A 60,948-nucleotide genomic window follows, 5' to 3' on the forward strand; every position below is an offset into this window, starting at 1 on the left:
TGTTCCGCTGATAGCTCCAGTTTTCTTGAAGAGATCTCTAGTCTTTTCCATTCTATTGTTTTTTTCTCTCTCTTTTTTTTGGGGGGGGGGGGCGGTATTGTTAACTTAAGAAGGCCTTCTTATCCCTCCTTGCTATTCTCTGGAATTCTCCATCCAGTTGGGTATATCTTTCCCTTTATCTCTTGCCTTTTGTGTCTCTTCTTTTCTCAGCCATTTGTAAGACCTGCTCGGACAACCACTTGGCCTTTTTGCATCTGTTTTTCTTTGGGATGGTTTTGGTCACTGCCTCCTGTGCAATGTTGCGAACCTCTGTCCATAGTTTAGGCAGGGTCCAGGGATCCAAATGGGAGCCTTCCTGCAGAGCCTTCCTGCAGTCAGTGCTGGGGAAAGAAAGTGGACACAGGGTTGGAGGGCCCAGAGGTAGAACCAGACGCAACTGATCTATCTCTAGCAGAGGGTCCGTACACAGTGGGTACTCAATCATTTGTGTGTGAAGTGTTCAGGAGTTGACACTGTGAACGTTGATAGATACCAGGTGCTGAAGGGCCCTGCTGACCCCTACAGCACGCAATAAGCACTCAAATAAATACTGAATGTGTGGGGGCCTGAGCAGCTCACGTTCCTGCTAGCTCTGTACACGCCCCCTCACCCTCCGGGGTCTGCCTGCCACTTGAGCCTTTGTTCCAGATCAACCACATGCAGGCATCAAACCCCACTCAGCAGAGACCTACAGCTCACACGCCCGACACACATACAGCTGCAGTCAATGGCATCCAGATGCACGCACACTTCATAAACACCCAGATTTGACCCATATGTCAGACCCGCAGTTAAAGATAAGCAAGAAGAGGTTTGCTGGGCCCCTGGCTGTGCACTCACGCATAGCACCCTGCAGACACACGATCTGTGGACACACTAGGTACTTCAAGATCACATAGCACAGGAGAGTTGGTGCAAAGGCCCTGAGGTAGCATGCCTGAAGTATTGCATGATGGGAAAAGGTGAGGGAGAGGGGAGGAGAAGATGGGGTGGGCAGCAATGAGGGGTGCTCTAGGTCATGGAGAGTCCTATGGACCACAGGGGAGGCATTTCCTCTGCATGAAATGAGGGTGGGATGGGGCACTTGTGAGCAGAGGGAGTATAACCAACATTTGCAGTTGAGGCAATATCTTAAATTAGAGACATTATTTAGGAAGCAAGATTTCCTGGCCAGAAGTGGTGCTTATCCCAGGCTGGTGGCCAGGGAGAAAGAGAATCCTAGCCAAGATATACTTTGCAGGTGGAGCCAACAGGAGATACGGCAGGTGGGATGTGGCAGGGAGGCAGAGCAAGGCCGCAGATCTCTCCAAGGTCCTTGGCCTGGCTGTGATACCTGGAATGAGACACGGGCAACTGAGGACAGAAAGGACCCAGGAAGGTTACTGCTCAAGTGCTTAGTCACTCAGTCGTGCTGGACTGTGTGACCCTGTGGACTGTAGCCCACCAGGCTCCTCTGTCCATGGGATTCTCCAGGCAAGAATACTGGAGTGGAATACCATTTCCTCCCTCAGGGGATCGTCCCAACCCAGGGATCAAACCCATGTCTCCTGCATCTCCTGCGTCGCAGGCGGATTCTTTACCACTGAGGCACTGAGGAACCCCAGGTTACTGCACACCATGGTCCAAAAATGATGACCTGTGGTCTGGCAGCATCCACCGGCAGTGACATGGCAGGCAGCGTCCGCCGGCCTGGCCACCATCTGGCCCACAGCTGGCATGGCTCTCCCAGAGGCAAGGGCCTCACCACCTGCTCCCCGCTCCAGACCAGCTGTAGAACTCACGGTCCCAGGTCTGAGCTGGGAGGCCTCCTTATAACCCCCAGGTGTTCCAGAGGAGGAAATTGAGGCCTAGGACGTAGGGGATGTGTTGGTTTCCTCCAGCCACATGCTGGGGCCTTATCCACCCTGTCTTCCCTTCACCACTGATTCGTCTCAGAGCCTGCTGCTGGAACTCCTGGCATCACCTTCTGTTTCTCTATAAACTAGACGTGTGTGTGTGTGTGTGTGTGTGTGTGTGTGTGTGTGTGTGTGTGTGTGTGAGACTCAGTTGTGTCCAACTGTTTACAACATCATGGACCGTAGGCTGCCAGGCTCCTTTGTCCATGGAATTCTCCAGGCAAAAATACTGGAGTGGGTAGCTATTCCCTTCTCTAGAGGATCTTCCCGACCCAGGGATCGAACCCAGGTCTTCTGCATTGCAGGCAGATTCTTTACCAATTGAGCTACCAGGGAAGCCCAGAAACTAGAGAGGTAACCATGAAATCAGAGAAGGCAACGGCAGCCCACTCCAGTGCTCTTGCCTGGAAAATCCCATGGGCGGAGGAGCCTGGTGGTCTTCAGTCCACGGGGTCGCTGAGGGTCGGAAACAACTGAGCGACTTCACTTTCACTTTTCACTTTCATGCATTGGAGAAGGAAATGGAAACCCTCTCCAGTGTTCTTGCCTGGAGACTCCCAGGGACGGGGGAGCCTGGTGGGCTGCCGTCTCTGGGCTCGCACATGGTCGGACACGACTGAAGTGACTCAGCAGCAGCAGCAGCAGCCCTGAAGTAACTGCTCTTGATGTTTGTTGCTACTGCCTTCAGTTCAGCACCCACTGCTGTTTTCTGATGAAGTATTTTGTGTGAATTTTCTTTTCTTTTGGCTGCACTCAGTCTTCGTTGCGGTGCAGGATTTCTCGAGTTGCAGTGAGCAGGGGCTACTCATCGTTGCAGTACACAGGCTGCTCATTGCAATGGCTTCGCCTACTGCAGAACGTGGGCTCCAGGTGCATAGCCTCAGCACTTGTGATTCAGGCCCTTATTTGCTCTAAGGCATGTGGGATCTTTGTGCTGCAAAGAATATAATCAATCTTATTTTGGTGTTGACCATCTGGTGACATCCATGTGTAGAGTCTTCTCTTGTGTTGTTGGAAGAGGGTGTTTGCTATGACCAGTGTGTTTTCTAGGGAAAACTCTATTAGTCTTTGCCCTGCTTCATTCTGCATTCCAAGGCCAAATTTGCCTGTTACTCCAGGTGTTTCTTGACTTCCTACTTTTGCATTCCAGTCCCCTATAATGAAAAGGACATCTTTTTTGGGTATTAGTTCTAAAAGGTCTTGGAGGTCTTCATAGAACCGTTCAACTTCAGCTTCTTCAGCGTTACTGGTTGGGGCATAGACTTGGATTACTGTGATATTGAATGGTTTGCCTTGGAAACGAACAGAAATCATTCTGTCGTGTTTGAGATTGCATCCAAGTACTGCATTTCGGACTCTTTTGTTGACCATGATGGCTACTCCATTTCTTTTAAAGGATTCTTGTCCGCAGTAGTAGATATAATGGTCATCTGAGTTAAATTCACCCATTCCAGTCCATTTTAGTTCACTGATTCCTGGAATGTCGACGTTCACTCTTGCCATCTCTTGTTTGACCACTTTCAATTTGCCTTGATTCATGGAACTGACATTCCAGGTTCCTATGCAATATTGCTCTTTACAGCATCAGACCTTGCTTCTATCAGCAGTCACATCCACAGCTGGGTGTTGTTTTTGCTCCATCTTTTGCCAAAGATGGAGAAGCTCTATACAGTCAACAAAAACAAGACCAGGAACTGACTGTGGCTCAGATCACGAACTCCTTATTGCCAAATTCAGACTTAAATTGAAGAAAGTAGGGAAAACCACTAGACCATTCAGGTAAGACCTAAATCAAATCCCTTATGATCATACAGTGGAAGTGAGAAATAGATTTAAGGGACTAGATCTGATAGATAGAGTGCCTGATGAACTCTGGACTGAGGTTCGTGACATTGTACAGGAGACAGGGATCAAGACCATCCCCATGGAAAAGAAATGCAAAAAACCAAAATGGCTGTCTGGGGAGGCCTTACAAATAGCTGTGAAAAGGAGAGAGGTGAAAAGCAAAGGAGAAAAGGAAAGACATAAGCATCTGAATGCAGAGTTCCAAAGAATAGCAAGAAGAGATAAGAAAGCCTTCCTCAGTGATCAATGCAAAGAAATAGAGGAAAAGAACAGAATGGGAAAGACTAGAGATCTCTTCAAGAAAATTAGAGATACCAAGGGAACATTTCATGCAAAGATGGGCTCAATAAAGGACAGAAGTGGTATGGATCTAACAGAAGCAGAAGGTATTAAGAAGAGGTGGCAAGAATACACAGAAGAACTGTACAAAAAAGTTCTTCAAGACCAAGGTAATCATGATGGTGTGATCACTCACCTACAGCCAGACATCCTGGAATGTGAAGTCAAGTGGCCCTTAGAGAGCATCACTACAAACAAAGCTAGTGGAGGTGATGGAATTCCAGTGGAGCTATTTCAAATCCTAAAAGATGATGCTGTGAAAGTGCTGCACTCAATATGCAAGCACATTTGGAAAACTCAGCAGTGGCCACAGGACTGGAAAAGGTCAGTTTTCATTCCAATTCCAAAGAAAGGCAATGCAAAAGAATGCTCAAACTACTGCACAATTGCACTTATCTCACATGCTAGTAAAGTAATGCTCAAAATTCTCCAAGCCAGGCTTCAGCAATATGTGAACTGTGAACTTCCAGATGTTCAAGCTGGATTTAGAAAAGGCAGAGGAACCAGAGATCAAATTGCCAACATCCACTGGATCATCGAAAAAGCAACAGAGTTCCAGAAAAACATCTATTTCTGCTTTGTTGACTATGCCAAAGCCTTCGACTGTGTGGATCACAGTAAACTGTGGAAAATTCTGAAAGAGATGGGAATACCAGACCACCTGACCTGCCTCTTGAGAAACCTATATGCAGGTCAGGAAGCAACAGTTAGAACTGGTCATGGAACAGCAGACTGGTTCCAAATAGGAAAAGGAGTAAGTCAAGGCTGTATACTGTCACCCTGCTTATTTAACCTCTATGCAGAGTACATCATGAGAAACACTGGGCTGGAAGAAGCACAAGCTGGAATCAAGATTGCCGGGAGAAATATCAATAACCTCAGATATACAGATGACACCACCCTTATGGCAGAAAGTGAAGAGGAACTAAAAAGCCTGTTGATGAAAGTGAAAGAGGAGAGTGAAAAAGTTGGCTTAAAGCTCAGCATTCAGAAAACGAAGATATGACATCTGGTCCCATCACTTCATAGCAAATAGATGGGGAAACAGTGTCAGACTTTATTTTGGGGCTCCAAAATCACTGCAGATGGTGACTGCAGCCATGAAATTAAAAGACGCTTACTCCTTGGAAGAAAAGTGGCGACCAACCTAGATAGTATATTCAAAAGCAGAGACATTACTTTGCTGACTAAGGTCTGTCTAGTCAAGGCTATGGTTTTTCCTGTGGTCATGTATGGATGTGAAAGTTGGCCTGTGAAGAAAGCTGAGCGCCAAAGAATTGATGCTTTTGAACTGTGGTGTTGGAGAAGACTCTTGAAGAGTCCCTTGGACTGCAAGGAGATCCAACCAGTCCATTCTGAAGGAGATCAGCCCTGGGATTTCTTTGGAAGGAATGATGCTAAAGCTGAAACTCCAATACTTTGGCCACCTCATGCGAAGAGTTGACTCATTGGAAAAGACTCTGATGCTGGGAGGGATTGGGGGCAGGAGGAGAAGGGGACAACAGAGGATGAGATGGCTGGATGGCATCACTGACTCGATGGACATGAGTCTGAGTGAACTCCGGGAGTTGGTGATGGACAGGGAGGCCTGGCATGCTGCGATTCATGGGGTCGCAAAGAGTCGGACACGACTGAGTGACTGAACTGAACTGAATTGATGTGGGATCTTGCTTGCTCCTTGGAAGAAAAGCTATGACAAACCTAGAAAGCATATTAAAAAGCAGAGACATCACTTTACCAACAAAGGTCCATCTAGTCAAAGTTATGATTTTTCCAGTAGTCATGTATGGATGTGAGAGTTGAACCATAAAGCAATCTGAGTGTCCAAGAACTGAGGTTTTCAAACTGTGGTGCTCGAGAAGATTCTTGAGAGTCCCCTGGGCAGCAAGGAGATCTAACCAATTCATCCTAAAGGAAATCAACCCTGATTATTCACTGGAAGGACTGATGCTGAAGCTGAAGCTCCGATACGTTGGCCACCTGATTCGAGAAGCGGACTCAATGGAAGAAACGACCCTGATGCTGGGAAGGACTGAAAGCAAAAGGAGAAGGGGGTGGCAGAGGATGAGATGGTTAGACGGCATCACTGACTCAATGCATATGAGTTTAAGGAAGCACCAGAAGACAGTGGAGGACAGAGAAGCCTGGCGTGCTGCAGTTCATGGGTGGCAAAGAGTCACCATTATGAACAAAAACGACAATATGTGGGATATTCCTAGACCAGGGATTGAACCTGCATCCCCTGCAACGGCAGGGGTATCCTTCAGCCCTGGAGCACCAGGGCAGTCCTGCATCCACTTCTTATCAGTCTTCATGCCTTGAATGGGTTGCTCCAGCTCTACACATTAGTTTTTCCATCTTTAAAATGTCCCTGAGAGACTTCCCTGGCAGCCCACTGGTTAAGACTCCATGCTTCCAAGGCAAGAGGCCTGGGTTCCATCCTTGGTCAGGGAATTAAGATGCCACCGTACCATGCAGCACAGGAAAATGGTGTAACTGTGACTGTGTGGGTCGCTCAGTCATGTACGACTCTTTGCGTCCCCACGGACTGTAGCCCACTAGGCTCCTCTGTCCACGGGATTCTCCAGGCAAGAATATTGGAGTGAGTGAAAGTGAAGTCGTTCAGTCGTGTCCGACTCTTTGCAACCCTATGGATTGTAGCCCACCAGGCTCCTCCTCCATCCATAGGATTTTCCAAGCGAGAATACTGGAGTGGGTTGCCATTTTCTTCTCCAGGGCATCCGCCCGACCCAGGGATTGAATTCAGGTCTCCCACATTGCAGGCAGACTCTTTACCCTCTGAGCCACCAGGGAAGCCGGCAGGAGTGGGCGGGGGACCCATATGTAAAATGTCTTTGTGAGACAGAGCAGGGGCCGTGATGAAACAAACATATAGAACACTCAGGGCAGTTGAGGTCGTGGGCCCTCACTCCAAGTCAGCTGTGGGCGTTTCCTCTCTCCCACACCTGCCCTTTGACCTCCTAGCCCTGCTTGATTTTTCTATCTAACAAACTCTGTGTTTCAGGTGGCTTTTTTTTAAAAATTGAGATACAATTCCCATACCATAAAACTCACCATTTTACAGTGTACAGTTCAGTGGCGTTTAGTGCATTCATGGTGTTATGCAATCAACACCTCTGCGTGAGTGTGTGCTAAGTTGATTCAGTCTGTCTGACTCTTTGCAACCCTATGGACTATAGCCCGCCAGACTTCCCTGTTCACGGGATTCTCCAGGCAAGAACTTTGGAGTGGGTTGCCATGCCCTCCTCCAGGGGATCTTCCAGACCCAGGGATCGAACCCGCATCTCCTGCATTGGCAGGCAGGTTCTTTATCACTAATGCCACCTGGGAAGCCCAATCAGCACCTTTGTCTAGTTCCAAGACATTTTCATCACCCCAAAAGGAAACTCCATCCTCATTAGCGATCACCCCGCTTTCCCTGGCCCAGCCCCTGATAATCACTCATGTTTCGTGTCCCTATGGGTTTACCTATTCTGAATATTTCATTTAAATGGAATCACATACGTCCTTCTAGCTTATACTTGTCAGCATGATGTTTTCGAGGTCCATCCTCATTGTAGTCCGTGTCAGAGCTTCATTTCCTTTTTATGACTGGCTAATATTCAAAGTACGGATGGATCATATTTCGTTGATTCCCTCATCCATTGATGGACATTTCACTAGCTCCTCTTTTGGCGATTGTGACTAGTCCTGCTGTGAACACACATGTACAAGTGTCTGTCAGAGTCTCTGTGCTCACTTTTGTAGGGGCACATACCTAGGAGTGGGCTTCCCAGGTGACGCTAGTAGTAAAGAACCTCCCGCCAGTGCAGGAGACATGAGAGACAGGGGTCTGAGTAGAACTACTGGATGGGGAATTTTTTGAGGAACTGTCCTGCCTTTTCTATGCTTTTTATTTGTTGTTTTGGCCGTGCCTTGTGGGATCTTATCTCCCCCACCAGGGATTAAACCCCAGGCCCTTGGTGGTGAAAGCCAAGAGTCCTAACCACTAGACTGCCAGGGAATTTCCTACAATTTCTCTTCTTCCTTGTCACCCGTCATCTCCACAAGGGACAGGGACTTCCTCTTCTTCCTGGTCATTCCACGGAGCCCTGGGCAGCACCCAGCACATTAAGTAAACACACAAGGCATAAACAAACCATCGTGACTCTTGGCTGAACAATAAGTCTTAGGTTCTCTGGGATCTCCGGTTCCGTATCTGCGAAGTGAGTATGAACACAGTCCTTCCCTTGGTAAGAATTAGTCCCCTCTTCCTCCAGAAAAGGCTCTGAGCCTATTCTCAGATGTCCTCAGAGTGAGCACGGTGGGCTGCTGACTGTCCCCGAGCAAAGAATCACCAGTTCTTCATTTCTCCCTCCCACTCTTGCCTCCACTGATGCCCCACGGCTGCGATCTGAATGGCCGAGAAGGTCAAGGGCAGAGAGGGTGAGGGACCGCTGCAGTCACCCAGGGAGGGCTTTGGACTCTGCGCCCTTAGGGAGTGGCCCATATGGCAAGCTGAGGCAGAGGCGGGTCTGGGGACCCCCATCTTGGCTGGAGTGCTGGGGACAGATGCCAGTCCACAGCCGGGACTGCTGCCTGGAGGTGAGCCAGCCCCTGGGGACCTCATGCAGGGTGGGCAAAACAGGCCCCAGTAACTGATCCCAGTGGCCTCTGGGTGAGGGGGGTTGGAAATTTCAGTTTTCCCTGCTGTTTTTTTAAAGACTTTTTTGATGCGGACCTTTTTTTTTTTCGGTCTTTATTGAATTTGTTACAATATTGCTTCTGTTTTCTGTTTTGTTTTTTTGGCCCAGAGGGCGTGTGGGAATCCTAGCTCCCCAACCAGGGATTGAACCTGACTGTGGAGCAAAGTCTCACCCACAGGATCACCAGGGAAGTCCTCTCCTCCACTGTCACTATTAACAACGCAGGGGCCAATATGGACCAAGCATTGTGACAGGTCCTTCCGGAAGCTTCTTCCTATGAGCTAGGGGTCCCAGTCACATGTGAGTCCCAACCCAAAGTCACATGTGAGTGCCCAGCAGAGCCCTGCCTGAAGCCAAAGCCAAATCTCACCTCACTTCAAATCCACACTCTGCACTGCTGACTCATCCCCTCCTAGCCTCAGTTTTCCCATCTGTACAATTGGCGTACACCCAAGAGAAGTGAAATCAGATGTTTAAACAGATACACATGCACACAAGTTCTCAGCGGCATTAGTCACAATCACCAAACAGAGGAAAAAACCCAAGTGTCCATCCAGTGATGAATGGGTAAGCACAATGCTCTCCATCCAAACAATGGACTATTGCTCAGCCATGAGAAGGAGTGAAGCTCTGACACATGCTGTTAATACAACGCGGATGAACCTAGAAAACATGCCGAGTGAAAGGAGCCAGACACAAGAGGTCCCCTTTTGTATGATTCCATCTATAAGAAATGTCCAGAATGGGCCAATCCATAGAGACAGAAAGCAGATTAGCAGTTGCCAGGGGCTGGAGGAGGGGGTGTAGGGAGTGGCTGCTAATGGGAACAGGGATGGAAGTGTTCTGGAACTAAACAGAGGTGATGGTTACACAACAGTATGAATGTACTGAATGCCACTGAATTGTTCATTTTAAAGTGGTTCGTTTTAGGGACTTCTCTGGCAGTCCAGTGATTAGCGTCTTCCCTGGTGGCTTAGTGGTAAAGAATCCTCCACCTGCAATGCAGGAGACACGGGAGAGAGGGGTTCGATCCCTGGGTGGGGAAGATCCCCTAGAGGAGGCAATGGCAACCCACTCCAGTACTCTTGCCTGGAAAATTCCATGGACAGAGGAGGCTGGCAGGCTGCAGTCCATGGGGTTGCAAAGAGTCAGACAGGACTGAACGACTCACCCACTCACGCATCAGTGATTAGGACTCCACCCTTTCACTGCCGAGGGCCCAGGTTCAATACCCAGGTGGGGAAATAAGATTCTACAAGCTGCAAGGAGAGACCAAGAAAAAAAAAAAGGCTAATTTTATATCATGTCAATGAAAAAAAAAAAGAAAGAAGGAGCATATAGACCGCTTCCTTCCAGGATCCTGAGAAGGGCTCAGTGACAGATAAACACAGGGACCCTTGATCTTCCTCTCTCACTGTCAGCCCAGCTGGCCGTGTCGCAGCGCCCCCATGAAGTCTCCACCGGATCTGCCCTCTCTAACTTTACCTTCGGGCCTAGAATGTTTCCTGCCTACGTCGCCCTCCACCCCCACCCCCACCCCCCCCCCACCAACCACGATAGCTGCACCTCCTAAGATCCTACCAGGTAATTTGGAAACCTCCAGACTTTGATGTTTATCTTCTCGACAGCCTTGCAAAGTGGGTAAAAGTGAGGCTCAGAGAGTGGAAGTGTCTTGCCAAGCAAGGCTCAGGAGAAGGAAATAGGACCCCTACTCTCTGATCCCAAAGCTGTGCCCTCTTCCAGTACCCCATGCTGACTCTCTCTCCTTCTGTCTTTTTTTTTTTTTTAAGACTTATTTGTTTATTTGGCTGCGTTGGGTCTTAGCTTCGATAAGTGGCATCTTCGATCTCACTTGTGGTATGCTGAAAAGTTAGTTGAGGCATGTGAGATCTAGTTCCCTGACCAGGGATCGAACCCAGGCTCCCTGCCTTGGGAGCACAGAATCTCAGCCCCTGAACCACCAGAGAAGTCCCTCCTCCTGTCTTGTATTCAGGCATTCAGCAGCACTTATTGACAGCCCACTGTGCCCCAGACCCTGTGACAGGCACAGAATACAGGCTTCAGACAAGACAGAGACAACCTTACCCGCAAGAGAACAGTCTCACTGAAAATAAACTGAACAAACCCTCTCAATGTACTGGATTGAATGGTGACCACCCCCCCAAGACATGTATGCCTGGAACCTCAAAATAAGGCCTTTTTTGGAATAAGAGTCTTTGCAGATATTATTAAGGTAAGGACCTCGAGATGAGTTCCTCTTGGATTGGGTGAGGGAGCTAAATGCAATGATTGGTGTCCTTGAAAGAAGAGTAAAATCCAAACAGAGAGACCATGTGGAGATAGAGGCAGAAATTGAAGCGATGTGTCCACAAGCCAAGGAATGCCTGGATCTATCAGAGTTGGAAGAGGCAAGGAAGGACGCTCCTCTAGAACCTTCAGTGGGAGCACAGCTGCCAACACTTTGATTTCAGACTTCTGGCATAGCAGAAAGGATGGTCAAGTTGGTCTTGCACGCCTTCTCACATTCTTCAAATCCAGCTCAGGTCTCTTCCTCCAGGAAGCCTTCCTGGCTGCTCAGCAGAGCTCCCATTTCCCCTCTGCCCAGTCTGGCTGCCTAGCCTGTATTTATATTGCGGCCTCTCTGGGGTACCAGCCTCTGGAATCAAGCATTGACTGGCAACGAATCTGTTGGTGAATGAAAGAAGGACATTTTCCTGCGCTGGTTCTGCTCTGGCTTTCTTTCCTCCATCACTTTCAGCATTGCAGCCTCTCTTGGGTCTCTCAGGGTCCTCAGTATCACCCCAGAACCCAGCCCTCCCTGGGTCTTCCTATAGGAGGAGAGGGCCTCCACTCGGAACTCCTTGTATATGACTTCTTCTGGGAAAGAGCAGAAAAAGTCCAACATTGAAGACATATGCAGCTGGATTTGCACCTTTTCTGCAACTTTTTTTTTTTACGTTACCATTTACAGAGTGTTTTCAACTCTTTGCAACCCCAGGGACTGTAGCCTGCCAGACTCCTTTTCCATGGAATTCTCCAGGCAAGAATACTAGAGGGGGTTGCCACCCCCTTCTCCAGGGGATCTTCCCACCCCAGAGACTGAACGTGGGTCTCCTGCATTGCAGGCAGATTCTGGACCACTGAGCCACCAGGGAGGCCCCCCGCACTTCAATGCCCAGAACTGTGCTTTCTCATGTATTCTCACCACATCCCTGAAGAGTTATTACTGTCCCCATTTTAGAGATGAAGAAGCGATGGCTCTCACACTCCTGGTGGGAATGTCGTTTGGTACAACCACTTGAGACAGCCGTTTGGCAATACTTGCTGAAAGGGGGTGTTCCTACACTCTAGCGGTTCCATCCATGGGCATTTTACGAGTGTCCTGGGGCTGCCTAACAAATGACCACAAAGGGGATGGTTTAAAGCAACAGACATGTGTTCTCTCACAGTTCAGGAGGCCAGAAGTCCAGAATCAAGATGTTGGCAGGGTCGGTTCCTTCTGTGGGTCTCTAGGGGAGAATCGTGTCTCTCTCCAAGCTTGTGGAGTTGTCCACTATCTTTGGCATCCCTTGATTTGCAGCTCCATCACCCCAGTCTCTGCCTCCGTCTTCACTTGGCCTTCCTATCGTGCCTGTCTGTGCATTGATTTCTGTCTCCTACCAAGACACTCTCACTGGATTTTTGGTCCGCTCTCATCCAGTTTGATCTCTTTTGGATTCTTAGCTACATCCCGTCTGCAGACACTATTTCCAAATAAAGTCAAGTCACATTCTGAGGTTCCAGGTGGACATGAATTGAGGGTGGTAGGGGCACCACTCAACGCACTACAGGTATTCACCCCACAGAAAAAGGGACACGATTCCATCCAAAGATACAAACATAAATGGTCATAATAGCCGCAAACGGGAAACAGCCCACAGGTTCCTCAACAGGTTGATGGGTAAATGGACAAGGACACGGCCACTGGTGGAATACTATGCAGCAAAGAAACAGAATGACCCACTGCTATGGACACACGTATCCCACAAGGGACTTCACCAACACTGAGCAAAAGAAGCAAAGAAGACACATGTTGTGACTCCATTTATGTGAACTTCGCAAGTAGGCCACGCTAATCTATGGTGACAGAGGCTGGGCCGGGGGCCTCCTGGTGTGGGCCATGAGGGAGCAGAAGCCGCGGCCACCCAGGGGCACGTGGCCTTGGGGTGATGGAAATGTCCCATATCTTGAATTATGGGGCAACAGGGGGGTTACGTCTGTCGGAATTCACTGAGCACTTAAAACTGTTGCATCATTAAAGTTTGCCTCACTAAAGCTGGTTTATTAAACAGAATAGGAAGCTCCCTGGTGGCCTAGTGATTAGGATTCCAGGCTTTCACTGCGGCGTCATAGGTTCAGTTCCTGGTGGGGGAACTGATCTGCAAGCCACACAGCATGGTAAAAACAACAAGAAAAACACAGTCAGATGGAGCCTAGGGGATAGAGGTCAGACGTGGGACTAGCCCTGGGAGGTGACTGGAAGGGGCGCAGAGAGCCCTTGGGGATTAGGAGTACTCTGTATTTGGATCACAACGGTAAAACCGAGTCGGCTTTGTTGTTTATAAATTACACTTGCCTTGAAAAGCAGGACCCTGATGCTCAGAGAGGTAAGGAACTCATCCGAGCTTCCAGCAGGACGGTGTCAGAGCTGCCTACCCTAGAGCGCATCACCACCTCCTGGTCTCTTCGCCCCTTTCCTCCATCCAGTCAACAAGCACTTATTGGACTTCCCTGGTGGCTCAGTGGTGAAGAATCTGCCTGCCAATTCAGGAGCCACGGGCGCCATCTCTGACCTGAGAAGATCCTGCATGCCTCGGAGCAACCAAACCCACATGCCACAGTTATTGAGCCTGTACTCTCACGCCCAGGAGTCACAACTATTGGGCACGTGTGCTGCGGCCCCGGAAGCCGGCGTGCCCTAAAGCCCCTGCTCCACAACAAGTGATGCCACCACAACAAGAAACCCGCACACCGCACCCAGAGGGTAGCCCATGCTTGCCACCGCTAGAGAAAAGCCTGCGCATTAACGAAGACCCAGCTCAGCCAGTGATTCGGTAATTAACTTTAATGTCTTAAAAAAGCAAGAACCGATGCATCGGCTATGCACGAGAGGCTAGGATTTCAGTTGTAAGCACACCAGACATGATCCCTACCCTTCATGTTCCAGAGTATTCTGGAATGTTTATATCCTTATGGGATGGACAAACCTGAGACATACGAACCAATAAAAGGCCGAGATGATTTTAACTGCCATGAAGGCAACAGGCTGAGAGTGACCGAGGGGGGAAGCTGTTTTAACCTGGAGGCGGAGGAGAGTCTTTTTGAGGAAGCAATGTTCCAGCTTTAAGAAAAGCAGGGAGAGAGAAGCAAGGAGGGGTGTTCTGGGACATTCCAGAACATTGTGGAAGGGCCCAGAATGTTCCAGGACATTTCTGGTGGAAGTCATGGGTATGGACCAAATGGGTGCCCGAAAGAGCCCCCGAGACGGAGAGGAGACCACAGTGGCTGTCCTGATGTTGAGCTAGGGGGGAGCGTGTTGACAAAGATGTATTGAGGTCAGCCTCCTCAGTGTGTGGGACACAGCTGTGACCGAGACTGCTAGTGTCGCATCTGGCAGAGGGAACATTTATTAAACCACTCATCACACAAGCAAAGAGGCAATAACTTAATTGTCAACATGATAGGGGCTTAGGGTATAGTGATTTAGCAGGGCTAGGCTGAGCCAGGAGGCCAAGGAGGGACACTCAGTGTGAAGACTCAGCTGGGAAGAGAGCAGAGCCTTCCAGCCAGAAGGAACAGACTGTGCGGGGACACTGAGAAGGGAGCGTTCCAGAAGCCGCCGAGAGCTTGGTGGAACTGGGTGTGAAGGGGATGGTGGGCAGCACCCCGTGACACAGGACCCCGGAGGCTTCAGCTGCCCTGTTGCGCTCACAACCTGGCTTTGAGCAGGGACCCCAGCAAGCCTCAGCTGGGCTCTGGCCTGAGCCTCCCTCTTCACAGGCGAGAAAGACATGAATCCCCCTCCTTCCTTCCAAGCACTTGCAAAGTGTCTCCAGGGACACCTCCCTCCCTCACTTCCCATCCCTAAGCCCAGAACTCAGGCCTGTCGCCAGGGAACCAGGACTGCCGGTTGCCACGGCAACCCTCACTACGGACACATGGGCGCTCCTGCTTGTTGCCATGACACCAGTCACCCACCCACCCTCCACCAGGTCTGCACTGGGATGTGAGAGGAAGGCAGAGGGAAGCGCAGAGAGGGCGGCTTCCCAGATGCCTTGTGGAGCTGGGGAGGGCAGACAAGGAACCTGAGGTTCAAAGAACCGCAGCAAGTCAGGAGTTATCCTCAGGTCAGCTCCCTGGGAAGGAGCCTCAGCTGGAGGTGAAGGGCCCCCTCTCTCCTGAGACTCCAGAAGAGTCTTCACTTGGCACTCAGGGCCCCTTCCCCAGTGAAACCCTGAGAGAGACAGGTAATGTGAATAGGTATTACTTTTCTCTGAATGCACACACACACCTATGCACCTGGGACACCCTCTGTTGTCCCTGGATTCTATCCATTCCATTCTTCAAACCCCAAGTCAGCTTCCGTCTCTTCCAGGAAGCCGTCACTCACCACCTGCTTGGAAAGGACTCCTCTCCCACCTCCACACATCCGCAGGACTCGGTTTCTACCGGCATCGTCTGACATTATTCACTCCATACCTATGAGGCATCTACTCTGGGTCCAACCCTGGGATAGTCACAGGGGTTTCAAGAATTAATGCATTAGGAAATTCCTTGGTGGTCCAGTGGTTAGGACTCTGTGCTCTCCCTGCCAGGGGCCTGGGTTCAATCTTCGGTCAATTCCACAGGCCAAGCAGCCCAGCAGAAAAAAGGAAAAAACCCAATGCGCTAGACACATGAGTGAGTGAGTGAAGTCGCTCAGTCGCGTCTGACTCTTTGCGGCCCCATAGACTACCAGTAGCCCACCAGGTTCCTCCGTCCATGGGGTTTTCCAGGCAAGAACACTGGAGTGGGTTGCCATTTCCTTCTGCAGGAGATCTTCCTGATCCAGGAACTGAACCCGGGTCTCCCTCATTGTAGGCAGATGCTTTATAGCAGCATTCAAACAAAACTCTGCCTTGCAAAACTCTGTCTTAAGGGAGGACAAAGAGACAGGGATCAGTCACAATTTTCAGTTCCAAGGAGCCCCACACAAATGGGATTAAGCCAAAAATCAAGGACAGTTCAGTTCAGTTCAGTCGCTCAGTCATGTCCAACTCTTTGTGACCCCATGAATCACAGCACGCCACGCCTCCCTGTCCATCACCAACTCCCGGAGTTCACCCAAACTCAGGTCCATTGAGTCAGTGATGCCATCCAGCCATCTCATCCTCTGTCGTCCCCTTCTCCTCCTGCCCCCAATCCCTCCCAGCATCAGGGTCTTTTCCAATGAGTCAACTCTTCGCATGAGGTGGCCAGAGTACTGGAGTTTCAGCTTCAACATCAGTCCTTCCAATGAACACCCAGGACTGATCTCCTTTAGGATGGACTGGTTGGATCTCCTTGCAGTCCAAGGGACTCTCAAGAGTCTTCTCCAACACCACAGTTCAAAAGCATCAATTCTTTGGCGCTCAGCTTTCTTCACAGTCCAACTCTCACATCCATACGTGACCACTGGAAAAACCATAGCCTTGACTAGACGGACCTTTGTTGGCAAAGTAATGTCTCTTCTTTTTAATATGCTATCTAGGTTGGCCATAACGTTCCTTCCAAGGAGTAAGGATGGCTTTATTGTTTCAGGACTTCCGTCAATGGCATGAAGACACTGTCTTTCTCCATGCCTCTTGCTTCAGACAGATGCTTCATTCTCCCAAGCTCAACAATTCCTAGTTAACAAGGGCATGTCTCTCTCCCACTATATCCCATCAATACCTGAGGAGGGTGGGTCATGCTGCTTAACTTCCCCTAAACCACATAGGTGTGGCCAAAGCAAATCAGTTCTGTTAGGAAAGAAGAGATGCCAGAGCCAGGTGCCAGGCTGATTCCTAGCAAGCCTATGATGGTATCTGAGCGGAAAGTCTTCGGTGTTCATCGTGTCTGACTCTGTGACCCATGGACTATAGCCCGCCAGTCTCCTCTGCCCATGGAATTCTCTAGGTAAGAACACTAGAGTGTGTAGCCATTCTCTTCTTCAGAGGATCTTCCCGACCCAGGGATCGAATCCAGATCTGCTTTGCAGGCAGATTCTTTACTGTCTGGGCCACCAGGGAAGCCCTGAGCAGAAAGTGATAGTGAAACTTGCTCAGTCGTGTCCGACTTTTTGTGACCTCATGGACTAAACAGTCCGTGGAATTATCCAGGCCAGAATACTGGAGTGGGTACCCATTCTTTTTTCCAGGGGATCTTCCCAACCCAGGGATCGAACTCAGGTCTTCTGCATTGCAGGCAGATTCTCCACCAGCTGAGCCACAGGGAAGCAAAAGAATACTGGAGTGGGTAGCCTACTCCTTCTCCAGCGGATCTTCCTGACCCAGGAATCAAACCAGGGTCTTCTGAATTCTGAGCAGAGGAGCAGCTATAGCAAAGGTCTGCAGGCTAGAACATTGATGCCCCTTCTGTCTTCAGAATGAAAGGTTGGAGAAACATTGGAGGTGGTAGCTGCCAGCATGGTGGATTTTAAAAGCCCTTAAAAGGTAAGCAGAGGAAATTAGGTGGTATCCAAGGGCAACAGGAGCTTGTAAGAGAGGGACAAGGTCAGAGCCCACATAGGGAATGGATTTGACTGAATGATGCTGCTTCTGGGGTCTGAGAGGGAAGCAGGAAGATACCCAATCAAGAATAATTACTGATTACCTGCTCCATGCCAGTTCACACATGAAACCCTAGGAAGCTGACTTCATGGAGCTCATAAAATTATGTTAAAGGAGGCTGACATTGAAACAAATAATTATTAATCAACTATAAATGTGGTCGGCACAGGGAAGACAAACAAGGATTTGAGCACTGGTGTAACAGGGGATGCTGGCCCAAACTTGGGTGGCGAGGGTGTGATTGGTTGCAGAGGAGTCCTTTGTGTTGAGGACTTGGTTAGAGCAGGGTTTCAGGGGTGTTCCTGCCAGAGGGAAATGCAAGTGCAAAGGCCCTGGGGTTGGAAGGAACAAGGTAGGTTCAAGCCATCTAGACAGAGCCTGTGTGGCTGGAGCATAGTGAGCAAGGGACACAGCTTCATAGAAGTGGTTGGAGATGCTAACTGGGCCAAGTCATGGGGGTACTTGTTGGATCAAGTGGGTTTTGGGGCTCCTCATTTCAGCACTAGACCCCGGAAGCAGGTGATGTCTAGGATTAGACCACGACGCTTTATACCAATGGCTCCCCAGCTGTTGCCTGGAGCTAGAGGGTGGCCGGAAGGGAAGCTGGGAGTCCCGAGAAGAGATGGGCACATTTGTTGGGCAAGAGATGAGGGAGGTTGGACCTTGGCTATTGCCAAGGAAAGCAAAGAGAAGCATGTGGGCTGGAGGCCAAGAGGAAAAGCACTGCTGAAGCAGCAACATGGGGTGAGGACAGAGAGGAACCAAGGTATCACTCAAGCATCTAGACTCGCTGAGATGGGGAGGACAGGGGCAGGGCAGATCCCCAAGCGAAAGGGCCGCCAAGCTCCCCTTTAATCTGGGCTAAGGTACTACAACCATTTAAATAGATGATGGTGATAACTCCACAACACTGTTGCTGTTGTTACAGTAGTTCAGTCATGTCTGACTCTTTGCACCCCATGAATTGCAGCACACCAGGGTCCCCTGCGGAGAAGGTGATGGCACACCACTCCAGTACTCTTGCCTGGAAAATCCCATGGACAGAGGAGCCTGGTAGGCTGTGGTCCATGGGGTCGGGAAGAGTCGGACACGACTGAGCGACTTCCCTTTCACTTTTCACTTTCATGCATTGGAGAGGGAAATGGCAACCCACTTCAGCGTTCTTGCCTGGAGAATCCCAGGGACGGGGGAGCCTGGTGGGCTGCTGTCTATGGGGTCACACAGAGTCGGACATGACTGAAGTGACTTAGCAGCAGCAGCAGGGTCCCCTGTCCTTCACTATCTCCCAGCTTGTTCAAACTCATGTCCATTGAGTTGGTGATGTCATCCAACCATCTCATGCTCTGTCAACCCCTTCTCTTCCTGCCCTTAGTGTTTCCCAGCAGCAGGGTCTTTTCTAATGAGCCCAGCTCTTTGCATAAAGAACTTAAGCTTCAGCATCAGTCCTTCCAGTGAATATTCAGGACTGATTTCCTTTAGGATTGACTGGTTTGATCTCCTTGCTGTCCAAGGGACTGTCAGGAGTCTTCTCCACCACCACAGCTCGAAAGCAACAATCTTTCAGTGCTCAGCCTTCTTTATGGTCCAGCTCTCACATCACTACATGACTGGCTCTGACTATACCAAAAACCAAGTTGCTTTGACTATACATACCTTTGTTGGCAAATTGATGTCTCTGCTTTTTAATACACTCTCTAGGTTTGTTACAGCTCGTGGATGTATCTATTGTCACTGAACTGTACACTTAAAAATTATACAGTTTTTAAGGGAGAGCTTTCCTGGTGGTCCAGTGCTTGAGAATCCACCTTGTAATGCAAAGAACACTTGTTTGATCCCTGGTAGGGGAAGATCCCACGTGCCGTGGAACAACCGAGCCTGTGGGCCACAACTAATGAGCCTGCACTCTGGAGCCCATGAGCTGCAACTGCTGAGCCCACGTGTTGCAACTATTGAAGCTCATGCGTTGAGAGCCCGTGCTCTGCGACAAGAGAAGCCGCCGCAGAGAAGCCCTGGTACCACAACCACACAGTAGCCCCCAGCTTGCCCATGAGCAGCAGCAAAGACCCAGCACAGTCAAAAACACAAAACACTGGCTAAGGGACTTCCCGGGCAGGCCAGTGGTTAAGACTCCACACTTCCACTGCAGGGAGTGTGGGTTCGAGCCCTGGTTGGGGAACTAAGATCACACATGCTGCCTCACCAAAAAAAAAAAAAAAAACTGGCTAAAATGGCATATTTTATATGATGCATATTTTTCACTGCCACAAAGGAAAAAAAAACAGAGGAAAAACCTTAAGTGTACATCAACTCAAACTAAAGAAAATGAGGAACACAATCGAGTCGCATTAGCCATATTGTGAGAGCTCCGCAACATCGTGCGGCTGGAGATGGCACAGACAGAAGACTTCCCTCATCACAGAATATTCTACAGGGCAGCACTGGGTTGCCATCACTTCTCATTTCTGCCCAGGTCGTATTTCCTGGTGACATGCCTAGGGCCTTCCCTGAAATCCCATGCTGGGGTCAGAATGTTACTCAAGGGCCTAGATTGCCTTTTGATTGAATCCTGATGTTCATGATATCAGGCAGGGTCCAGGCAACAAGCAGGAGTCAGTCAGAATGGACAATGCAGGAGAGTGGTAATAAAGGGGATATTTGTAAAGTGCGGCAGGGGCAGGTAACTGACGTGGGGTGGTGCAGCACACAGGAGGGGCAACAGTCAGGAGCTTTTAACATGCCCAGGCTGATGGTCCACTTGGTGGAGCTGTGGTCTTGGCTTGGGGGATACAGAGAGAGAAATGGGGCGAGAACACTCCCCTCCACCACCCCGGGGACTTCTCACCTCTCTTTCCTTCTACCTCCTGCTGGTGGGCCCCCTGGCCGACTCTAGCAGAAGGCTGAGGGTCCAAGTGAATCAGCTTCTTGGGACACAGGGCAGGATGAAAAGTGGAAGGGCGCTAGCCTCACTCAGCCTAATTCACCTTCCCCCAACCACCCACCCACCACCCACAGGCCTCCATTAGCCCTTGGAAACGCCTGCCCCGCTGACCACCATGTCCATCATCCCAAACTCTTCCCAGGAGATGCGGCCTCCACCAAACAAGACTCTCTGGTTGCCAGCAACAGAAACAACTCTAGCCTACTAAACCAAGAGATTTATTGAGAGGCTTTTGGGGAGTCTGCAGAATCGACAGGAAGGTGGAAGGATGGAGGGTCACGGCTACCGCCTCATCATGGTGGGCTACTCCTGCCCTACAAGACTCCTCTTATTTTGATTATTTATTTATGGCTATGCTGGGTCTTCACTGTTGCACTTGTGTTTAGTCACTAAGTTGTCTCCAACTCTTTTTGACCCCATGGACTATAGCCCACCAGGTTCCTCTGTCCACGGGATTTCCCAGGCAAGAAAGACTCCTCTTGAATGCAGAGTGCAGGGAAAGAATGCCAACTCACCAAAGCTGGACCCCCTGGGTAGGGAAGTGGGGGGGAACCTGTGGACAGGGCCCTGAGACTACCTCCAATGGGGACAGAGCTCCATCCCCAAAAGAAAGGGGGATGGAAGCCAGCTGGTGACAAAATTAACAAATGTCCTCTTCGAGATGTGCCCTGTCCATTTCACAGGAGCAATACGGAGGCCCGGGAAAGGGCACTGACCCACCCGGGCCAGGCAGGTGGCAGGGGCCACTTTGCCGGAGTCACCCCCTAGCTTGGAGTATGCTGTGTGCTGGTTGCTTTCAGGCAGCAGCTGGTTCGCACCACTCAGGCCATGAGGAGTTCCTGGGGTCCCACATCTCAGGAAGGGCCTGGTGGGCAGGGGTCACGGCCACACGCAAGTCTCCCCCCAGGAGGCAGACAGAAAGACCAATAGCAGTAAGCTCAGTCCAAGATGGTTTTTATATACATGGTTTATTCCTTCTGACCCCCATGTTGCAACACCAGCCTCACTCGCCCTCCCAGCATGGAGCTACCCACCACCTCCTCTCTTGGGGGCACCTCCTCTCACGGGGCTATGTCTCCAGAGGTGGGGTGGGGAGAAAAGGGGGAGCCTTAGCACAGAGTGGCTCCCCTGTGGCCTCAGCCCCCCAGAGAGGGGAGAGAGGAGGAAGGAGGAAGGCAGCACAGAACTGGGGTTCAAATACTCAAGAAGCTACGGAATAGAAGACAAAATAACACGCTCTGGGGAAGGGGGACAGGGAGGAACCAAGGTCAGATCCTGCCCCCCAGCAGGGGCACAGCACCCCCAGGATCCAGGGGGCGAGGGGCAGAGCTGGAGAGAGAAGAATTTGGGGGAGGGAGGAGCCCAAGGATGGTCCCACCTTGACCTGGATGCCTAGGCACAGGGCAAGTGAGACCCCCAGGGCCCCTGAACTTGGCAGTGGAGGCCTACAGCTTGGTCAGGTCCAGTTTCAGCTTGTAGGGCGGGGGGCTGTCTGCATAGGCATGCGACGGGGGAGGGTACAGGGACCACTCTGGCTCCACCATATAACCCTTGTGCTGCTCCAGAGTCAGGGGCTGTAGGGGAAAGAAGAATGAGAGAGGGCCATGAGTCCCCACCCTGGCAAGGCTCCTTCCCACCCCAGATCTCGGGCTGCCCCTACTAAGGGTGGGAGTCGTTCCTCTTTCATGAGAGTGAAGAAACTTGCCTAATGTCACATAGCAAGTTAGGGGTCCCTGTCTCCATGGGAAAGGGGGTGGCCCCGTCCAGTGAGGGACCAGTTTTCTTCCCATCTTTGCCCATGGGCCCTGCCCACCTGGAACTTAAGGTGCTGGCCAGGCGCGGTCACCAGGGTGGAGCAGCTCAGCCACAGCATCACCAGCACGGAGAGGAAGAGGCAGCAGGCCAGGATCCAGCGAGGAAGCCCCGAGCGCCTGCCCCGCCCAGCAGGCACATTCAGGGGCCCTGGTGGGACCAGACAGCCTCCTCCCTCAGGCCCCACCCCGCCACCACCCCCAGGGTTCTGCCACCCACCGGGACATGCAGCTGAGGAAGTCATTGTCCTGCAGCTCATCAGACTCCACCTTTGCCTTGCTGCTGGTCTTGACTCGAATCTTGGCCTTCCTTACCTTGTCCAAGGGGCCTACAGGGTCTGAGAGAGCAAGTTACTTTCAGTAGCCTCAAGGTCTCAGCCAAGAGGTGACAGCAGCCGTGGAGAGTGAACAGGGGGCCAGGACCTGAGGCAATGGGGCATGGGGTCTTGGAATAAATCAGAACCCTGAAAGATAGACCATGGAACCCTGGGAGATGGGCCACGGAACCCTTAGAGATGGACCACGGAACCCTGGGAGAGGGACCACGGAACCCTGGGAGAGGGGCCATGGAACCCTGGGAGAGGGGCCATGGAACCCTGGGGGATGGACCACGGAACCCTGGGAGATGGACCATGGAACCCTGGGAGGAAGACCATGGAACCCTGGGGGATGGGCCACGGAACTCTGGGAGGAAGACCATGGAGCCCTGGGAGATGGATCAAGGAACCCCAGGAACTGAGAGATGGAAATACCAATCCTCAAGGGTTCATTTGCCAGGAGAACCCCTTGTGACGGTGGAGCCACCATTGGAAGGAACACTGGTCTAGGTTTGAACCTTACCAACATGCACCTCCAAAGCCTCAGGGTGGGATCCCCGCCAGGTCACCTCCACTCGCTGCAGACGGGCTCCCTCATGCCCCAGGCTCTCTACCACAGGCTGAGTCTGGGCCAGGAACAAGACAGCACAGAGAAGCCCTTTAGAAAGGCACCACCTTGACCCTAGCAGGCACCTCTCTGTGCCCCATGTAGGTTATGTTATCCCATGCCCAGCTGGTACCTCATTCCACTGGGGACAGAGAGGACACAGCTGCAGGCTGTGATATCAGGGATACTGTTCCCTGCTATTGTGGGACCCTGATTTGTCTTGACCCCATCCTCCAACACCTAAGATAGGGATGTGATTCAGGACTAGCCAATAAAATCACAGGGACTGGCTGAGAGGTCATCACATGACTCAACCAGGGCCAATCAACTTAGTTAAAACCTGAGAGGTTGTAATCTAGAGCCTTAGGCATCCACCTTGCTGTGAGGAGGGACATGTTTGTCTGAGAATGAAGCTGCTGAAGAGGACAGCAGAACCCAGGGGTGGAGTGAGACACTGAACCCCTGGATCCAGCTGTGCTCGAAGCTGACTGATCTGTAGACTGTACATCCCATGAGCCAAGAACCAACTCATCCCACCTCCTTACCCTGACCACCCAGCCACTTCTCTGGTGTGGCCCCTGCCAGAGCCCTCACCTGGAACACCACCACCTTCCCATTGTCAGTCTGCAGGTAGTATGTCCAGGTGGAGGAGACGAAGCCCTGGGCCGAGTTGACAAGGTCATTGCAGAGGGTGGAAAACAAGTCCAGGAGCGAGAGGGCCCCACTCGGAGCTTCCAGGACCTTTCTCTGCCAAGGGGAGGCCCAAGGCACAGAAATGTCACCAATGTAGGGTGTTAAGTGGGAGGGGAGCTGGGAAAATTCACTGTGATCAAAATTCACTAAGTGGTTTGGGGCAACAGGGCTACATACTATGAACAGAGACCTCAGCGCTCCATTGGCTGACTGACTGTGTGCCCTTGGAAAAGTGGATTGCCCTCTCTGAGTCCTACAGTGGGAAATGATACTCTTCCCTCAGGGATCTCCTATGAGATTTCAATTAAACAATAGCACAAGGGCTTCCCTGATAGCTCAGTTGGTAACGAATCCGCCTGCAATGCAGGACACCCTGGTTCAATTCCTGAGTCGGGAAGATCTGCTGGAGAAGGGATAGGCTACCCACTCCAGTATTCCTGAGCTTCCCTTGTGGCTCAGCTTGTAAAGAATCTGCCTGCAATACAGGAGACCTGGGCTTGATCCCTGGGTTGGGAAGATCCCCTGGAGAAGGGAAAGGCTACCCACTCCAGTATTCTGGCCTGGATAATTCCATGGACTGTATAGTCCATGGGGTCACACAGACAAAAAAAAGCACAAGTGCCTAATATATAGTAGCTGCTATGATTGAAAATGTTACCATCATCACTGTTCTTGTTTTTACAGCATCAGGAGAGAACATGGAATGGGAAGAAATGATGGTGCACAGGGCTTTCATGAACAGGGAAAGCCTGGGAAGGGTGCCGGAAAATGAGGGATGAGAGAGAGAGGGCTTTCTCGGGAATCCCAGCCCGTGGGTTTCTGACTGGGATGAAGGATGTCCTGTGCCTCAGTTTCCCCTGGTGCAGCACTGTCTAGACTCACGGGGTATGATAAGTGTACAGTTATTGTTTCTTCCTGGGGTGGGGAAGGAGGAGCTATGTGTGTTTGGGAGGCTCCTCCTCCCTACACTTCTGTTCTGACCGTCTGTTCATCACAAGGACAGGGCTTAGACCAGGAGCTAACATGTAGGTGCTCAGAAGTCAGCTCCGAAGATGAGGGAGGTGAGGAGTGGTCATAAGCCCTGGTGGCACTGGCTTTAAATCCCACCTCTGCGCAGCCCTGGGTGACCTTGGGCAGTTGCTCCGTGGGCATGAAATGGGGATGACACTGTCTCAGGTGCCTTGGGGGGCACAAGAAATTTGGGACAGGCTGAGGTTAGGCCTGGACCAGGACAAAAGCTTGCTAAATAATGTAAAATGTGGCAGTTTGGGTGGGAGAGGCGGCGGGGGGGCAGGGGAGGACTTCCCATGTCACAGAGATGACAGTTGAGTCTTGAGATGTCATATGGCTTAATCCAGGACACCCAGGAGGCCTGGAATGGCATGGAGAGCCCGGGAGAGAGTGGATATGAGAGCAGATTTGGGGAGGGGGCTCAACGAGAGGTGGGATGGGCCTGGGGCCACAGGTGGGAGGGCGCCCACCTTCTGCTCCAGCTCGGGCTCCGGCTCCGGCTCTGGGTTCTGACTCCAGCAGCCCTCGCTGCAAGCCTGCTGCTCCGTCTCCTTCACGTAGGCCTCCACACAGGCTGCAGGGGCAGGAGGGGGTAACTGGGGGACAGTCCCTCCCAGACCACCTCTCCCCACCCTGGCCCACCCAGCCAGCACTCACCTGCTTCACACTCAGCCTGAGTGGCATTGGGCTTGGAGCTCCTGGCCACGAATCGGCAGATGGAGAAGAGGCGGCAGCCGCGCTCGCACGCGCTGGTCAGGACGGCCCTGTCATACGCCTTGGCTCTCCGGGATTGAATGGGGTCCTCCCCCAGCTTCTCCTGGAAGCGAAGCTGCGGGCTCAGGCAGGGGGAGGGGCAGGAGGCGGCCAGCGGCGCAGGAAGCCCTCGGGGAGGTAGAAGACTTGATCCCCCAAAATCTTTTAGGGGGGTTGGGGCGAGGTTGATGAGGAGGCTAAGAATATTAGTGGGGGCTGTCAGCTCCAGGGAGGAGAGAGGGGTGGTGCGGGGTGGGGGCGGGGGGCAGCTTGAGGAGAGTAAACAATGGATGCTGCTGGGTTTGGGTAATGGTTGAAAACCTGAAGAAGATGAAGGGCAATGATCCTCCCCCCACAAAAAAAGAAAAACCCTCCAGAGAGGAGGGGCTCTTGGGCCTGAAGAAGGAAGGGGGACTCAGAGGAGGTTTTGTCATCCTTCAGGCTCGGGAAAATTGGGATCTGACTGGGGGAGGGGTGGTCAGGATCGGGGTGGGAACTGGTAGCTCTAAGGGGGTAGGGAAGAGGATGTGAAGATGCTTGAGTAGAGGGGGAAAGGGGGACTGTCGGGCCTGAGGGAGGCGGGGGTTGGGCGCCCCCAAGGCCCTGGCCCAGCAGAGGGGAGCCAGAACCCGCTGGGTAGCAACAGAGCCTCAGTCCCCTCCCGTCTCCGGCTTGGAGGGACTCCCGGAACCCCGAATTCATCGGAAGGACTGGCATCACTAACCACCGCCCCGCCCCCCGTGTCAAAGGGACCCCACGGCCCCTCCTCTGCGGGAGAAACATCCCCCCCTTCATCGGAGGGACCCCTGATCTCTGCGCTCGCCCCCGTCGAAGGAACGCCAGCCCTTCCCCCACCAGAGGGGCTCATCATCATTGAAGAACCCCCTTCCGTGACCCCTTCCCCCTCCGAGGAACCCCGGCCTCCCGCTCCCAGCGGAAGGGGCTGCATCCTCAACCCTTCCCCCACTGGAGAGCTCGCGGGTCCTTCTGCTGGCGCCGCGCGCGCTTCACCTGAGCAGGCTGAGGCTTAGGGTAGCGGTCTCGGCACCGCAGCTGGCAGTTCTGCGTGTCCCCAAGCTGCAGGGCGAAGGGGTCTCGGACCGGCGGCGCGGGGGTGGCGGGCGGAGGCTGCAGCAGCAGCAGCAGCAGGAGCGGCATCAGCGCGACCGGATCCATGGCCAGGCCGGGCGCAGGGAGCGCGGGGGACGCCGGCTCCTGGCGGGCGCGGAGGATGCGGCGGCGGCGGGGACCGGGGCGCTGACGTCACCCGAGCGAGGCAGCCTGGGAAGGGGGGGTGGGGGATGCGGAGAGCGGGCGGGGGCGCGGCGCTGCGGCACCGCTGGGACACCGGCAGGGCGAGGCAGGTGGATCGCGGCCCCTGCCGTCTGCCCCACGTCGGGATCCCAAGACGCCTCACCAGTATCCACAGACGAGGGGATCTCAGTCATCGCTGGGGGCCAAAAGGAAACAAATAGGCTGATAGAGTGGAGAAGAGATCTATTCGTCTGGGGATCAGGGAAGGCCTCCCAGAGTAGGCGTATTTCGAGCTGGCGACTCGAGGAGGCCGCCGAGGGAACAGCGAGGCTCGGAAGAGCTTGTTGGAAAAGGAAATAGGAGGGCGGTGGGGCTGGCTGGAACCCAGCCAGAGTGTGGGGATGGAGGGTCATGAGGGTCGCAGAACTGGGTTAGAGGAGGCTTTCTGAAGCTTCATCTCTTTTGATACCCAAATCAGAGAGCCGGTAATTTATGCGCATTTTGGCTTCTGGAGGAAGCTCTCCAAGTCCCTCCAGGGTTCCCCTAGCGTCGCCTCTCTCTGGCCCAGCCCTGATCCGCAGACCTGGGGGGTCTGGCCCCTGCTCTCCCAGACTGGGAGCCCTTCGACCTGGGGCTGAGTAGGAGGGGGCACAGACGGGGTGATGGGGTGCTGCTAAAATTTCTAATTCTTGCGGGAAAACATGGGACAAACAGGAGTACTCTGGCTTTCATAACTGCCGCACTTCAAGGTGACAAAAGGTAGCCCCATGAATCTTGACCTCGGAGGTCCCCTTAACTTCCTCTTCGGCAGGCATGGGAGTGAGGACGCCCCTCTAAGTTCGAGACCCTGCAAAAGCGGCACCCTCGCCCTCGCTGGTGTGCCCGGCGCGCAGGTGCCTGCCGCCCGCGCATCCTCTGTCCACTCTCCGCCCCAGCAGACGCGGCGGCAGCCACCCGGGGTCGGCGGGTCAGAGGGCGCCGCAGATTCCGGCCGAGGAGGAGGGGCCGGGGTGGGGTGTCTAGTGCACCCTCCCTCCCCCGGCCGGCCGCCGCGCTTTCATCTCCTCGGCCTCAGCCAGCCCCCACGTGGCTTAATCAGGCGCGGCTGTGCCTGGCGGACCCTGAACATCTGGATCCCCGGGCGGCCCCTCCCCCGCCCCGCCCCTCCCGGCCTAGGCCGCCGCGACCCTGCGGCGAGGGCCTCCAGCCTGCGGTTTGTGCGAGAGCCAGGGAACCCCGCGTTTAGCCCACCGCGCGCCAGGCCTGCGCCTTGGGGAACAGCCAACGGTTCTGACCAATACTGTCCCCCGTTTCACAGGTGGGAAACTTAGTCCCCAGGACCCCTCCGCAGAGCCAGGATTCAAGCCCACACATGTCAATTCCAGAGCCCCGCGCGCTGAAGCCTTTCACAATTACTGTTATTCATTCATTCCAAACAAAACACTTCCGCAGTGTTTTCTTGCAACAACCCTATAAAGAACTGGTAGCGTTATCCAATTTACAAATGAGGAAGCTGAGGATCAGATGGTCAAAGGGGGTCGGCCCAGGTGACAAGCGAAAGAAGCAAAGAGAGGTGGGGCAGACCCCCGCCAAGACTGGGAGGTGGGGCGTCAGGGTTACCCGGCTTCAGAGGCGTCTCTTACCGCTCAACGGAAAGGAAGGACACCCGCGGCGTGGGTAAAGTAGAAGGGGAAACTGAGGCTGGAGGAGTTGGGACGCTGGCCTAGGTCACCGCAGAGGAGTAAGAAGATTTAATTGCCTCCTACTCACCCCCTTTTCCGCTGCAAAAGGCCGCCTGGGGCGGGAGCGGAAGGAGGACTTGACCCCGGCCCCCAGGTGAGCCCCCGCGCCCCTCCTGCCTTTCCCGGGGGAGCTGGTCCAGGTGAGGGGCGGGCGGGCCGGCGGGCGGCCGGGGTCGGGTTTCAGGAAATCCGCCGACATTCCTTCGGGGCTTAAGAGGGAAAGTTGACTCGGCGCCGCCCCTCGCCCCCCCCACTTCCTACCCCCCGGGGCGGCCCGGCCGGGGCGGCTAGCGGGGAGTCGCTGCGGCCGGCCTGGGCGTGAATCAGAGGCGGGCCAGGCGTCCGAGAAGCGGCGGCCGAGGTCAGGGCGGGCATCTGACAAACACCCTTTGTCCCTTGCCGCCCTCGCCACGACCCCGCTGACCCCCACCCCCAAGCCGGGTACAGCCTGGGGAGCTAGCAGGGCACCGTGGCGCCGGCGACTTGCTGACGGTGGGTGGGGGGAGGGGGAGCACAGCTGTCACCCCCCCAACATAGCTGGCGCCTCCTGGACCCGAGACATCGGAGGTTCTCCAGGGTGTAGAGGGCAGGGAAGCCAGACCTCCCAGGCGGGGGGAACACTGGTCCTGGTTTGCACATAGGCAGCTCTGCACTCCTGAGATCTCACTTCCAATGCCCATGGGGTCTCGGTTGATAAATTACATACTGCACAAAGCTTGGGACCCCAGAATCCAAGCTCCTCCAGCTGAACCTCCAGGGTGGAAATGATAAAGCCCCACCTTCTCCTGCATACAGGTCTGGAACTTGGGTTCTGCTGTACTAAGCACACATCCAGGCTAGACCCTCACTGTCCCTGCTCCCTGGGAACACTGGCCTGGAACACAAGGCAGCTAATCCCATACCGAGGGGCCCTGATCATGTGGGTCTCAGCATGGGAAAGGCAGCTCTATGCCCTCCTCACTCCCTAGGGGACTCTGAAGGTGCTGTTACCACTGCCCATCTCCAGGGGACCCTCAGTGCCCTGGAATTCAGCAGGGAGCTGGGCTGGAGGGTCTCCCCCAAGGTAATTCTTAAGTGCAAAGACTAAGGAGGAGCCCTTCCCCCCGGGGGCCCCTCCCTCCATCTGCCACCTCAGTACATTCCCAGCCACCTTCAAGGACTTGGGTCAATATTTGCCAGAAGTTCCACCAGAGCTGGTTCCCCTTCCTGCACAAAGAGGCGGCAGGACTGATGAGGAAGGGGTTAAGCCGCCTGGAGAACCAAGGGCAGGGAAGGATGCACCTAGAGGTCAAATCACTTTCCTTAGAAAGTCAAAGGTATGAGGTTAAGGCCACCCTGAGGGCAGAGGGCATGCTCCAGGGAGGGACTGAGCCAACAGTGGATACCCTTCTACAAGTTAAGGACCAGAGAGGGGTGGCTACCAGGTTGGGTCACAGAGCAAATCCAGGGCCTGGCTGGGACCCAAGACAGCATGATTCACTGGGACTGAGCTTTCTTGCTACTCCAAGGGACTGAGAATTCTCCATCCTTTCTTTTTCTTTCTTTCTCCTTTTTTTTTTTTTTTGTAATATTCTCTCACCTCCACCTCCATCCTTTCATTTCTGCAAATGTTCACTGAGCTCTTCTCCCGTGGACCTCCCTGGGCGCAGGCTCTCCAGATGCCCACAGTGTAAAGAAAATGTCTCAAGAGAAGATGATGTTTGAAGAACTGTGTTACAAAGATAATTTTTAAAGAGGAAGCGTACAGAGAGTGCCTGGAAAGGTTGGGGGGCCCCCTCTGAGAAAACTTGACCTGTGACCTGATGGGAAAAGAAGGTGCTAACTGGGGGAAGAATTTGGGGGAACTGCGTCCCCACAGAGGGGAACAGCAAATGTACAAGTCTTGGGGCTGGAGCAACGTGAGGGAGAGGAAGGAAGAGGATGAGGAGAGAGGAGAGAAGGAATGGGGAGAGGGTGGCAGGACAGAGAAGACCTGCTTTGCTTCTTTTAAAAGCCCCTTCTTCCTAATGTACAGACAAGGGCAGGAGAGTTTACCCGGGAATCCTAGGAGGCTGGGCAGCATCCCAGATGGAGATGGTGGGGCCTGGACCCGGATGGGGTGGAGAAAAGAGGTCCGAATCTCAGAATGGGGATGCGTTTTGGAATCAGAGCCAACAGGATTTGCTGATGGATTGGACGTGGGAGATGAGCAAAGGAGAGAGTTGTCACGCGCACCTCCAGGTCTCTGGCCTGAGCACCTGGGTGGATGGGGGAGCCTTTTCCCCGAGGCTGGGATGACTGCAGTGGGGGTGGGGAGGAGCAGAGATGGGGTGGGGGGATATTAAGATTTTTTTCTCCAGAAGCCTGAAGTCCTCCAGGTGGAAGTCAAACGTTGCTGAACCGAGGTTGTGGGGGAGGCTTGGGATATATCCTGAAAACACAATTCCAGCCAAGAACAGCCACCTTCGCTTAATTCTCTGGCAGGTGAGACTGTGACCCCATTTTTCAGAGGTGACACACTGAGACTCCAAAAGAATGTGCCCCAATGCTAGGCACTATGGTAAGTGTTTAGACCGTGGAGCCTTCTGCTACAATGCAACTTCCCACAGAAAGGCGTAGGCTGGCTAGGAGTCCCCCATGGTGCTGAGGAGGAAACTGAGGCAGAGGGGCCTGATTTTCCCCATGCCAGGGCTCAACTCTCTCCTTCACAAACTCATCCAGAGTCCAGATTGGGCTTGGAGGGGTGGGGGCACACCCGGAACTCCGGCCTTCAATCCTCTTTTTTGATAGTCTGAGGTCTGAGTTGGGGACCTCAGACTACTTACTTAGCAGGGGTGGTGGAGGGCCGCCTTAGGCAAACGAGGCGGGAACTCCTGAGCCCTCCTCAGACACTTTTACCCCCTTGGCTAGTTAGGGACCTGGAGGGAGGGTCCAGGTCTCTAAGGGAGCCCCTGAAGGGGAAGATAGAGCCCTTCTTCTCTGAGGGCACATGGCTGTGGGCGGGGCTGCGACTTCAACAACTGGGCAGGAGGCAGCCCCGGAACTCTCATTTCAAGCTCCCCCCTCCACTGGGGCCTTGGAGTCCAGGAGCTCTTTTATCGTGGGCGCCCGAATCGGGTGAGGACCGAGAGAAGGAGGGTGAGGCAGCGGGGCCGGGAGGGGTCCCGAAACCCAAGCAGTGGCCAAAAATAATAACACGGAGAAGGATCCCTGCGCAAAAAAAAAGGAAGACAAACTATGCGTCGCTCGGGGCAGCCGGCGTTACCTGGAGTCGGCGGGCGGCGGCCGCCCCAGCGATTACTCACTGCGTGGCGCACCCCACCCGCGGGCCGCTGAGCGGATTTTTCCGTGGGGGGGTGTTAGCGAGTCGGAGGAGGGCCTGCTTACCGCTCTCCTCCTGGGGGATCCCTCCTGCCCGCACACGGAACCCGCGCAGGCCCCTGTCTCCTTTCCCACGGGGCCCATTTCTCCCCTCTTGCCCACGCGAGAACTCCCTCCTGAGGCCCCCGGGCGCCCCCACAGAATCCCGGCTCGGACCCGCCCGAGGGGGACAGCTGAGCCTGGGCGAGGTCCGGGGACTCCAAGCCGTGCAGCTTTTGCTCCGTCTTCCCTCCAGCAAAGCCTGGGGCCGAGGCTGCGCGCGCGGAGCACCAGAAGAGGCGGGATGAAATGGGAGGGGGAGCGCTGGGCCAAAACCTGTGGGATCCGCGCGCCGAGGGCGTGGGGCGGGACGGAGGGCGACTCTTAGGCCCCCGGGGAGGAAAGGGGCTGGAGATGCGAGCAGGCGGGGCTCAGGGACCGCTCCGTGGGGGGGGCGGGGCCAGAGCTGGGGTGGGGGCCGAGACGAGGATGGGGGGGGAGGAGCGGACCAGAGCTAGGGGCTGCAGGCGACGCTGAAAGGGCACACGGCTCAGGGCTGGGTGCGAGGAAGTGGGCGGGGGTATGGAAACACGATTGGGGGCCGCCAGGTCCCAGACTGGGGGTAGGGAGCCTGGAGCTGGCAGGGTTGGAAAGGGAGGTCCCAGGTCTGTAAGGGTAGAGTTGGGGGGTTTGGGGCCGCGGGAAAAACGGCGCGTGCGGTGCGCGGAGGGGCGGAGGCCGGACGGGTGGGGCTCGCGGTGCCCTCCGGCGGGCGGGCGGGCGGCGGGGAGGCCGGTGCGGGGCCCGCCGCCCCCCCGGGGCCGGGCCGGGGGCGGGGCCGGGCGGGGCCAGCGGCGCATTAGCGCCTTGTCAATTCGGCTGCTCAGACTTGCTCTGGCCTCCGCGCCCGCGCCCAGCGACGTGCGGGCTGCTTGGCCCGCGCCCTCCTGCGCCCGGCCTGCGCCCCGCGCCCCTCGCCGCCGCCCGCCGCGCGCCCCCGGCAGCGCCGGCCCCATGCCCGCCGGCCGCCCGGGCCCCGCCGCCCAATCCGCGCGGCGGCCGCCGCCGCCGCCGCTGCCCCTACTGCTGCTCTGCGTCCTCGGGGCGCCGCGAGCGGGATCAGGAGCCGGTGAGTACACGGCGCCGTGCTCCCTCCTTCCCGCCCGGGCCGAAAGCGTGCGCCCCGGGGGCAACCGCGGGGGGAGGGGGCGCGGGCGCCACCTGGACGGCCCGGGAACAAAGGAAGGCGCCCCCGGAGCGGCCCTCGGGGCGCCCTCACCTGTGGGGCGCACGGCGCCGAAGTTCCCTGGCCCGAGGGTCCGGCTTCCGCTACCGAGGCCTTCTTACCTGGGCTGCCCTGCGGAGGACGCCCGACTCGGCCCCAGGGGGTCAGGGGGCCGCGGCCTGGGACCCTTTGCACGGCGGGAGCGGGGGGCGCACGCGACAGGGTCTGCTGACTTGGAGTCGCGGAGACTGCGGGTCACCGCACCCGGGCGGGGGCGCACGCAGTAGGCGCGCTGGGTGCCGGCCCTGAGCAGGGCCCCCCCGGGTGGAGGGATGAGCCCCGTGAGGAAGGCGGGGCGGGAGGGGGCCGCTCTGGCCGCCTGGCGCGCGGCCCGGGGTCCCCGGGGACGCGCCTCTCCGCGGGCCGGCGCCGCCGCCCTCCCCTGGCGGGACCCCGCGCGCGGGGTTCTACGGAGTCCCCGCCACCGGCAGCGTTTAGAACAGTTCCCGGCCACGCTGCGCCGGGCTAGGAGACTCCAGCGAGAGAAATCTTTGTGAGAGAGTGGGTGAGAGTGAGAGGGAGCGGGAGCCAGCGAGTCCGGGCACCGTGGGCCCAGCCTGGGTGTGTGTGGGGGGCAGTCACCGGGAGCCCCCAACCCCCGCAGGCCGACAGACCCCCACCCTGTTGGGAGCTCCTGGCCTCCGGCCCTCTCGGTCCCCCACCCGATGCACACCCTCGCCAGGACACCGTCTCCACATCCCGACCCACTCTGGGACACACCCAGAGACACACAAAGACTCACTGGCTTGTGGCCCGTCACCCTCGCCCTCGGATGCGTGCACACTGCATCCCAGATGCACATTCTCACACCATCGGGGCGCGCACACACACATTCCATCCCTGACACACACACATTCATGGTCACACACTGTTTCCAAGGGGGAGGCGACACGGGGCACACACACAGGCACAGCCTGCCCTGGATGTTCACAGTCACCCCAAGGGCCCATCCAGGCTCACAAGTTGACCAGGAGAGACGTGCCGCTCCCTTGGTGGACCTACACCGCACAGAGCTGTTTGCAGGCTCCCTGAGGTGCTCCTCCAGAAGGCTCAGGGTCCCGTGCCCTTAGGGCACTTGCCAAAAGCCTAGCATGCCCAAGGCTCCTGGACAGGTGAGGGGCGGCCCCAAGGCCCTTCTCGGATTCGTGACAGCTCTGCCAGGCAGTGGGCAGCACTCGTGAATGCCACCTTTAATGGCAGGCTTTGTTTTCCAGCCAACAGAGCAACAAGCGAAGGTGGTGGTGGGATTGTTGTGCGTGTGTTTTTTCCTTTAAGGGGGAAGAAATTAAATAAAAGATTCTCACACCTCGGCAATATGTTTCTACTTACGGTGTATCTTAGCACCTGACCAGCAGGCGAGCAGGTCGTAAAGTGTCTGCAGGTACCAGCAGGACAGGAGATGGGGACCCCAGGATGGAGGCCACCCTTCTGCCTTGCTTGCAGAGAATCTCACACTTTTCGCTTTTAAAACACATGGTGTTCCTTTTTAATAACGGCAGTGGCTCCAGATTGGGAAGGGGGAGAGGAAAAAACTTTTAAAGGCCCCAGCTCTGCGGGAAAGGGTGGGGAGGCAGGGAGCATGGGACGGGGGGTGGGGGGGGGGCTGTCCAAAAGCCTAGCCCAGGGATCTGGTTGGGGAGCCTTCTAGGAAGCCCCCAAACCAGGCCAAGCCTTCCCCCCACCACAACCTCAGTGGACTGTCCCCAGCTGCTTTGCTGGGGCTGGAATGTATGCATCCCAGTTCTGCTGAATGCCTTGGCGCTTTGTTCGTGGAGGACTGGAGAGAGTGCACCAGCCAGCCACCACCCCAGAGCTGGGAGGGGCCCTGATCCCAACAGCCCCTCTGCACTTCAGTGTGTTGGGCCCTCTGGACATCATGAGCTCATCTCATTCATCTCCCCAGCAGGTAGAATGGATTTTCCTCCCATTTTACGGAGGAGGAAACTGAGAACAGGAGAAAGCAAGCCAATTGCCCAGGTGCTCCAGCTGAGATGGGCACCCACATCCTCAGGAGGAGAAGGCCTCCCATGACCTTTCCTGCTGGAGCTTGGGTTGGGGGACCAGCCTGTCCAAGCCCGCCTGGCCTTGCCCTCTCGCCCCGTCCCCCGCCCAGCCCCGGGAGGGCAGCTGCAGCTGCTGGCAGGCAGGCCACACCAGCCCAGGCCAGGCGGGTGGGGCAGAGGGGCATTGCCCCCGCCTCCAGCCAGGACCCCCCAGAGCGCCCCCTTCCTGGCCTGGCTGTGGTGGTGGGTGGGGGACGGGAGGGACGGGAGGGGCGGGACCCACCCCTGAGGGTTGAGGATGGGCCTGGGGTCTGGGCAGGCCTGGCCGTGCCTCCCACCCTGCTGGGGGGGCCCAGGCAGGAAGCGGTGGGTGGGCCGGGGCAGAGACGCTGGCACGCCCGAGTTCATGCCTAAGGAATTCCGAATTAGCGGGCGGCTGGCTGCTTGGGACCTCCGGGGCGGCCCCCTGGCCCCCCGCCCCCGGCCGCCCCCGCCTCCTCGGCTCTGGCCCGCTCAGCCGGCTCCTTCGCACGGACGCTGAGACCTCCAGCGAGCCCTGGGCCAAGCCCCAAATGCAACTGCGATCCCAGGCTCTAGCAAGACATGGCCCTCCAAGCCAAGTTTGCCCGGGAAAGTCATCAGGGCCGGCCTCAGAACTGCGTCCACCCCATCTCACCCATATGGGGCGGTGGGCGCCAGCACAGGGCAGCCGCAGGAATGTAGGAGGCCTGCAGGGGACTGGGATTGCCCTGTCCTTGGCTGCCAGGGAAACTGGCCTGCCGCCCGCCCCTCTGCCCCCATGAAGTCCCCTGTTACAGCTGCCCAGCGATCCTTTTAAAACACAAATCCCTCCCCTGCTCAACTCTGGAAGAACTCCTCTCTGAAGGTCTGGCCGCTGCTGACCTCATTTCCTACCACCTGTACCCTGGGATCTTTGCACTTGCTGCTCCACTGTCTGAACGCCCTCTTCTATATATTGTCATGGCTACTTCTTTCATTTCATGCGCTTCCCTGGCAGCTCAGACAGCATGGAATCTGCCTGCAATGCAGGAGACCCGGGTTGGATCCCTGGGTCAGGAAGACCCCCTGGAGAAGCGGATGGCAGCCCACTCCAGTATTCTTGCCTGGAGAATCCCATGGACAGAGGAGCCTGGCGGGCTGCAGTCCATGGGGTCACAAAGAGTCAGACATGACTGAGCGACTAACACTTACATTTTATTCACATCTCAAGTCAAATGCCACCTTCCCAGACAGGCCTCTTGGGTCAGTTAGCTGCCACCATTGATCCGTGCTTTATTTTCTCCCTTGTTCTCTTAGATACTTGTGCTTTTTCCTGCTGCTCCCTTGGACTCAAGTCCCACAAGAGCGTGAATTTTGAGCGTCTTGGTGACCATTGTGCTCTCAGGTCCTGATGCCTTGTAGGTGCTCCTTGAATGAGCGAGTGAACAAATGAATCCTTACAACCACTCTTGGTGGAGAGAGAGCTTCTCAAAGGCTCAGAGACGTAAAGGAACTGGGTCAACTTCCAGAGTGAGCTGAGGGCATTCGAAACCAGGTCAGCCTGGCTTAAAAGTTCCACGGAGTTGTCCTTAAAACAAAATTTTCACTCTTCTCAAACAACCCCATGTGGTGAATACCATGATGCCCATTTCCCAGATGGGGAGACTGAGGCTTAGAATGACATCTCGGACTTGAACTGGGCAGCCTTCTCCCTGTTCTGTGCCTTGACTTCCTCCTGGATAAAGACACTTTCTTCTTAGATTCTAATCTTCAGAAGGAGAAGCCATGGGCTGCCCCAGTGGCAGTCGGGAGGAAAGACATCAACCATGGCCTCCCTGAGGTTCCTGTGATTAGAACCCAGTTCACACACAACCCAGTTTAGGAAGTCACTCACTTCCCATCTGATCTTTCCAATGGCCCTGAGGACTGTGAGCTTTCTTGTTCTCATTTTGCAGATTAGGAAAACTGAGCTGAGGGGGAGGATGATGACGATGGCCAGACCTTTCGGATGAGGGTTGGGAGCACAGAGCCTGCCACAGCCACCTTCAGTTCCGGTGGCAGTGCAGAGCAGAACTTTATAGACTGATGAATACAGGTTTAGGGTGCCTGTCTTCTATTTGGTGACCATAGGCAAGGGTATTGATCTCTCAGAGCCTTGTTTTTTTAATCCATAAAATCAGCAGGAGTCTAGTAGGGCACCTCTTTTTAGAAGTGCTTTCCTCCCCCTAGAGACATCTACTATGTGTGAGCTTCTGAGGGATATCAAAGAAGGAACACACAATCTGTTATTTCTAACTGTCAAAAAATAAAATGAAATTTAAAAGGGGAAAAAAAAAAGCAGAGTGCAGTGGTTGTTAGAAGTGTGTGCAAAATAAGAGTTCCTTGGATCTGAATGAGGTTTGTCACCGATCAGAAAAAGCCCTGAGCAAGTCTGTGAGGACCTGGCTTGGAAGGACTGAATTATGGAATCAGACAGTCCTGGGGCTGAATCTCAGCTTTGCCACCAACCTTAGGTTGGTCACTTGACCTGACTGAGCCTCAGTTTCCTTCTGTGTAAAATGGGCCACAATCATAAACAGCTCCTTTGCAGGACTGCCATGAGCCTTGGAGGTCCTAGGATGGTGGAAGGTCCAGGGCAGCTCCATCCCAGCCCTGACAGGTGTTCCTCTCTGACCCCAGACACGGCTGTGATCAGTCCCCAGGACCCCACGCTCCTCATCGGCTCCTCCCTGCAGGCCACGTGCTCAGTGCATGGGGACACCCCAGGGGCCACCGCTGAGGGCCTCTATTGGACCCTCAACGGGCGCCGCCTACCCCCTGAGCTCTCCCGAATGCTCAACGCCTCTACCATGGCCCTCGCCCTGGCCAACCTCAATGGATCCAGGCAGCAGTCAGGGGACAACCTTGTGTGCCACGCCCGCGACGGCAGCATCCTGGCCGGCTCCTGCCTCTATGTTGGCCGTAAGTGGACACCCAGGGGCAGATCTTGGGGGCAGCATCTCCCTCTGGAGAGGGGTGTGAATCATGGGCCCTCTGGTCTTGGCCTGAACAGTGGGTATACTGGCACAAGTTGAGGGGCATGGGCCCCCTGGGTGGGCATGAGATCCTGGAGGCGCCCATACACCGTTCTCAAGAGAGCTGTGCAGGTGGTACTGCCCATGCCCGCTCTGTCCATCCTCCTTCTGCTCCAAGGGGCCCCCCGGCTGGCAGCCAAAAGTCCCCCTCCCACTCGTCCGCGGCCAGCCCAGACCTCAGCCCCCGTACCTGCTTCCCCAGTGCCCCCAGAGAAACCCTTCAACATCAGCTGCTGGTCCAGGAACATGAAGGACCTGACGTGCCGCTGGACGCCGGGGGCCCACGGGGAAACCTTCCTCCACACCAACTACTCTCTCAAGTACAAGCTGAGGTTGGTGGTGGCCCTCGGGTGACATGTCCCAGCCTGGCTCTGTGGCCTGGGTCGCCCTCTCTGAGCTCCGGGGTCCTGTCTGCACTTCTGGGCTGGGCCGGCGAGGTCTGGGGACCCCTCACATGTCCTCCTCCCCGCCTGTCCCTGCAGGTGGTACGGGCAGGACAACACGTGTGAGGAGTACCACACGGTGGGACCTCATTCCTGCCACATCCCCAAGGACCTGGCTCTCTTCACGCCCTATGAGATCTGGGTGGAGGCCACCAACCGGCTGGGCTCAGCCCGCTCTGACGTGCTGACGCTGGACATTCTGGATGTGGGTGAGCCCCGCCCCCCACCAAGGCCAGCGTGGCCCACCTGCAATCCTCACCTCCAGGCCCCCCTGCCCCACACCGGCCCAGCCACGGCTGCAGCTCAGCTGGGTCTCAGGGACCAGGCTTGTTGGGGATGGGAGGAGCGAGGCATCCACCCACTGGTCCCCAGCCCCCCGCAGCAACCAGGATACCCCTACTCTGCGGAGAACACCTGGCCTGGCTGCCTCCCCCATCAGCAGCCCAGGTGTGTGGGGAGAGGGCCCCAGGGAGCTGGGAGGGGGCGCCCAGGTCGGAGGCGCCCCAGGAAGCCGCAGCCTGGAGCTGAGAGGGGGTGCAGGCAGGAGGCAGGAAGTTGATGATCCGCGAGCAGAATTGGGCCTAATCTAATTAGGGTGTTTCTCAGCCCCGAGCAGGCCTGTGCCTTAACCCTTTCGGCCCCTCACCAAGGCCTCAGGGGAAGAGGCCAGCCCTCTTTGCGGCCCAAAGGACTCCCTGAAGGATCCTTGGAAGGCTTGCAGCAAATCCCTCCTCTTGCTTCCCACTTTATTTCCTCAAATCCTGAAGCTGCTGTGGGCATGTCCCAGTTGTCCCTTTGCACCTAGCATAGCAGTCACATTGAGGACCTTTGTGAAGTTGAAGGAGCAGGAGGTAGGCCGTGGAGGGGGTGTGTCAATGGGAGCTTCCCAGGGGTCTGGCAGCCTAAGGGGCCCCTGCACTCCTGGGCATAATAATAATATCATCATCATCCAGGCAGTGTCTGCTTTTTACATAGTTCCCTGAAGATAGGATTATGTTTCTCCTGTCACAGATAATTGTGGTGATAACAGCTAACATTAATTGAGTGCTTCTAGGTGCTGAGTGTTACACGAATATTATCTAATATAATCCACCCGTCCCAAATCGGGGGAGGGAGAACGGAAGCAGGTGCCATCTAAGCCACGTGCTCTGGTACTTGGACCCAGAAGGTGCCAGCCAGGTCCAAAGAGATCCTGGTGACGAAGGCCCGCCCTGCCCCCTAGTGACCACTGACCCCCCGCCGGATGTGCACGTGAGCCGCGTAGGGGGCCTGGAGGACCAGCTGAGTGTGCGCTGGGTTTCACCGCCTGCCCTCAAGGATTTCCTCTTCCAAGCCAAGTACCAGATCCGCTACCGAGTGGAGGACAGCGTGGACTGGAAGGTGCCTGCCCTGCCCCCCCAGGCCGGCTCCTCCCTCCTCCCATCCCCTGCCGTGCTGCCCCCGCCTCTGACCCTGCGCTGGCTGCCCAGGTGGTGGACGATGTGAGCAACCAGACCTCCTGCCGCCTGGCAGGCCTGAAGCCCGGCACCGTCTACTTCGTGCAAGTGCGCTGCAACCCCTTTGGCATCTACGGCTCCAAGAAGGCCGGGATCTGGAGCGAATGGAGCCACCCCACTGCTGCCTCCACCCCTCGAAGTGGTGAGCACCCCAGCGGGGCTGGCTGGGCCTGGGACCAGCTCCAAAACAGCCAGAGCCTCTGTTTCCTTATTTCCTTTCGGGAGAATCGAGGTCTCAAACTCTTGGCCCTGTGGGGGTGGGGGGACAGTTGTGGCCCTTGAATCTATTTTCTTAGCCTGTCATTTGAGGGGGGGGAAAAGTTTGAACCACTTGCAGACTTTTAAAAACAGTAAGTTTTAACCCAAATACCCTAGATTCCCTAGAAAAAAATTGTCTAGAAAATGTAAGAGGACACAGAGTTACTCCACAGCCCCCATCAGCAGAGGCTGCCCTTGCTCTTTTGGTTGCGCTATTCCCACTTGGCCCATTGCACCCACATGGACCCCTCCCCTAGCCCCTAAGGGCAAGTGAACTTGAGACCCTTGCTTCTCTAAGACCAAGGGCTGCCAACTCTCCCTACAACAGGCTTTGGTTTCCCCTTTAGATCAAGGTAGGGGGATGAGATGATCAGACGCCTGGGTCTGATTCTCTTTGCCATCTTCTCTCCTCTGTGAAACGGTATGAAATTTTACTTGGTACATCTGGCCTCAGCTTTCCCATCTAGAAAGTGGGGATGACAGTCATGCCTGCCTCAGGCTATTGTGAGGGCTAGATGAGATAACCCATGGAAAGTGCCCTCATGGTGGGTGCCACCCAAGTGTTTGCAAGTAATAGTTACTGAGGCTCCTATTGCCTGCTCCCCGCCACTGTTTCACCCAAGGGGGGCCCCCTTTTCTCAGACGAGGATCCCAAGCCCCCAAGAGATGCAGCCAGCCCTCTAAAGTCACACAAGGATCTGAACGCAGTTCCCTTGAAGTCCAGGCTCACGCTCTTGGAATGATGGGGAAACCAAGGCCCAGAGAGGGTCCCAGAGTCAGGAGTGGCAGAGCAAGGCTCCAGCGAGTTCCGCAGCCCCCATCCGGGGCCCCTGCAGGTTCAGGGGTGGGCGGGAACTAGCACGGCCAGGAGGGGCTTGAGCCTTGGCCCCTGCTCGTGCCCAGCACCTGCGATTCTTGCACAGGAGCCAGCAGGCGGCTGCGTCCGCTGGGGAGGCTGGGGGAGGCCAGGGGAGGCCGCCAGGGGCAGTGGGGGCCGCGGCTGTGCCAGGGCCTGTCAGCGGGTCCCCGGTATTATTTATGACGTGAGGCCGATGTCCTTATCCGCCGGCCCGCTCAGGCTGCTCAGGGCTGGCTGCGGCTGGCGGCTGGATGGACAGGCTGGCCTCCCACCTGGCCCTCCTGGCCCCGTCCCCATCCATCCGGCTGTACTCTCAGGCCTGTCCTGGGGACTGTCCCTCCCCTCAGAGTGACTTCGAATTGTCTGCCTCCTTTCATCCGTCACTCACTCTCTTTCCCTGTGTCTGTCTTTCTGCCTTTTTGGTTTCTGCGTCCCTACGTCCCCAGCGTCTCTGTCCCTTCCTGTCCTGGCTCCCTCTCCATCTCTCCAGCCTCTGCACCGCCTTGGCCGTCCCCCGTGGCTGTCGCTCTCCCTGTATCTGTCGCCCTTTGCCTCCATCTCTTAACGTCTGCCTTGCTCTCTCCAGCTTTCTCATCAGCGTCTCTCCCTTCCCCTGCCCCCTGCTCCGTTGCGGCTTATCCCTCTGGCCCTGGCCCTTCTCCCCACTCCCCCGCTTTCACTCACACCTGGCTCAGGCCGCAAGAATCGGGTGCCTGGAGATGTGGAGGAGGGGCCCCTTCCTCCCCCTGCCCCCTGTCTCCCCGGGGGCGCAGCTGGGCTGCAGTGCTTGGCCGGGCCGTAGGGCGGACCGGGTCGCGTTGAAACAGGGACGCGCGAGGGGGGTCCCCGAGGTGAACGCGGTCCTGCCGCGAGAGGGAACCCCTCTCCTGCCCGCGCGCGCCCTCTGCTGGCCGAGCCCTGACGCTGCCGCTCCGCCCCCATTAGAGCGCCCGGGCCCGGGCGGCGGGGCTTGCGAGCCGCGGGGCGGCGAGCCGAGCTCGGGGCCGGTGCGGCGCGAGCTCAAGCAGTTTCTGGGCTGGCTCAAGAAGCACGCGTACTGCTCGAACCTCAGCTTCCGCCTCTACGACCAGTGGCGAGCCTGGATGCAGAAGTCACATAAGACCCGCAACCAGGTAGGAAAATGGGACCCCTGGGAGACGGGTGGGGCCGGGTGAGGGTAAACGGGATGGGAGGTAGGTCCACAGCCCTCAGACACTGCCTCCTTCCTTCCAAGCACAGGACGAGGGGATCCTGTCCTCGGGCAGACGGGGCACGGCGAGAGGTAAGGGGAAGCCCAGGTGGGTGGGCAGGCCGGGAGTCAAGAGCCCTCCTGGTGGCCACAGGCCGTGGGCCCTCCATCCTCAGCCTTAGAGTTGCTGAGGTACAAGTCTTTCCTCCAGCATTTACCTAACACCTACTGTTTGCCTGCCCCTGTGACCTTTAGCCAAGTAAGAACACCTGGACCCCTTCAAAATGTCCAGAGGGGAATATCGTCCTCAGGAATTATTGCACATAGCCACCTGCGGAGCATGTATGAGCACCTACTGCATACTGGCCCTGTGCCACATGTGTTACCTGCAGAACAACCCATGGGATGGATAGATATTACTTCTCAGATAGGAAAACCAGGGCCCAGAGAGGGGCAGCAGCCTACTGAGGGCAGCTAGCTGAAAGTGGTGGGCCCAAGACCTGGACTGGGGCCTCATTTGCTCCGTGGTCCTGGCCCCTCCCAGGCTTCTTGCTAAGTCTGGCTTCCCCTCTGCCTGCAGGTCCTGCCAGATAAGCTCTAGAGGCTGGGGGTGCCCTCCCTGCTGCAATGGAGATCCAGGGGCCACCCCAGACTGGGGGCCATCTCTGAACCCTCCTCTCAAGGTGTGCTAGCCCTGTCAGCAGCAGCGGGGATGAGTACTCCGTGCTCTGAGGGCCACAACAGCTCTGGCCTCCACGTGAGGTGCACCCCAGTGGGGGGTGTATGTGTGTGAAGGGGGGGCTTTGCTTCCCAGAATGCTTGCCAGAGCTGAGTGTGAAGAAGGGTTATTACTCCCCCTACCCAGGACCCCCTCCAAGGAATCTTTTTAAATAAACAAAACTATTTAGGTGCCCTGATTGTGCAGGTGAGTTCGGGGCTAGAGTGGCCTAGGGTGGGGGGCTGTGGGGCTTAGGGGGGGCACGTGGAATCCTGATGACCCTTTGGGATGGGAATCTTCACCTCCCAGAATTTCCAACTCTCTCCATGATCTGAAATATCTGGTTCTAAACTCCTTGGAGAGTGGGCTTCAAAACACCAGAGTTTCTACAGTCATGCAGGGGTGAGGGAGGGGGTGGGGGGGGAGGGAATCTTGCACCTAGCATCCCTGACTTTGTGGGATCCCACCCCAGCACCCCAGGACACAAGAGATAGTGGAGCAGCTGCAGACAGAAGGTTCTTTAGGCTCTTTATTATGAGAGGTGAAGTGAACTCAAGGAGGGTCAGTGGTCCAACGGGGTGTGACCCCAGCCAGCTGGTGGGCAGGGCAGGGCGCCATATGCCCCATTCTCCATCTCTCTTGTCCCTGCGGAGCCACCATCACTCGGCAGATTCCGCATCAAACCTGAGGTCCTGGAGAACCTCACTGATTGCTTCCATGGTTTTAATTACCCTACAAGAGTGGATGGGAACTATAAATAAAACCCAGATGGGGTGAATTAGCCGCCACAGTGCAGCTCCAAGGGGGCTGTCGCAAGCCCCAGGCCCTCCTGCCTCCCACCAAACCTCCAAACAGCACTAGCAGTGGGAGGATCATTTAGGTGCCTGGGAGAAGGGGTGGTCCTGTGGGCAGAGTGGCAGGAGGAGAGGTCTATCTAGGGTGAGTGTGTGCCATCAGGAAGGTGTGCAGGGCGACTGTGGCAGATGTCTAGTGGCTGTGCACATGTGTGTGTATGGGAGCCCAAAGGCGGGAATGTGCAGGTGTGTGCCTGGTAGGGCCTGGGCAACCATGTCCAAGCTCCGAGTCGAGCCATGTGAGTGGGATCGACGGGTGTGAGGTATGCAGCTGTGTCCTGAAAATACACAGCGAGTCTGGTGTGAAACGGCAGGGCGTATGCACTCGGGAAAGGTGGGTAGTACATCTAGGATCACGAGGTGAAGGTTCTGGTGTGCACACCCAAAGGGTTCGTGCAGGTCCAGAGGGTTGGCGGTCTGACCTTGCCAGCCCTGGGGCATGCCTGTTGGGGCTGGGTGCCCAAGGATGCCTATGCAAAGCTAGCATGGTCATCCCACTGGGAGGCAGCACTCACTTCATCTTCAGCTGGTGCATCTGCAGGCTGTCCTCCTGCCCAGTCAGCTCTGGTGTCCCCATCAGCTGCAGCAGGGCCACCTGGGTGGGGAATGGGCCGCAAGGAGGACGTCACGGTTGGCAGAGGCCGTGCCCTGACCTCCCGCATAGGAGGGGGGGAAACTGAAGCACCCAGAAAGGAAGAACAAGGGGGAGGAGGGCAAGCAGGCAGGAGTCTCAAGGGCAGCGGTACTTTTACCGCTGAAGGAATCTAGGATTAGGGTTAGAGGGGCTCCTGGGGGCCTAGTGGGCGGGCCCTAGAGTCAGGGCGCAGTGTGGGTGTGGCCTAATGTAGGCGGGGAAGGGGAATAGGGGTAAAATCCCAGTCAGGGATTGGGGGACAGGAGTGGTGCAGGTGGGGGTATAAAGTAGGTGGAATCTCTTAGTCTCAGAGACCAGCCAGGGCGTTATAATCCCAATTTGGAAGTAGGCCAGAAACCTAGACTTGGGTTGGGTCTCTAAAAGAGGGTGACCCAGGGATCCCAGTGTGGTATGGGCGTGGCTTCACATGGCCTTGTATCTCGATCAGGATTGGCTGTGAAGGCAGAGTAGGCCGGGTCACAGGCCCACAACTTAGGCTGGGATCTAGGGTTACTAGAAAGGGGACTTGACCTGGAGTTTCATGGCACCCAATCCGAGGGCTTAGTAACAGATCTGGGGCACTGGGACAAGCCAGAGGGGGCAGGAACGCTGTAGAGGTGGGGTCTGGGATGTGTCCTGGATAAAAGTGGGGGCAGAAAGGAGGGGGCTAAGCCTGAGACTCTCAAGTGAAATCTTAATGGACGACTTAGCTGGGGCATGTAGAGGGGGTACTGGGGCGCCAGGGGCGGGGTTTGCAGGGACAGAATGCGGCCCCTCCCCCAAGGGGTGCACCGTGGGCCCAGCCCCGGGAGACACAAGCCGTAGAGTGGGCGCGGGGGAAACGGCCGGGGGGCGGGGCCTCACCGTGGTCAGGCGCGTCTCCTCCAGCTGCTGCAGGCTGCGCACGTGGCTCGCGAGCAGCGGCTGCGCTCGGGGTCCGGCTAGCTCGGCCTCCAGCGCCAGCACCTCTCTCGAGGCGGCGGCGAAGACCTGGGTCACCTCGTGTACCGTGCTCCGGTAGCGCGGGAAGTCGTAGAGCGGGCCGCTGCTCAGGTACTGGCGGTGGCCTCTGCGGCAGGTAGGGGTCCTGAGGCTACGGCCCCGGCTCTCAGGCCCTGCACCCGTATCGACCGCCTGAAAGCCGCCCAAGAAGTGTCCCTCGACCCCAGAGTGTGGAAGGTAACCCGAGACGAGCGCACCACAGCGCATAAGGAAGGGAGCGATCTGGCCTCCCCGCAAACCCGGCTCCACCTCCGACACTGTGGCGCGCGGGGACCCAATTCCTCCCTCAAGGGTCGCCCAACCCGAGTGGGCTGAGGGCCGAACATTGGGACCCCTCCCCTCCCATACGCCCACACTCACTCCTCCAGCCGGCGGAAGGCCTGCGCGCGCTCAGCTTGCAGCTGGTGGATGCGCTGCACCAGCGCCCGGATCGGGGCATCTTTCTACGGAGCGGGGAGCATGGCTAGGGCATGAAGCTAACGTCCCCGGGCCTGCACCGCCCGCCCCACTCATATTCCCGCTCGGGCTCGAGCTCACCCAGGGCCACACCAGCTCCTCGCGCTCTGGGACTCCAGGGGCGGCTGTATCACCCGGCACCGCAAGGACAGCGGACTCTGATGCGGCCTCCGCTGTGATCATGACTGCGCAGCTCTGGCCCGGCCCGGGATCAGGTTGCTCCGATGCGTCAGGCGCCCCCTGCAGGCCGGGAGGCCTCGGAACGTAGCCTGTGGTGACCAGCTAGCTAACCTGGACGAAACCCCCGGGAACAATGGGAAGCGAATACTGGAGGGCTTCTCAGGTCTGACACCCTCTACCCACCCCACCCCGTGTTTATTCCTATCCAGCGCTTGCCTTCTTAAAGTTTTTGACCTTGAATATAAGGTTCTATATACAGCAAGATTTTGTTTCTATACAACTGTCAACACCCGACTTCACTTCCTCACATCCCATTCCCACACAAAGAAATAGAAATCTGGGAAGTGATATTCATCAGAGGCCACAAGGCTGTGACACGAGTGGGATCTGAATGCAGGTTCTGACACTGGAAAGCTCAAGTCGCCGGAACCCAGCCTACAGCAGATTCACTGTGAACTGGTTGGAAAAAGAAAGTGAAAGTGACTCAGTTCTGACTCTTTGTGACCCCATGGGACTATACTGTCCATGGAATTCTCCAGGCCAGAATGGGAGTGAGTACACTTTCCATTCTCCATGGGATCTTCCCAACCCAGGTCTCCAGCATTGCCGGTGGATTCTTTACCAGCTGAGCCACAAGGGAAGCCCAAGAATACTGGAGTGGGTAGCCTACTCCTTTTCCAGGGGATCTTCCCGATCTAAATCAAACCAGGGTCTCCTGCATTGCAGGTGGATTCTTTACCATCTGAGCTATCAGGAAAGCTCTGATTGGAAGTGAGCTGAAAAAAAGCCCGAGATGGGAGTCCAGGGCAGGGCAGGGAGATGGTGGTGGTGTTTCATATTAAGAAAAGGCCTGACAGCTGGATACACACTGCCTAATTTGAACTTCAGAACCTCCCTCCTCTAGGAGTGGACAAGTGGGCAGACCAGGAAAATGGTGGTCTGGTCTTAGGGAGGAAGGGGCAGCTAACAAGAAATGAAACTCAACTACCTGAGACATGAAGTGACAGCCTTTAACTGGCACTCCAGGTCCCAGCTATTCTCAGGCATCACTGTCTAGGCCTGAGTTGTCACCTACATCAAGCCCCAGTCATCCCAAGACAAATAAAAACAAGGACTTGCCAGGACACTGCAACCCTCACCGGACAGACATCAGTCCTGGGTGGAGCCCAGGAGGCCTAGTGGTCAGGCAAGATGGAGAAAAGGTGTTACTACACTAGGGGGGATGCTCCATCCTATCTACCCATCCACCCACACCCAAATACCTCCAGGGCCCAGATATGAGGCGCCGTTAAATGTGCCTGACCAGGTCCCACCGGTCACTTGGTGAAGGTCTTTATTTTCGTATTTCAGATGATAAAACCCAAATGGGTGGGCTCACTAGGGCCAGGTCTGAGACCTGCCTGTGCTGTGGTTATGACCGCCTCTGATGTGAAGGGCAGAGACCATGGTCCATTTACAGGTAAGACGACTGGCGCTCAGGGCCCGGGTCCCCCAAGGGCTATGAAGAGCTGAGTGACACGAAGTCCCATAGAAGTCCACATCTCAGTCACCCCCCCACTGGACAGACCAGCCACAGGGACACCAATTACTGCTCCAGTCAACGAAAGGGAAACTTTATTGAGGCCCCAGGACCACGGGGCTTGGGCAGGAGGCCGCCCTGCGGGCAAAGGAGAAGCAGGTGGAGGAGCTTTATTTGACCTTCTTCTTGGGGCGCAGGTTGTTGGTGTGGCCGCACTTCTTCTTGCGGCAGTTGACAGCACGGGGGTGCAGGCGGGCGTAACACCTGTGCAAGGACACCAGGGATGCTGAGGGCACATCCGGACCACCCCCAGGGCAGCCCCCGCCCCCACACGTGAGCACATACTTGCGGCAGATCATCTTGTCGCAGTTGTATTTCTGAGCGAGCTGGCGGAGGGAAGGCTCAATGATGCCGCCTCGCAGACGAAGCACCAGGTGCAGGGTGGACTCTACAGGAAATGAAGGGCAGAGGCACTGCACCTCAGTCCCACGGGTGGAGGGCAGCCTCCAGACCACAGCGTCAAGTATGATGGGGCTACATCAGAATCCCTTGGTTATGTGCAGATGGGACATGCCACCCCACAAAACCTCCACCTTGTCACGTCACCAGTTCCTCACGAAATCGGAGACTGATATAAATATATACCAACGGTGGTATCCATCTCAGTTTCCCCACAGGCAAGGCAATTTCTAAGAGATTCAAGGATAACCTTTTATTTTGCTAGGGAAAAAGTGGTGGTTTCCTTTACAATGCTTATGTTAATACACACATTGGCCTTAAAAGAAAAGTGACTAAGAACATGAGAAACCATGGCCATTTGGAAAACACTGATGGAGATGCTCTTCAGCGAGGAAAACAGCACTTTACAGAGCAATACTCCCTAGTGCCATTGATCCCCACCTCAAGGACCATCCTCTTCTACAGCTCCCTCCTGGTGACAGACTGTCAGCATTCCATCCTGGGTCCTAGGCCTCGTGCTGAGGCCCTGTCTAGCCACCCCACCCCCGTACCTTTCTGGATATTGTAGTCTGACAAAGTGCGGCCATCCTCCAGCTGTTTGCCCGCGAAGATCAGACGCTGCTGGTCAGGTGGGATGCCTAAAGAGAGAGGCCCTCCATTACTTCATTACAGAGGCTCTTGCAAGCACACTGCTGGCAGCTGCCACTGTGCCCCACCCACCCCCACCACAAGGCTGTGCCAGGATTACCCCAACCTGTCAAAAGGGAAACTGAGGTAGGGAGGGCAAGCTGCCTTCCCAAGATGACACTGGGGAACACTGGCATGGCTGAGATCTATTGAAGCCCAGCACCTGTTGCACACAGGACAGCAGATACCCAGGGCTGAAGGGTTCCTACTGGGTGGAGCATTCACACTCAGCCCAACTCACCCTCCTTGTCTTGGATTTTGGCTTTGACATTCTCAATAGTGTCACTGGGCTCGACCTCAAGGGTGATGGTCTTGCCCGTCAGGGTCTTCACAAAGATCTGCATCTCTGCGCCTGCTGGGGAGAGAGGGTTAGCATGGATGGGGGGAGTGGTGATTGCTAAAGGTCTGAGGAGCCCCAGCTCACAGGCTGACCAGGTTTAGTCCCTCCCAGCCCCATGCATGCCTCGACCTCAACTGCAGGCCCACCTCAGTGCCTGTTTCCTTCTGCCCCTCTGAGCCTGCACCTTCAACTTTAGGGCACCACCCTACCAAGCATATTTTCTCCAAGCGTGATCTGGAGGTCCCGCCCTTCCTCTCACCAGCCCCGGCTCTTCCAGAAGCCTGGGTGGGAATCTCATCTTAGTAGCATCCCAACACGCACACTTTCCTCCCTACAATCCCTTTTCCTCTCCAATATCAAGCTCAGACACCCAAAACTCCGGCTTCCTTCTGGGTTACACCCGAATGCTCAGACCACACTTCCTGCCTTTTATCCAGTCCATAAATAACAGCTGCTAACCACGTGCCTGGTACGTGTTTACACAGGTATCGTTTTCATTTCCCAAGTTATGAAAACAGTTGCTACTACCAGACTTTCTTTACAGACTTAGAAAAAGGCGATAAAAACCCAGCTGAGGGGCTTCATCTTTTCGAAGGGAATGGGAGTTTTCACCACGAGAAAAAATTACAGTTAATACCCCTCCGCATTAAATTGAATCATCCCCGAAGGACACACGCTCTCCCCCCAAGGCCTCCTCAGATAGCTGGGGCCGGCGGAGAGGGCAAGCTCCCCTTCCAAATGCCGATTTCCCTCGCGAGGCCCAGTTCGGGACAGGAACCCGGCCCAACGTGCCTTGCTAAGCCATCCCGCAGAACCTGGCCCGCCTACACGGATTCCAGGCCGCCGCCTCCGTTCCCTGGGCCCCCATAGTCCCCCGCACCCTACAAACCAACCCGGCCGACCGCCAACCCGCAAGGCCTCCACCACCAACCTGCTCGGCCGCCTGGGTGAAGAAAAAGAGGGCGGCGGAACCGGAAACCGCCGATTCGCCGCCGAAAGCGTCTGCGCACCGAGCACGCTGCGTGCTTGCGTCACAATCCGCGCCGCGCGTCGTGCCCCGCCCTCGACCCCGCCCCGGCCCCGTGGTGGGTGCTGGCGGACGAAGTCTCGGCGCCTGAGTAGGACCTTCGCCCGCTAGCTTCCGGCTGTGAGCACCACCCATCAGGTCACGTAGTAAGAGTGCCGCAGGTTTCCAGGTGTTTCTGCCCTATCTCCAAACCTCCTGGAAGACGGCCCGCACATAGCGGGTGCTCCGGAGATATTTAAACAGAGTAGGAGAGACCTTTGTGCTGAAGGAAAGGTATTAAGCCGCAGGTCCAAAGACGCAGGGATCGAGGCGGGAGGCGGCGCGGGGACTAGACCCCTGGGAGCCACTGGAGGCTCTCTGGCTGCTGTGCATAAATGGAAATCAGGGCGGGTGCGTACAGGAGCACGGAGAGCAGGTGGGGTTGGTGCTTTCACTCAGGGAAATGAGGTGGGACCCAAGGCCTTGTTTCTGGGACGGAAGAAGTTAAAAAGTGCTGGGCGCTAGGAACAAGTGAGGACGAAGTTACCCGTGGATTTGGCAGCGTGCTGTGCTAAATCGCTTCAGTCGTGTCTGACTTCGTCCCTGTAGACTACAGACCCCTCTGTCCATGGGATTTTCCAGGCAAGAATACTGGAGTGGATTGCCATGCTCTCCTCCAAGGGATCTTCCTGACCCAGGGATCGAACCAACGTCTGCACTGTAGGGGGCTTCTTTACAGTGGAGTCATTGCTCAGGGTACCTTCTTACTTCATTGACCACTTCCCGGCGTCCCCTATTGACCAGGCAAATGCAGACACTCTGAGGTCTGGGAAGAGACCTTTAATAACATAATGGAAAGTGCTTCAAAGATGAGGGGACTCTGTGACAGTGTCTGATGGGGAATGGGACCCCGTCTGGCTCCCTGAGGAGCCCACTTTGGGGCTGAGATTTAGAGGAATTATTCAAGGAAGGAAATGTGAGCAGTGGGAAGGCCTCTGTGGTGATAGGAAGTGGGGTCATTATGGTTGTCACCACTCGGGACGCCCACCCAAAGCAGCCACATTTCTTTCTAGGCTGGTGGTGCCTGGCGATCCATAACCAGCCTGTCCCACACGCAGCACCTGTCCCTGATTTGGGATGCTGGGCCCAAGGATGGAAAGAAGTCACTGCTAGATGCACCCTCCCCTTTTTAGTAACAGAGTCTCTTTATTGATAACTTCCCAACAGCATCTGTAAACATCGGGTACAAAAATATTCCACTTTGTTCTCCAAGGTTGCTCGGCTTGCTCCACAAAGGCCCTAGGAGAGGCTTGTTAGGCCCTAGAGGTCTACACCTCTGGTCAGAGAAACAGGGCCCGACCAGGCTTGGGGCTGAGTGGATGGCTAATCTCTGTCTTGAGCCTTCTACAACTGTTTCAGAAACCTCCTTGAGATAATGATTGGAGAAAGGTTTCAGTACTTTCATTGGAGGAAGGGGCAAGAAGACCAGAATCAGTAGGCGCAGGGGTGGGCTGGGTGGACTCGGACATGACGGTGCTTGGCTGTCTTGAGGGGGTTCTGACCAGGGGGCTGGGGCGGGGGGCAGCTGGCTCTGGTCTCTGGGAAGCTTGGAGTGTTGTTCAGAGTAGACCTAAGGCCTGACTCTGGAAAAGCTCCCTGTGCCCAGCCCAACTCCAGATGGACTGGTCATCCCCAGTCTGATAGAGGGATCTACAGAAGAGAGATGTTCTCAGTGACGAAGGAGCAGGAATGAAATACCCCCAGGAATTCTAGGGAGGGAGCCTTGTCCCCTTGGCGAGCCCTAAATGACAGACTAGGGTGGCAAAGCTGAGTATCTCCAGGCAGGGTTCTCCGCTGCCACTTGAGACATCTGGGGAATGACGCTGCTGCCGCCCTGAGACCCCCTCGGAGCTCCTGGGAGTGGGGCTACTCGCCCGGCATCTCCTCGTCATCTGTATGGCTGCGACCGTTGATGGCGGGGGAACTAGGCTGGACGTGGGACAGGTCCTCGAACCCAGGGCTGAGGGAGGGCGAGACGGTGTCGGGGCTGGTGTCACAGGAGCCTGTGCTCTGTTCTGAGGTGGCGATGGTGGTGGTGGTGCTAGGCGGAATGGGGTCTTCATCTTCGTCCTCCAAGAGAGATGCCTCTGGGATGTCTGGGGGAAGAAGACCCGAGAGTTAGCTGAGTCACCGTCATCATCAGGCGCTGTGATGAGGGATTAATTGGGCCCATGACCCCTGACAGCTACCTCCACCCCACACGACAGGACTTTGTTCATTTTACAGAGGAGGAAACTGAGGCCTTGGAAGGTGAGAGGCTTCTCTTCAAGGTGAAGTGAGGTAAGGACTCAGGTTCTCCGGGGTCTGGCCTACATGGGCCCTGGGCGGTGAGCCTGAGCCTAGCTCTGCCCTCTTGACCGTGTCACCTGGGCCTGGCCCCTCACCTGCCTGTGCCTCAGCTCCCTGCTCTATAAACTGGGGAATGATGGCATTGCCTTTGTGCCTGTGGTTTCAGCAGCCCTGCGGTAGGGAGCTGTTGGCCCATTCAGCAGACTGGGTAAAGTGAGGCTCAGCATGGACGATGCTGTGCTTCTGCTGCCAAGTCACTGCCCCTCTGGGCACAGCCCGCACCTCACAGATGGCTACGGGTAACAGCCTGCCTCATAGTGGGTACATGACACTCACTGGGCTGAGGACTGTCATCCTTGTCAATATCCCATTGTTACAACCGCCGAAGGAGAAGATTCTGATCTCAACACCTGCTCTGCAGGTTGCCAAAAAGACCAGGCCAAACCCCTGCCCACGTCTGTCTGGACCCACAACCCACCAGGGCCTGGGCCTGGTGTCGGCCCTTGGGGTACATTCCAGAAGCCGGCCCTGGGCTGAGGGCACTGACATCAAAGGGTGCAGAGCCCAGAAGTGGGATGCAGGAGTTCTGGGTGACACTTACGGCTGAAGGCCTCCGGGTGCTGTCTGGCCAGCTTCCCTTTCAGTGTCCTGTGGGGGAAGGGAAGGCACACAGGGCTGAGCCCGGTACAGGCCAGGACCCTCCTGCTCGCTGCTTGTCACACCCTGCTCCCAGGCTGGAGGGGGCACTGGGCGCTCAGCCTGCCCTCCAACTCCCATGATGGACAGCAGCTACTATCCTGGTGTCGCCCAGCTTCCACGCGTCCTTAGTGCTGGGTCTGGGCCCCTACCTGTAATGCCTTGTCTCACCCTCTTCTACCGGGACCACCTTCCAGGAAGCTCCCCTTCCCCTCACCTCAACAGCCATTCCTCTGGGGACTTGTCCCAGCCTGTCTTTCCATCCTGGGGTGAGGATGTCTGCATAGGGGCCAGGAGGGCCTGCCTGTCCACGCCCCAAACACCAGCGCTCATTACACTGAAGTTCACAGAGACGCACCTGTTTCCCTTTTTTAACTGCTGTTTTTTTCTTTGTACCTGAAGTAATGCAGTTCTCTTTGGGCTTCCCTGGTGACTCAGATGGTAAAGAACCCGCCTGCAATGCAGGAGACCTGGGTCGGGAAGATCTGGAGAAGGGAATGGCTACCTACTCCAGTATCCTTGCCTGGGAAATCCCATGGACAGGACCCTAGCGGGCTATAGTCCCTGAGGTCGCAAAGAGTCGGACATGACTGAGCAACTGAGATTTCCACTTTTTTCAATGCAATTCTGTTTACAAAGAGTTACAAAAGGGCCTTCAGAATAGTCTCTTACCCTTGACTCTGGTCAGCCAGCACCGTGCCCCAAATCCTCCCCCAAAAGTACCACTGCTGCAGCGTCCCTGCCTGGGCAGACACACTTAGCTCCTTCCTGAGGGACATCAGGGCTTCCCCTGGTGGCTCAGACGGTAAAGAATCTACCTGCAATGCAGGAGACTCAGGTTCTATCCCTGGGTCGGGAAGATTCCCTGGCAACCCACTCCAGTATTTTGGCCTGGAGAATTCCATGGACAGAGCAGCCTGGCAGGCTACAGTCCATGGTGTTGCAAAGAGTCAAACACAATTTGCTGACTAACACTTTCACCTTCACTGAGTAATCCAGCTACATGTCAACCTTTGGGGTTCCTGCTCTAGCCCCATCCCTGCGACACCATACACGGGTGGGCAGCCTGGTGAGAGGCCCCAGAAAACATGCCCTCTTATGTAGCATCTATCTGGCCTGTTGCGTGACTTCTGCATAGAGCTTGCTCTAACCTGTTGCCCTCAATCTGTGGCACCTACTTTGCCAGCTGACGTGGCTGCTCCTGAAATAGCAGAAATGGCACAGTTGGCCAGAAATGCCGCTGTAGCTGGTTCCAGGCCCAGGAGCCCCAGCTGTCAGCAGCAGTGGTGTGAGCTCTTGGCATGGGGGTGGGGGGGTGGCTGGGGAATTGGACATCATCTTTCCCTGTCCTCATGGAAACCGGCTCGAGAAGGACCCACAAAACCGGGGAATCACATTTTCCTCTTGAGAGAAGACCTGGGTGGAGGCCAAGGCGGACAGGAGGCTAGTCTTTCACTGTCTGCTCTGGCCTACCTTTTGGATGATGGGTCTGGTGCTATGTTGCATGTTCAGAAAGAAATAAAACTTAAGTTCAGAAACGCTAAGGTTTTCAGTCCTTCTCCAATACTAAGTGTGCGGTGAAGCCTTGTAAAACAAACGCGCTGTCTCCCACCCTGCTATGTGGAGAGGACGGCCCTCATGGAAGAGAAGAGGAACCCGAGGCATGGAGCGGGAGGCGGAGGCGGAGGCTGGAGGGGGAGCACCCACCTGATCCTGCGGAAGATGCTGTCCAAGTCCCGTTTCATCTCCACCAGGGTCCTTGTGTGGTGCAGGAAGCGCTCGTTCATCTGCTGCAGGCGGGCGCTTGACAGGTTGTTGAAGTTGAGCAGCATCTCGTTGGTCTTTTCAAAGCGGTCCAGCCTGGCAGCAGAAAAAGGGCACTGACTCCTCTGCTCAGCCTCCAGGGCCCTGCCAACTGATCCTGGTAGGCCTTTTCCTGCTCCATGCCTCAGTGTACATCATTCCCGTGTCCTGCGGAGCTCTACCTGGTGTCTGAGACCGCTAGCAAACTCCTATTCAGCTTTCAAAACCCTCCTCAAGGGTGCCCTTCTCATGTAGCCTTCACCCTCTCCCTCAAGCAGACTCTTTGGCTCTCCTGCTTCCCCTGGTTGTTTCTCTGGTCCAGTCCTGATACCCTGAGGCCAGGAAGGTTCAAGTGTGATTTTGTATCCTCTCAGCCTGGGAGTTCCCCTAGGGCCAGGTCTGAATCTGACTTTAAGACCCAGGAGGGAGATGGGTGCCGCTGGGACCCAGGCAGATCCAGCACCCTGTCACAGGACGAGAAGGGTAAGGTATCAGGTCCATGCTGTGCCATAAATGGAATGAAGAACTTTTAGCTTAAAGACGCAAAAATAAAGCCCTGGGAGACTGATTCCACCCCAAGATTGTGTCAGAGAGCCTGCTGGAATTAGGGGGAAGTGGTGGTGGCTACAGTGCCAAGCCCCAAAGAGGGCAAAGGGCATTCCCAGCCTTTCCAAGTGACCCCACATGCACTGCAGAGACAGCCTTGGCTCTGAGACAGGCGCCCAACAGGAAGTGAGCCATGGCTCCCTTAAATCCCACAGCCCCTTCCTTATCCTCCCCCCAACCCAAGTCTCCCCACCCCAGGCCTCAGGACAGGAGCTGCTGCGGCCCCCGCCAAACTGTCCACAGCTGCAAAACTGTCCCAGAGCCCCGCTTCCTGTGCCAAGGCCTCGCCTCCAGGCCAGGAATTTACTTTGGAGCCAGCCAGAAGATTTGCTCATTTCCTTCATTTTATCACCAGTGTGGGACCAGGGTAGAGGCGGGCAGGGCAAGAATGTTGGCCAGCAAGTGGATTCCTTCCCACGCCGGGGCCCCAGGGCCCTTGGCCTCACTTACATGTTCTTCTGGGCCAGGATGATGGCGCTGACATCGTCCGCATTCACCATGCTCAGGATGCGGCTACAGAAGACCCTCGAGGCCGAGTCCGGGGGGTCCATCTCTTCCTCCTCCTCCGCTGCCTGAAACAGGCAGGAAGAAAGAATTTTCGGTCTGCATCAGGAAGTGGGGGAGGTGGGATGGATAAGAGGTTCTGGGAACCCCGCAAACCACATGAAGTGGGTCATGCCACCTGAGCCTCAACTTTGTCATCCTAGAAATTCAGGAGTGTTTTGAGAATCACTGGAGCTCATATTTACAACTTGTACCCAAGCACATCAGAATCCCATCACCCCTTCTACCTCCACACCCCGAACTCCCATGCGCCCAAAGTCACAGGCAACTTCCTCCTGCATAGACCTGCCACCCTCCTCCCACATGCCCCTGCCTTTGCACCTGCTGTCCCCACTGGGAGAATATACATGGCTGTCCCCTCAAATCATCACCCCCTCAATGCCTTCTCTCCCAAGAGACTCTTTGACGACTACCCCCACTCTGGTCACTCTCATCACTTCACCTTTTTAAATGGTCTCTTCCTGAAATTATTTTAGTTATCAGGTAACCCATTTGCCAGTCACCCCCATAATGTCAGCTGCAGCAGAACAAAGGCATGTCTTTCTGGCTTGCTGCTTTCTCCAGAGCCAAGCCCAGAACCCAGCTCACAGCAAAGGATTACCAGAATTTAATTTGGTGAGAGCAAAACAGAAACTTTCAAACTCGGCTCTGAAGCTAGACTTCTACTAGCAACTTAAAGCCAGGAGTGAGCCCCAGCAACCCAGATGGCTCTGCAGCTCCCAGCTTCTCTGGCACACAGATTACATCCCAGCAGGTGGGGACTTCCGAGACCCTGCTAGGGCAGGAGGGGCCACGGCTTCAGCACTGACCCTCCTATGGAGATTCAGGAAAAACCCAGAATCCTGACATAGCTTGGCTCTGGGGTCTGCACATTTAATGGCCAACAGAAAAGCCCACTTGCAACTGGTTAAGATTCACGCACAGGATCAGGAAGGGCTTTCAGAGCCCACGTCTACCCTCCTCTTTATTGAGCATCTACTCTATGCTAAACAAGACACCAATTTCAAATTCCAGCAACTGTTATCATCCTTATTTAAGCATGAGGAAAACGATGCTCAGAGACTGAGACTGGGCCACTGACACACAACCAGTAACCATGGGCCACAACTCAAATGCCCACGGCCCACAGGATCCACAAATGTGTGACTTGCATGTTCAGTATCTACCTCTGACAGGACAGCTGCTTCTTACAGTTCCTGATTCCTGCCAGACTTCTGATTCTTTCCAGAAAAAAAAGAAAAAACCGAAACATGGATTTCTTGTCCCTGTGAAATCACCTCATTTACAAATGTCAGCAACTAATATTTACCCCATAGAAGCCAACAGTACATTTCTCTTTGTGCTGAATCTGACTATTGGTTTGCACCCCCCATGTGCCTTCCGGAGATAAACTGTCACACCTGATGAAATATAACTGCCCCCCCTCCCCTCACCCTCCACCGCCAATCACCATGCTTACTGAGCTCCTACTCCGTGCCAGGTATGGACACCAACACCCTCCATATTTCCAAAGAAGACCATGTATAAAGGGGACACTTGGGCTCTCAAAGGACAGAGTTGTGTGGTGGGACGCCTGCAACTAGAGCCTGGCAGGCACAGCATTTGGACCTGTGGAAAATGGTTCTGCTTCGAAGCAGGGCTCTTTCCTGTCTCTGGCTCCCAGATGTGAGGGCTGAGGGATTCAAGGCACACTCTCCCACCAGATGCCTCGTGGAGGAAGCCTTCCCCAACTGCTAGTCTGGCCTATATACAGGGTGGAAATGACCCAGCATAGGCTCTGGTCCTGCTCCAAATATATTTATGGGGAAAACACGCAGACAGGGAGGCTGTGTGACCTTGGACAAGTCATCTCACCTCCTGTCATCTGCCCACCTCATCTGTCACCCACAAAGTAGGAATAACAAAGAATTTGAATCTCACAATGCTGTTTGTGAGACTGAAACCAACAGTGATAAGAGGCGCTGGGTTCTGGGCAGTGAGCTTCTCCGAGGGCAGCGTGAAGAAATCTAAGGATGGCCTCCCCAGTGCTTCCAAGAATAAGAACAAAACACTTGTACAGCACTTCATTTAATCCCCAATTCCCCCTACAAGGCAGAAACTACCACCTCCGAGGGCAACACAGGGGTGGGCTCCATTGCCCAAGGTCACACACCAGGGCGGGGAGGGGCCGCTACTCCACCCAGGTCTTTTAGCAGAATTTAAATGGACTGCCCAAGCTCAGCAAAACCCGCGAGTGGGGCGGGGCTCCCCAATCCCCTCATGCCCCGCCCTTGTGAAACCGGGAAACTGAGGCCCAAGCAGGCCAACGCCCGGTTTTGGTGACAAGGCACAGCCTGAATACAAGTGGCCCCAACTCTCGCGCCCCGGATCCGAATCCTGCCCACAGCGCCAGACGGGGAATCTGAGTCCTGTGCGCAGGAGGGGTGCCCAGATGTTGCCAGCGGCGCGCCCCACCCCCCGACAGCCGGGGAACCGCGCCCAACCCGGCCTGGATCCCCAGAGGCCCCTGCGTCCCCAGCCCCACCCAGAACTCGGCCCGGGCGTCGGTGGCAGCAGCACCTGCACATCTGGCGGCCTTGCTCGCGCTTCCGGGATGGCGCCCGCGTCGCCGTAACGTCACCACGCACCCTGCGTGCGAGCGCGCGCGTGGCGGCGACGTGCCCAGGGCCGACTTGCGTGAGTGGAGGCGTGGCAGGAAGGGGTGGGGCTTACACGTAGCTTCTATTTGCGGGCTCGTCGCAACAAATAACCAATCAAACAGTCCCTCTCCCGTCGCCGTAGTTTGCATAAGCTGAACTCAGCGGCAGCCCAGAACCCGGAAGGGACGTAGGAATAGTGTAACCTTTTCAATAAAAGGATATAATCAGCGTCTTTCTTAGGAAAATCATGCCTTTTTGTAGTCTCCAAGTTCGTGTTGGAGAAGGAAATGGCAACCCACTCCAGTACTCTTGCCTGGAAAATCCCATGGACGGAGGAGCGTTGTAGGCTACAGTCCATGGGGTCGCAAATAGTCGGACACGACTGAGCGACTTCACTTTCACTTGAAGTTCGTGTAAACAAACTGCACATGGCGACCCCTCCCCCACCTAGCTGCTTCACTGTTCTCGCCCTTCCCCTGAATTTGCCAATCGCGCTAGCTTGTGAAACCACACTAAACAGAGCGGGCTTCCCACTCAGTGTGCTCGCCGGTCACACTTGTTGGTTGTGCATCCTTCTGCAAAAGTAAACTTTGCCTTGCCAATCAATTTTCGGAGCGCGCGGCGCCGGCGGAAGACATTTCCAACAATTTGGGGGCTCGTCTGGGATCCATGTCACCTGGAGGGGTCGAAAGAACGCTCGTCCCCACCCCAGGAGATGCGTCCCACTGTCTCGTTATGGTGGCCTCCAGGGAGGGGAAATCTGCTATCCCTTGGGTCGACAGCGGACTCCGAGTCGGAAGTCCATCAACAACGCAGGGGAGGGGCCCAGGCAGGCACATTGGCGACCAGGTTACTCCGTGCAGGGACCAAGGTAAGAAACGTCACGTGCGTGCTAAGTCACTTCAGTCGTGTCCGACTCTGTGCGAACTTATGGACTGTGTAGCCCTCCAGACTCCTCTGTCCATGGGGATTCTCCAGGGAAGGATACTGGGGTGCGTTGGTATGCCCTCCAGGGATCCAACCGGAGTCTCTTCTGTCTCCTACATTGGCATGTGGGTTCTTTACCACCAGCGCCACCTGGAAAGCCCTAAGAAACGTCATAAGAGGTGACAAACTATTTCCTTGGTGGCCGGGTCATCCCGGAGGCTGTCGTGTGCATGGGACCTGTGTGTGGAAGCGAGTGTGGAGTCCTGATCCATAGTTCCGTTAATATCTTTGTTGATTTCATATGGCATAAGGCAGTCTTTTCCGACCTAATCCGGGGTTTATACCGACCTGCCAGTAGCTAAGAAGCTAAGAGTAGAAATATCCTCTCTTCTGGGATAATTCTCCCTTGAGGGAAACGGCCAGAGGCAGTCGAAATGACTCGGGAAGAGTGCAAGAAACCTCCGAAGAAAGAAAAGGGGGGTTGAGGCTCTAGTCAAGAGCACACAATCAGACAATAGGGATGGGTAATAAGAATTTCTTTAGGCAGGAAGGATTCCGAGGGGAGAAAGACCAACAACGAGATTCCCCCAGACAGTCCCCTAGGACGCACGCTCCAGTATTGGGGAGATAGTCCTAGGATGAAAGGGAAAAAGAAACAACAGATGATAAAGTATTGCTGTTTCTTTTGGACTCAAGAACCTATATTGAAACCATCAGTATTTTGGCCTAAGTTCGGGTCTGATGAACACTGGATCTGCCAATTGCTTGTACAGTATGTTAATGAC

The 60,948-nt window shown here is 55.5% G+C and overlaps 5 protein-coding genes across 7 annotated transcripts; 1 reads left to right on the forward strand and 4 right to left on the reverse strand.

Moving 5' to 3' along the window:
* Positions 1-21,817: 21,817 nt before the first annotated feature.
* TMEM59L (transmembrane protein 59 like) lies at positions 21,818-26,958 on the reverse strand. Its single transcript, XM_068981407.1, has 8 exons — positions 26,794-26,958; positions 25,687-25,846; positions 25,500-25,603; positions 23,920-24,072; positions 23,242-23,344; positions 22,622-22,739; positions 22,404-22,521; positions 21,818-22,164 (listed from the first exon to the last, which is right to left on the reverse strand). Exons 1-8 carry the CDS (start codon positions 26,956-26,958, stop codon positions 22,036-22,038), a joined length of 1,050 nt encoding a protein of 349 aa, XP_068837508.1. The 3' UTR covers positions 21,818-22,035.
* Positions 26,959-33,131: 6,173 nt separating this feature from the next.
* On the forward strand, positions 33,132-43,456 carry CRLF1 (cytokine receptor like factor 1). The gene is made up of 9 exons (XM_068980048.1): positions 33,132-33,246; positions 38,085-38,366; positions 38,682-38,811; positions 38,962-39,131; positions 40,145-40,302; positions 40,392-40,560; positions 42,481-42,668; positions 42,775-42,833; positions 43,408-43,456. The coding sequence occupies exons 1-9, from the start codon at positions 33,132-33,134 to the stop codon at positions 43,454-43,456; spliced, it is 1,320 nt and encodes a 439-aa protein (XP_068836149.1).
* Positions 43,457-43,981: 525 nt separating this feature from the next.
* On the reverse strand, positions 43,982-46,577 carry REX1BD (required for excision 1-B domain containing). 2 transcript variants are annotated; one of them, XM_068980762.1, is made up of 5 exons: positions 46,470-46,577; positions 46,293-46,375; positions 45,795-45,999; positions 44,812-44,891; positions 43,982-44,174 (listed from the first exon to the last, which is right to left on the reverse strand). In XM_068980762.1, exons 1-5 carry the CDS (start codon positions 46,569-46,571, stop codon positions 44,102-44,104), a joined length of 543 nt encoding a protein of 180 aa, XP_068836863.1. In that variant the 5' UTR covers positions 46,572-46,577; the 3' UTR covers positions 43,982-44,101. The 2 variants fall into 2 exon arrangements, with proteins under 2 accessions (XP_068836863.1, XP_068836864.1); XM_068980763.1 differs by having other exon boundaries at positions 44,142-44,193.
* Positions 46,578-48,165: 1,588 nt separating this feature from the next.
* Positions 48,166-50,603, reverse strand: UBA52 (ubiquitin A-52 residue ribosomal protein fusion product 1). 2 transcript variants are annotated; one of them, XM_068979938.1, is made up of 5 exons: positions 50,505-50,603; positions 49,475-49,588; positions 49,098-49,184; positions 48,433-48,535; positions 48,166-48,351 (listed from the first exon to the last, which is right to left on the reverse strand). In XM_068979938.1, the coding sequence occupies exons 2-5, from the start codon at positions 49,575-49,577 to the stop codon at positions 48,258-48,260; spliced, it is 387 nt and encodes a 128-aa protein (XP_068836039.1). In that variant the 5' UTR covers positions 49,578-49,588; positions 50,505-50,603; the 3' UTR covers positions 48,166-48,257. The 2 variants fall into 2 exon arrangements, with proteins under 2 accessions (XP_068836039.1, XP_068836040.1); XM_068979939.1 differs by lacking the exon at positions 50,505-50,603 and adding an exon at positions 50,467-50,483.
* Positions 50,604-51,797: 1,194 nt separating this feature from the next.
* Positions 51,798-59,267, reverse strand: KXD1 (KxDL motif containing 1). Its single transcript, XM_068980714.1, has 5 exons — positions 59,157-59,267; positions 56,484-56,605; positions 55,332-55,484; positions 53,530-53,576; positions 51,798-52,735 (listed from the first exon to the last, which is right to left on the reverse strand). The coding sequence occupies exons 2-5, from the start codon at positions 56,582-56,584 to the stop codon at positions 52,506-52,508; spliced, it is 531 nt and encodes a 176-aa protein (XP_068836815.1). The 5' UTR covers positions 56,585-56,605; positions 59,157-59,267; the 3' UTR covers positions 51,798-52,505.
* Between the last annotated feature and the right edge of the window lie 1,681 nt (positions 59,268-60,948).

Source organism: Capricornis sumatraensis, chromosome 9 (genome assembly GCF_032405125.1).
Source record: "Capricornis sumatraensis isolate serow.1 chromosome 9, serow.2, whole genome shotgun sequence".
NCBI lineage: Eukaryota > Metazoa > Chordata > Mammalia > Artiodactyla > Bovidae > Capricornis > Capricornis sumatraensis.

Bases quoted from the DNA above. Each gene is read 5' to 3' on its own strand.
- TMEM59L (XM_068981407.1), bottom strand. From the start codon at position 26,958: ATGGATCCGGTCGCGCTGATGCCGCTCCTGCTGCTGCTGCTGCTGCAG. The intron at 25,847-26,793 runs GTGAAGCGCGCG...CTTCGCTTCCAG, and splicing joins CTAAGCCTCAGCCTGCTCAG to GAGAAGCTGGGGGAGGACCC. The intron at 23,345-23,919 runs GTGAGGGCTCTG...TTCCTGGCCCAG, and splicing joins GGAAGGTGGTGGTGTTCCAG to ACTCAGCCTGTGGTAGAGAG.
- CRLF1 (XM_068980048.1), top strand. From the start codon at position 33,132: ATGCCCGCCGGCCGCCCGGGCCCCGCCGCCCAATCCGCGCGGCGGCCG. The intron at 38,367-38,681 runs GTAAGTGGACAC...CTGCTTCCCCAG, and splicing joins CTCCTGCCTCTATGTTGGCC to TGCCCCCAGAGAAACCCTTC. The intron at 40,303-40,391 runs GTGCCTGCCCTG...CTGGCTGCCCAG, and splicing joins AGGACAGCGTGGACTGGAAG to GTGGTGGACGATGTGAGCAA.
- REX1BD (XM_068980762.1), bottom strand. From the start codon at position 46,571: ATGATCACAGCGGAGGCCGCATCAGAGTCCGCTGTCCTTGCGGTGCCG. The intron at 46,376-46,469 runs GTGAGCTCGAGC...CCCGCTCCGTAG, and splicing joins AGGAGCTGGTGTGGCCCTGG to AAAGATGCCCCGATCCGGGC. The intron at 44,892-45,794 runs GTGAGGCCCCGC...TTCCCCACCCAG, and splicing joins AGGAGACGCGCCTGACCACG to GTGGCCCTGCTGCAGCTGAT.
- UBA52 (XM_068979938.1), bottom strand. From the start codon at position 49,577: ATGCAGATCTTTGTGAAGACCCTGACGGGCAAGACCATCACCCTTGAG. The intron at 49,185-49,474 runs GTGAGTTGGGCT...CTCTCTCTTTAG, and splicing joins CAAAATCCAAGACAAGGAGG to GCATCCCACCTGACCAGCAG. The intron at 48,352-48,432 runs GTATGTGCTCAC...GTCCTTGCACAG, and splicing joins GACAAGATGATCTGCCGCAA to GTGTTACGCCCGCCTGCACC.
- KXD1 (XM_068980714.1), bottom strand. From the start codon at position 56,584: ATGGACCCCCCGGACTCGGCCTCGAGGGTCTTCTGTAGCCGCATCCTG. The intron at 55,485-56,483 runs GTAAGTGAGGCC...TTCTGCTGCCAG, and splicing joins ATCCTGGCCCAGAAGAACAT to GCTGGACCGCTTTGAAAAGA. The intron at 52,736-53,529 runs GTAAGTGTCACC...TTCTTCCCCCAG, and splicing joins GCACCCGGAGGCCTTCAGCC to ACATCCCAGAGGCATCTCTC.